Source organism: Dipodomys merriami, unplaced genomic scaffold (assembly GCF_024711535.1).
Source record: "Dipodomys merriami isolate MVZ:Mamm:240054 unplaced genomic scaffold, mDipMer1.0.p SCAF_9, whole genome shotgun sequence".
NCBI lineage: Eukaryota > Metazoa > Chordata > Mammalia > Rodentia > Heteromyidae > Dipodomys > Dipodomys merriami.
Window position 1 is genome coordinate 10,289,299 of NW_027206512.1, and position 72,089 is coordinate 10,361,387.

The window sequence follows — 72,089 nt, forward strand, 5'->3', positions numbered from 1 at the left end:
TTCAAAAGGTAAATCAAGAAGAAAACCCCAGTAACAGGGGCAAAAGATTGGACTGAGTTGGCCAGGAGCCAAAGGAAATAAACACAACCTGAGGAATGTTTCAGGAATTGAATCTTTGCCTGTGGTTGTATTTTCCTCTCTGCATATTTGGCATGTAGTTAATCTTTTTTTATGTGTGTATGTACCAGTCCTTGAACCAAGGCTCTGGTCACTGTCCCTGAGTTTCTTTTTGCTCAAGGGTAGTATTCTACCACTTGCACCACAACTCCTCCTCCAGCTTTTTGGTGGTTAATTGAAGTTGAGAGTCTTATAGACTTTCTTTCCAGGACTGACTTTGAACTGAAGTCCTCAGATCTCAGCCTCCTGAGTAGTTAGGATTATAGGAGCAGGACACTGGTGCCTGGCTATGTAGTTATTATTTTTTTTTTTTATCAAATACGTAACATCCTCTGATTAAAAGAGTGGCATGGAAAATTAGTGTTATAACAAAAATCTGATAGATCAGTATGCATTGTGTGTGCCACAGGATAAAATAATGGTACAATACCAACAAGTGCCAAGCCAGCACCTACTCCTTGGATGAGCATCCGGGATCCATTAATGAGAGGATATATCTCTTTGTGATCCCACAATGTGAGCCCATATAAACATTACCTGGATTGTGCTTTCCCAAAAATGTCACCTTTGAGACTGCTCTTGTTACTCAGACACTGAAAATAATACACGGCCAGCGACATGGTTTTCCTTGACAAAATAATCCTAAGTCTTGTTGACATTCCTACTTCACAGGGCTGAGCTATCCATTAATATTCTTGTTTGCTTCAGAAACTCAAAATATATGCTATAATGATTCATTGACAGCATTGAAAGTTTTATAAGAATTAGCAGGAAGGAGATGAGGAGATATTTGCTAAATGGTATACAATTATTCTTAGATAAGAGAAATACTTTAAGTCATAGGTATCAAATAGGCAAATATGTAGAGACAGATAAGTAATTGAGAGAAGCTAAGGGAAGAAACCAGAGAGGATTCCATTTACTTACTCTTTTGTGTGCCAGTTCTGGGACTTGAACTCAGGGTCTGGGTGCTGTCCTTTAGCTATTTTGTTTAAGGATGGTGCTCTACTACTTGAGCCACAGCTCCAATTCTGGATTTTGGTTGGTTAATTAGAGATAAGAGTTTCATAGACTTTCCTGACCTGGCTAGCTTTGAACCTTGATCCTCAGATCTCTGCCTTCTGGGTAGCTAGGTTTCCAGATGTGAGCCACTGATACCCTGCTGAAGTTTACTTTTAATGTGATAATAATATCTAAATGAACTGTAATGAGGGATATACAACTCTATAATAATACTAAGAATGGTAGGGCATTATAATGTGATACCATGTGACTTATAATGTTAGGTCACAAAAATGCCATGTTTCTGTATATGGCCTTGAGATACTTGTTTTCAGGGAAGTCATTTGCCATAGAAAAAGTCCTGCTCCGAAAGCACCACATTGATGGGGAGCCCTATAAATATACTATACAGAGATCACACAAAGAAATCCTGGAAACAGAGAGAAGAGAAGAAGAGAGGAGACAGAGAAAGAGGGGTGGGGGGATAGACAGACAGAAAAACAGAAAGGCAGAGAGAGAGAGAGACAGAGACAGAGACAGAGAGAGAGAATGAGAGAGAGAGAGAAAGAGAGAAAAAGAGAGAGAGAGCCTGGCCATTACCAGTTGTCCCAGACTCCATTACGTCACCTTCAGCCAATGTTTGGCTGGACCCACTTGAGACACCCCCAGGCCATAGCTACACAGTCCTTGTATTCCAGATCCAGCAATTCTAGTCATGTAATAGGTAATTTAATAGTAGTTATTGATTTTGCAGTGTGTGCTGGGAAATATTTTGCTTGTATCATTTGAACTTACTTAAGTAACAGAAAGGGGTTTTCTGTGAAGTATGAAATAGTAACATCATGGTGAGCAAATCTTCAATTGGCTCACAGAACTGTACTGGAATGTGAATTACCTTTGGTTTTGGAAGGAGTCAAGAGTTCTGCAAAGCAAGGGCCTTCCCTGGGATATCCCTTCATTTCTCCCAAGCAGCCCGAATCACCTGTTCTGCTCACTTGTTCCCTCCCTCCTCCCTGCCCCCCTCCTCCTGCCAGAAGATAATAGCTGTCTATTATTACTCTAAGTAAAGGAATTAGAAGCCAATGTGCTAATTTCTTTTTTTTTAATTTTTATTTACTTTTTATTGTGAAAATACTGTACAGAGGGGTTACAATTAGATGGGCAAGATAATGAGTACATTTCTTATCAATCACTGTAGCCTCCTCCTTTGTTTCCCCTGCCCATCCCTTCTCAGCCCCCCCCCCAGCCTCCCCCCCCCCACCAAAGTTGTAAAGTTCATTTTTGACATGACAACTTGTACTTCTCATTGTTGCAACTGGCCCACCTGTATCCTTATTTAAACTACTTGTTTTTCCCCTTCCCCTCCAAATTATAACAACATCAAATACAGTGAAAGCAGGGGTTATACTGTTGGGGAGGGACATACAAAGCAACAAAGAAATCATCTTATAAATGCGTTAGAAACAAATGCATGAAAGAAAAAAAATATTTGAATACATATCTTAGGGTTCATTTTCCTAACATCACCTAACACCTCTAAGTAAAGGAATTAGAAGCCAATTTCTAATGAGGAAGTTTAAATCTTCAAAACTGATGGCTTAAAGAAAAGTAGTTCATCACATCCTGTGAGCACATCATAGGATCCACACACATCCCCCAAGGCTATCCATATATTTCATGTCTCCTCTTAGACCAGGAGGTTTAAATACATTTCTCCCTCAGCTCCACACCCTAGTGACCCATTAGCAATGTGTAAACAGTCATTAGCAAACACAGGAAAGGAGTTATTCAGTCTTATTCAAGTTTTTGTCCTTTTAGCATTCACACAATTTTTATTTTATTTTATTTTATTTTATTTGTGAACATACTGTACAGAGGGGTTACAATTACATGGGCAGGATAATGCATATATTTCTTACCAAGCATTGCAGCCTCCTCCTTTGTTTACCCTTCACCTCCCTTCCCAGCCTCCCCCCTCCCTCCATCCTTCCCCCCCCCCCCACCGACATTGTAAAGCTCATTTTTGACATGACAATTTGTACTTCTCATTGTTGCAACAGGTCCACCTGAATCCTTAAACGACTTGTTTTTCCCCATCTCCTCCACAAGTTATACTGACCAAATATATTGAAAGCGGGGGTTATACTGTGGGGGAGGGACATACAAAGCAACAAAGAAATAATCTTATAAATGCATTAGAAACACATGCATGAAAGAAAAAAAATATTAAAATACTTATCTTATCTAAGGGTTCATTTTCCTAACATCACATTATCTGACCTTTTCTGCTTGTCTCAGACATATACTAGATATTGCAAATAAGGGAAACCATGGGACCTGTGTTTCTTTGTGCCTGGCTTATTTCACTTAATATAATTTTTTCCAAGTTTTTACATTTCCTAACAAATGGGGCAATGTCATTCTTTCTGATGGAGGCATAGAATTCCATTGTGTATATATACCACATTTTCTTGATCCATTCATCTACTGAAGGGCATCTGGGTTGGTTCCATATCTTAGCTATAGTAAATAATGCTGCAATAAACATAGTTGCTTTAGTGTGGTCTTGTTTGTAAACATTTGGGTAAATGCCCAAAAGTGGGATTGCTGGGTCATAGGGGAGCTCTATGTGAAGTCTTTTGAGGAACCTCCATACTGCTTTCCAAAGTGGTTGAACAAGTTTACATTCCCACCAACAATGAAGTAAGGTTCCCTTCTGTCCACATCCCCTCCAGCATCTGTTGTTGTTAGAGTTTTGGCTCCAGGCTGGGCTCTGTGAGGTTTTCACAAGATTTTCTTAGGCCGCTGCAGCTGCCGCCAGGAACAGCGTTGAGGAGGCTTGCACCGACAGGAAGCGTGAATAAGACCAGTGCTTCAACTGCATTTGCCAAGAAGTTCCTCAAGGGGGATGGTTCTGGGGACCCTTGCACCGATCTCTTCAAGTGTTACCAGCAGTGTGTTCAGAAAGCAATAAAAGGAGAAAGAGATTCCTATTGAAGGATTGGAGTTCATGGGCCATGGCAAAGAAAAGCCTGAAAATTCTTCTTGACCTTGCTTGTCACCTTGAAAATGGATTCCTTATATCAGGAAATTGAGAGGACTTTGGAATTTGTCAGCTTAAGGCTATGAAGTCATTACTATTTAATGAGTTTGGGAGGAAGTTGCCTCTTCCTCCCTTGTGTAAAGATGCTGCTTTGACATGATTTCTCACTTGCTTTGGCATCTCACAGGAATTCACTGTGCTAAAGTGAACAATTTCTTGGGATATGGTTGCAATATATGGTCTGGAATCAACTTCAAATATACCTTCTGTGTAAATCATGATAAGCTAGTCAAGGTGATCGGGACTCTTTGACATTTTAATTTCTGCTGCAAAGGATATTACATACACAGTATGGGGGTCCTTGTTCATGAAAGTAGTCAGGACCTTTTTGTTTCCTCAGGGAGCTAATGCTCTAAAAAGGGATCCAAGCAAGTTTTGATCAATACTTGGATTTACTTCTATATGACATTTAAGATTGCTGATGGCTTGGGTTAACAAAGAGGAAGACAGCTTTTAACAGAAGGCAAGAGCTGTCTGATTTACGATGTGAATGCTGCAAGACCACTGAAATGAATACTGTCTCAGAGTTCACGGCAAATAATTGAATATAATACATGGAATGGCTACAGAAGAGCCTAAATTACAAAGATTCGCTGCTAATGGCTTCCATCTGAATTAAGTCAAACTGCATTATAAACAGGAAAAAACGCATCTGCTTAAATGTGAGAGATGGGTGCTTTGGTTTATTTTTGTTTGTCTAGCCTACCCTATGTCTATACTCATCAAGATGAAATGAATTCTAACATTTAGTTTTTTAAAAAAAGATTTTCTTAGACATTCATTTCCATGTGGAACAGGACAAATATTTAATAGAAACAGATAGTGTTTGATTGGATGCAGGTGTGTGCATATATGGGTGTACCAATGAGGGCAGAGGATGGATTGGCAGAGAGGGAGCTAAGGTTGAGAGCCCTGTGACTATGGGACAGACAGGTTGGTTGGATTTTTTACCAAAGTAGAGAGTACCCGTACAGCCTTTCTAGTTAATGATACTTAGTAACTATTCCTTATTATTATCAATGAAGGGTTATTTCTAATATCTTTACTGCCATTTTACCCATCTTTGGGTGAAGATTTAGATATATTTGAAGCACTGTTAAAAGCAGCTCTGGAATGCAGGCTTCTGCTCTTGGTTCTACAAATCCTGAAAACACCCAAGTTTGAATATTGTTCAGAGTAGTGCAAATATAAGCTAAATATTGGTTTAAACTTCCCCCTTAGGTGAACATTGTAACTTTTATTCCTGATGATTTACCAACTCCTCTCTGTGGTTTCTAAATAGCTCTGCCCTATGTTGAACTATTACTTAATCTACCCTCTCCCCAAAGTCACTTGGCTCTATTTGGATTTGCCTCTTTCTTTCCTGTTTTGTCCCCAGGCTCTAAATTGGCCACATGACTCTTGCAGCTATTCTTCCAGACTAGAATTATTGTCCTCATGCCCCCAGGAAGGCTCCCTCTTGTCACTCTGGTAGCTGGACCAGATGCGTCGTCCTCAAGAGGGTGTGCCAGCTCATCACTCTCCCACTGCTCATCCTTTGCTGCATTCCTCTAGAATTTACACTTAGTTGACATTTTATCGTCCATTAATAAACTCATTTATTCCTTGTCTGAATCTCCCACTGGAATGGAAGGTCTGCATGGGTAGGAAATGGGTCCTGTTGTTGGTTTATCACATGGTACAGTGCCTAGAAGGTAGTAGGGGTTCAAAATATTTGTTGAAAGAATAGATGAGGCTATGCTCATTCAGATTATAATACTTTAACTTATAACACTTGAACTTTCCAACTTCTTGAATATATTTTAGATGTATGACATGGTATTTTGATATGTTATAACTTGCTTTTGGTGTATGTGTACTAGTCCTGGGGATTAAACTAAAGGCCTCGTGCTCTCACTCACCTTTTATTTTCCCCTCAAGGCTGGTGCTCTACCACTTGAGCCATGCATCTATGTCTGGCTTTTTGCTGTTGAATTGGAGATAAGTGTCTCATGGTTTTGTCTACCCAGGCTAGGATTGAACTGTGATCCTCAGAGCTCAGCCTCCTGAATAACTAGGATTATAGACATGTGCCACCAGCTCACTAGGCTGACACATGATTAATTTGACTTCATCCCTTTAACAACAAATTTAGCAACAGTAACCAGAAACTCAGTGAGAGTGTTGATATAATCAGTGAAGGGGGTAGGAATTGCAATCCTCAATTATCGCTTTTTGGAGGAGAGGGATAGGATTAGAGGAAGTTGTCAGTGACATCAGGAGCAGTGCATATGTCTGAGAAGCTAAATCTTCTGGTCCATATTGGGTTTCATTTGTTTATTTTATTTTTATTGTGAAAATACTGTACAGAGGAGTTACAATTACATGGGAAAGATAATGAGTACATTTCTTATCAGCATTGTAGCCTCCTCCTTTGTTTCCCCTTCCCATCCCTTCCCATCCTCCTCCCCCACCCCCACCCAACCCTCCCCCCCCACCACCAAAGTTGTAAAGTTCATTTTTGACATAACGATTTGTACATCTCATTGTTGCAAGGGGTCCACCTGTATCCCTAGTTAAACGATTTGTTTTTTCCCTTCCCCTCCACAAATTATACCAACATCAAATACAGTGAAAGCAGGGGTTATACCATGGGGGAGGGACATACAAAGCAACAAAGAAATAATCCTATAAATGTGTTAGAAACAATCGCATGAAAAAAAAAACGTTTGCATACATATCTTAGGGTTCATTTCTCTAACATCAGCTTATCTGACCTTTTCTGCTTGACTCAGACATATACTAGTTATTTCAAATAAGGGAAACCATAGGACCACTTTGGAAAGCAGTATGGAGGTTCCTCAAAAGACTCCACATAGAGCTCCCCTATGACCCAGCAATCCCACTTTTGGGCATTTACCCAAATGACCACAAACAAGACCACACTAAAGCTACCAGCACAACTATGTTTATTGCAGCATTATTTACTATAGCTAAGATATGGAACCAACCCAGATGCCCCTCAGTAGATGAATGGATCAAGAAAATGTGGTATATATACACAATGGAATTCTATGCCTCCATCAGAAAGAATGACATTGCCCCATTTGTTAGGAAATGAAAAGACTTAGAAAAAATTATATTAAGTGATATTTATTTTTTAAAGCTCAGATTATTTCACCAGTTCAAAGAAAATAAAATTCTACATAATTTCATTTACTCACAAATAGTTGCTAGCTCAAGGTTATTGTGGGTCCTAAATCAAGCTTGAATTAACATTGGTACTCATAGAGAATGTACAAAATTGAAGATTCCCTGACTGAGACTCTTCCAATAATACTTAACTGCTGCTATGGCCAAAGTCTTGTTTCTTAAATGAACTTCTAAAGACCTGCAATATATCACAACCACTAATCAAAATACTCGAAGAAGACAAATACTGAAATGAAGAAAGTGCCCGTGTCTATGTGCTGAAGGTACATACTATACTACTAGCACCAAAGTAAACTTTCAGAATAGTATTTTTTGTCAGTAAGGCAGAAGTGATGTCTCTATTGGTTGTCAAATCTGTTCCAATAATTGAAGGTTCATTAGAATGATATTTAATTAAAGAAATCATGAAGAAGCATAAAGGTCATACTTTATCTCCTAGTTCACTCAGTTCCATTATTACAGGAATAGATCTTAAGTTTAGTATTTTCTATTGTGCTATTTTGGTGTTTGTTTTCCTTTTTCCCATTTGTAAGACTAGAGGCCTATAAAATCTTTCAAGTAGTGGTTAGAGGAAAGTAAACTTTTGAACATTGACTTGGGAGATGCTTGAAGAAATGGCCTTCTCTGGACAACATGGGTGCAGCTTTGGACTGCAGAAGACAAGACTGGGCTACTTACTCCCAGAAATGAGAAACAAAAATGCACAACAAGCAAACATTCTTGGTGATTTCCAGGAATGAACCCTCAGCTGTTCTCAAAAACATAGTTTGCATGTTTCTTGGACATTTTTCATCTGCAAAAATCACTAGTATGTTGGGTACCAGTTTTTTCACACAGAGCTCTTAGCTCCTCTAAAGGATGAGATATGAGAATCACAGTTCAGAGCCAATCAAGGAAGACAACTTTTGTGACTCTTATCTCCAATTAACCAGCAAAAAGCCCCAAAAAACAAAAAACAAACAACAAAAACAGAAGCAAAGGCTATAGCGCAAGTGGTAGATCACCAGCTGTGAGCAAGAGAGCCATGAGTTCAAACTCCAATAATTCACTCATGTATAAAGTTCTAAAAGGCTTACTGTTATAATATTTTAATTTTAGAAAGTCATAGACTTAGAAAGTGGTGAAATTCTACTGGCCATATAGATGGGAAACCCTCATCTGTTCTATGGATATCAGGCTACAAATGGAAAGTGGAAGTATATTAGAGAAGCTCTCTTTATAGAAGTTCTTGTTTGTTTTTGTAATTTTCACTCTCCTTTTCTCATTGAACCCAATCTGGGCACAATAGCATGTACAATGCAGTGACATCAATGCCTGGTCTTCATTTTTAAAATGGAAGACCATGGTTCATGAATGCTTTGTGGCCATGGCTTAAATGTTATTAGAGTTCCATGAAAAATAGTCTTCCTATTTTTTTCTTTTATACTAGAAATCAAACTGAGAACATTGGGAATGCAAATGACATGCTTGACCTCTGAGCTTCTCTTTCATTCAACAAAAGGCACATTTCACAGAATTATATTTTGGACAATTCTGCATTTTTCTGTTTTTTCTTTTTTGTGCTGGTGCTGGTGCTTGAATCCAGCGTCTTACACTCTCACTTGGCTCTTCTGCTCATTGCTGGTGACCTAAAACTTGAGCCGTGTCTCCATTTTTCTGTGGTGCTAAATATTCTGTGGTCTGAAACAAAATTTTTTCTAAGGATTTTCATCGCTTCAGTCTCTCAGAAGAGAACATAGAGATCAAATGTCATGTCCATTGTACTAAATAATCAAATCATTTGGTTTGAAAAAGAGGAATCACTGGTTTAGACAAAAAGATGTCACTTTTGGATGGGTGATTTTTTTTAAAAAAATTTTATATGACTTCTAGCTTCTGGCTGAAGAAAATTCTCCTGATGTGTTTTAGCCATTATACAACTGAAAAGAGCCAACAAAGAATGCTTTTTTTGTACTGGGCTAAAATAATGTAGAAAGCCACAAACTTTGGGCAAAGACTCTGCTTACTAGGTTGAGAAGTCTGTATTTAAGTACTAATGGAGTGAGCAGCAGTACTTTTATACCCCCCCAAAGTTGTAAAGTTCATTTTCAACATAGTGTTTTTTACATCTCATTGTTACAATGAGTAAACCTATATGCTTATTTCAACATTTTGTTATTTCCCTTCCCCCCCCCAAATTAGAAAAATGTACATACAAGATTCAGGGCACCCATATCAAATACAGTGAAAACAAGGGTTATACTGTGGGGGAGGAACATACCAAAGATACAAAAAAAAATCACATAGTACATTATAAATACATTAAAAACAATATTAAGAAAGAAAAAAAACCATTTGTGTCCCTATCTTAGGGTTAATTTTGCTTAATATAATCTTATATGGCCATATGTAAATAGCTTTTGACCTTTTCTGCTTGTCCTAAACTTACACTAGTTATTGCAAACAAAGGAAACCATGGGACCTATATTTTTTTGGGTCTGGCTTACTTCACTTAATGTAATTTTTTCCAAGTATTTTCATTTCCTAACAAATGGGGCCATGTCACTGATTCTGATGGAGGCATAGAATACACACACACACACACACACACACACACACACACACACACACACACACACACACATCACATTTTCTTGATCTGTTCATCTACTGATGGGCATCTGGGTTAGTTCCATATCTTAGCTATGGTGAATAATTCTGTGATAAACATAGTTGTGCTGATAGCTTTAGTATGGTCTTGTTTGTGATCGTTTGGGTAAATACCCCAAAGTGGGATTGCTGGGTCATAGGGGAGCTCCATGTGGAGTCTTTTGAGGAACCTCCATACTGCTTTCCAAAGTGGTTGAACGAGTTTACACTCCCACCAATAGTGCAGTAGGGTGTAAGAGTGATTTTTAACAATGCTCCTTATCAAAACATTACAAAAAAAGTTTTAGTCTTAGTTTTTGTTAAAATAATATTGTATTGACTTTGGATCAGAAGGATAGAAGAAACAGGGCAGCAATTTCTTCTTTCAGTACAGTCTTACCAAACAAAGTAGTACATTTTCTTTCTTTCTTTTTTGTTGGTGGAGGTCTTAAGGTTTGAACTCACGTCTTCGGCATTATCTCAAGACTAGTGCTTTATCACTTTAGACACACTTCCACATCTGACCTTTTGATGTTAGAGTCTCACAGACTTTACTGCACAAGTTGGCTTCCTCAGATCTCAGCTTTGTGAGTAGCTAGGATTACAGGCATGAGCCACTGGCATCTGGAAAGTAGTACTTTTACACAACATGCAAAAATTGAAAAATTGACATAGTTTTTAAAATTACTACAAAAAAGATATGTATTTGAAAGCAAGGCTAACAGACTTATAGAGGGAAATAAAGGGTGATCCCTTGGTTATAAACTTCATCACCAAAGCCCACTTCTGCATTATCCTGTACAGGTTTGTACTTGTTAGGATGTACTTAGATTGCTGTTTTCTGCATGCTTTTCTGTCACATCTCAATTATTTTGTGAATAGTCTGCCCTCTACATCCACAGGTTCTGAATTTAACCAGCCTCAGATGCAATATATGGAAAAACCACATCTTTACTGAACCTATACAAATTTGTTGTCATGATTCCCCAAACAATACAGTTTAACAAGTATTTGCATAGCATCATGTTGTATTAGGTATTGTAAGTAGTCTGGAGATTGTTTACATTATACAGGAAGCTATGCTGACTTCCCTAAGCATGGCATCCTTCACTTCGATTGTCATATGTGGCTTGCAGGGACCATTTTTGTATCTTACAGGACATTACCCTAATGCATTTCTTTGATGAAGCTTTGATGAACTGAAATCAATGCACAGGAACAATCAAACACCTACATGATTAATACATATGGGCCATGTTTCGTCAATTCAGTGTTAAGAGAAGTTTTTCAGAACCTAGTTGTCTTTGGATATTTTGGACTATCTCTCCTTAAATAACTTTCTGCATCTTGCATGGACCACTGAGAAAGAGGCCCAGCCTGCCAGCCTCAGGAATGGGAAGGATGCATGCACCTTATATATGGTTGCTACTCCTACAATTTTGATGGGAAACTTCTAAGACTGCAAATTTTGAAAGGAATTGAAACCAAGACAGCAACAAATTGTTCTTCAGTAAAGCCATGATTTTGAGCAATTAAAAATTCACTTAACATAGGATGCTATAGAAAGCTTTGAGCAAACTTGCAATGTAGACCTTCTGGATTAGAATAAGACTTGGCCTCTTAAGCCCTTTATTCTCTATGGAAATACACCTTTTGGCTTGTGCCTGGTGTGTCAAATACCAATCACTTGACCTGAAAATATAAGTGAATATGCACCAGAAACTTAAACATACATATACTCTCCCAGTATAAAATGCAAATGGAACAGGAAGAGCTGAATAAAGTCACAAAACTCAAATAGACTAGATGAACAAGTACCTCAGACTTCCATGGTAGCTGTTCTAATTGCTTTTCTGCCTTTCCCTCGGACTATACTTACATTCTCATTGGGGGAATTATCTATATATAGCTGGAAGAAAAGGAAAAAGAGTAGGCCTTGTTTCTGAATGGATGAGCTGTGGGCATCCAACAGAAATGGATAGCTTCTACATTAAAACCTCACTGAAAGACAGTGAGGAGAGTATGTTCACAGTAGGAAGAGCTCTGGACAGTCTTTGGTTTAATGACTTAATAAAAGAAAGGGAGATCATACAAACTGGTTGGTCAGCCAATAAAGGGTTGGAGAGAACAAACAAGGGGATTGGTGGTAAGAGCTGGAAGACAGGTGTCTTCTGGGCCAGTCACAATGGCACAAAGTGGGAAGGCATTTGTGTCATATATAATTGCCTGCCACTTGGTACCCAACTAGTGAATGGTTGCTTTGGGTAATTAAAAGGAATTGGTAATGTCATACTCTTCTTTAGTCCTTTATTTTACCGGTGAGTATTAGCATGGGAAGATGATATAGTAGTGCATGGGCTCACCAACCCGGCTTACTCCAGGGCTCCTCTGTTACATCATGCCTGAGTGTCCAATCTGTCTATCCAGATGCTACTGCTAAAGTTAGTATGACACCTTCATTAGATTCAGACCAGTCTTCTGGAATTGTGGAATGGCATCAGAAGGTTGTTTATGATACCTTCTGGGGATAGATCCTGCTAAGATATGCTGCTTCCTATAGAACACAGCATTCACCTTAAACCTGTGACCAGTATAAACTGTCGTCTTTCCTACAGCTAAGAATTACCTGTCCAAGAGCCATGGACTGAAAATGAGAATTAACATTATATCTTTTATACCAAGTACATATTTGGGGATATTTTTCTCTCTATCCATGTAACCTTCAGCTCTGTGGATGAGTTTTATTACAAAGATAACTTTAATAATAAACTCTTGTGTGTATAGAGGTGAAGGTAGCATATTTGTAATGGCACCTTCTGAATCTTGTGCTTGTGTGGCTTACTCATCTTTGTGCAAACCTTATTCTTTTTTTCCCCAAGTTTGTGGCTGCCAAGTTTTTATTTCTCTGGTCAGACCACATGTTATTTCTGCTGGTCTGACTATGCTGGTAGAAGTATTGGAACACTTCTAAGCCTATTACGGATGTCTTTTGTTTGAGTCTAGACAAGTGTGAAGGAGTCTGATGGTCAGTTGCCCATAACTGCCAGTACATACGGCAATGAATTAGTCTATAATCTGCTCAGCTGTAGTGTTTATTACATTCATAAAAAGACTCATGGAATACATAGATGAATAATAAAAATGTTGTCACAATAATAGAAGACAGAATAATAAAAAATATTGTCATAAGAATAAAAGAAAAAAAAGTATAAGTAAGTAGGAAAAAAAAAGAATAAAAGAGTTTTAGAAACTCATGTATAAGAGTAACAAAGAGGAAATTTTTCACAATGATTCTTTTTTGTCAGTCGTAAGGTTTGAACTCAGGGCCTGGACACTGTTCCTGAGCTTTTTTGCTCAAGGCTAGTGTTCTACCTCTTTGAGCCAAAGTACTGCTTCTAGTTTTCTGGTATATAATTGGAGATAACAGTCTGATAGACTCTCCTTCCTTGGCTGGCTTTGTACCTTGATTCTTAGATCTCAGCCTCCTTGAGTAGCTAGGATTATAGGTATAAGCCACCAGCATTCAGCACAGATAAATTTTAATACTAAAATATTTTATAAGTTATGAGAAGACTATTATTTCTGAAAAATTGGATCATTAAAACCAACAAACTTACATATAACCTTCTTACCTTACTTTTCATGGATACACTTAGTATCTTCTCTCTGTCATTCTAGCTTTAAATGCTCTTTTAATTTTGTTTGCTGTGTAGTTTATAACTGCCATGGAATTTATACAAAAAAAATCAAAGAGCTACATGGGCCTGGAACAGGTGAAGTGATGAATAACATGACATCCATGAGTCTGTTGTATTTGAAGCAAGTTGTCACTTAGAGGTCTCTGTAGCCTTCAGTATTGAAGAAAGACTGATCTGAGGATGTTTCACATCTCTCCTAAGAGTTCTGGGAATTCTCAGGGTCTTTTCTATTTTCTAAACTCTAGTTTCTCATGCATGTGATGATGATGTACCTAGGATGATCCAGATGTAAAACATGTTCCTTTTGCTAATTCATAAAACTGTAGACTCACATCTATACCTCTTCCTGTTCCACTATGAGGAGGACAGAAGACTTTAATTCCAAAAAATAGAGGAGTAGGGAAATCTCATAGTATCCCAAGTAATAAACAATTTAACCTTTATATAGAGAGAATATGTGATACTATGATTCGACCACATGGATCTAACAGACTTCTACTTTTTGAGATAGTGTCATTTGAAGAAGTCCATGTGCTGTACAAATATCATCCATTTGCAGTATAGTTAGAGTAATTCCTCTAGTGATAACTATGACATAGAACAGCTATGACAAGAAGCAACTTTTAGGCATGAGCATGCTAAGATAGAAATGAGAAATTATAAAGTTAAGATTTAAGAGCAGAAAGTCAGTAGGGGTGAGATCAGCATATAGGAATTATTCTAGGAAGGTGTGCTAACTCCTGAGAGCAGAGAAACAAGAATTCTAAGTAGCCAGTTGCATGCAGCAGAGCTATGATGATCTAAAATTAAATCTAATTCCTTCTAAGTGACAAAAAATTTTTGAGACTTGATTAGAATGTGCCCAGATGTTTTATAATTAATAAACTTTGAAACTACATCTGAGTCAGAAAAGGAACCGTGGGTGAACTGAGCACGATTTTGAATTGAATGGCAATGAAAAACAGCATATCAAAACTCATAAAATGTCTAAGCATAAGACAAAGCTGCAAAACTCTTAGAAGAAAACAGGGAACAAACTTGAAAAGAAAAATGGATTGAAAATAATTACTGGGATGTGATAGCAAAAGTGTAAAAAATAGATAAATGGGACTTCATGAGGGAAATAGTCAACAGGGTACAAAGGCAACATGTAGAAAAGCAAAGAATTCTTGAAAACTGTATATCTGATGATGGTAAATACCCAAACAATATAGATAAACATTACAATCCAACAACAGTAAAAACAAATATCCTCATTTAAAAAATTAGCAAAAGATTTGATTTCTCCAAAGAACATATCAACAAGCACCTAAAAATTTCTCAATATTATTAATTATCAAGGAAATGCAAATTAAAATCACCATGAGATATCTCTTCACAAATTATTTATTGGCAGAGACGTGAAGAGACTAAGTAGCTCATGCACTGTTGCTGAAAATGTAAAATGGTGTAGCTGCTATAGAGAAGGATTGGGAAGCTCCTCTCTGCCTCTTTCTCTGTCTCTGTTTCTGTCTGTCTATGTCTCTGTCTGTCTGTCTCTCTGTTTGTCTGTCTGTTTGTCTCTCTCTCAGACACAACACACACACACACAGAAAGAGAAATCATATGATTCATCAATTCCACTTGTGTATACATCCTTGGTTCTATCTTATTATCCAACAACAAAATATTTAAATAGTTGTGGATTTACAGCAGCCAGTAATTTACAAAGCTACCTAAGAATTTAAGTTTAACTTTCTATAGAGGGATGGTTCAACCTCTATTTCCATATAAATCCACTTAGCCACCCACAATTTCCAATGGTTATCCCAAATCCTGCCCCTCATTTTACACATCTTAGGCTGCAGGTCTGGCCATGGGACAACTGGTTGGGGATAGTAAGTGTCTGACTGGGCAGTAGCCCAACAACTTCTCCCATCATTTCCTAATGTTGGAAAGTCAGAAAATCTGTGCTTCTTAGTTGCTGGTTCATATTTTGTTATTTCATTGAATGCCCAAGATGCTGTTCTTAAAGGAGCATGTTATTTAGAAGTCTATAAAGGGATGAAAGACAGAATTAGGCTATTGGTGGCTACCCTTCAGGTTTATCCATTGCCAACCTGAGACTTGCATTTACCATATATGTGTCTTACAGAGTTCTAGATGGCTAAATGATAACTTAGTCATAGCTGGTAGATCAAAATAATAAGAGTCTACCAAACCCCCTTGATAACTAAGTCACAATAAGAGAGAGAGAGAGAGAGAGAGAGAGAGAGAGAGAGAGAGAGAGAGAGAGAGAGAGAGAGAGAAAATGATCTCAACTTTAAGCCAACTGGGATGCTGAGATCAATGGCATGGAAAAGGGCAGTCCCTGAGGAAACTAGGAGAGATGATCATCCTATTTATGACTAAGCTAGTCTGCTCATTGATATGATATACCCAAATGGCTCCAAGTGTGAAACAAGAGAAATATACAAGAATGTTTCTAACAGCATTATTGTTGTTGTCCTAGTATGGGAGCAAACCACATAAGCATCAACAGGAGAATGGAATACTATTGAACAGTGAAAATAAATAAAGATCAGCTACATGCCATACCATGGATCAACCTCCAAGAATAATATTAAACAAAAGAGTCATGTACAAAATAATACACAGTCTATTTTCACTATGTTAACTTCAAGAAAAAATTAAATGACAGTGTTTGAGTTAATAATTGCCTTTTAGGATGACTACAAAATAAATATAGTATCAAAGAGGATTCTGTGGTGCTGGAAAGATTTGAAGTTTTTAGTGTGGTTAAAAATATATAGCATGAAACTTTAACATCTTAAGTGTGCAGTGTACTACTGTTTTAGCTATATGCATGATGTTATTTAACAGATAACTAGAAATATTTTTTATCTTGCAAACAGAAACTATGCCCAGTGCACAGGAAAGTCTGTGATACTCTTTTTTGTGGCCTAGGAGCTTGAACTCAGGGCCTATATACTGTCCCTGAAGTTTTGTGAGCAAGGCCAGTGCTCTACCACTTGAGCCACATCTCCATTTCTAGCTTTTTAGTGTTTAATTACAGATAAGAATCTCACAGACTTTCTGCCCAGGCTGGTTGCAGACTATGATCCTTAGATCTCAACCTCCTGAGTTGCTTAGATTATAGGTATGAGCCAACAGACCTTGATACTCTTAACCACCAAAAGTCATGAAGTAAAGCTGTGGTTCAAGTGCTACTGAGCTAGCCTTGAGAAGAAAACGTAAGGGACAGTTCCTTGACCCTGTGTTCAAGCCCCGGCACTGACTTACACACACACACACACACACACACACACACACACACACACACACACACACACACACACACACACACACACCATAACAAAAAGCAAAATACATTTTTGTAAAATCTTTTTAAAATATAACTCTTACTACTTTTATAATTTCAGAAACACTCAGGAAGAAAGAAACTCTTATTTTTTTCTATATATTAAAACTTAAACGAAATGAACCCCAAGATAGGGACACAAGAGGTTTTATATTTGTTGCTGTTGTTTTTAGTGTATTTATAATCTACAATGTGATTTTTTTGTTTTTTTTGTATGTTCTTTCCCCATGGTATAACCACGGTTTTCACTGTATTTGATTCTGGTGTCCTGCATCTTATATATACAATTTTCTAATTTGGGGAGGGGAAGGGAAATAACAAAATGCTGAAACAAGGATACATGTTGATCTATTGTAACAATGAAATGTACAAGACACTATGTTGAAAACAAATTTTACAACTTCGGGCCAGGGGCATAGAGGAGTTGGGGAGGTGGGAGGGAAGGGATGGTAGGGGAAAAACAAAGGAGGAGGTAACAATGCTCAATAGGAAATGTACTCATTACCTTACTCATGTAACTGTAACCCTTCTGTACAGTATCTCATATATATATATAAAGTAACAGAAGACAAATTTGTTAATAGGCCCAAATGTATGTAGTAAAAGAGAGTTGAATCCACATTATATTTATGATAGAATAGAAGAGATTAACATCACCTGTCCACACAACTAAAGTTTAAGATCCTTTTTCAGAACCTCTAATGGGGCAATTTTAAACAGCAACATGAATCCCTACCCCTCTGCCACTTTTTATACTCTGTCTCTGTAGTCTGAGGCGTGAGGGTTTTTGAGGCTGCTCAACCAAGTGGGCAAAGCATTTTTATCTGCAGACAGTAGATCTTCCAGCAACCCCATGCTACAGAAATGCAAAAGGTGTTATTTAATTGTCAGTGGTTAGTTGTCCAGGAGAACTGTTGCAGGAAGAGATGCAGCTAATACTCAGTCACAAACCTGCAGAAGAAGCTGTCTGGAACCTAGATCGCACTGGTAAACTGTGCCAGTCTGGAATATATGCATCATATAGTCATTTCAGGCTGTCCTGACCCCAGATAGCAGAAGCACACAAAGTAGCCATGCTCACTTTTCAATAGGTGTTTCCTCAAACTGCAGCCAACTGAGAGAAGAAAAGGGGATCATTAACCTTCCTTTAAAAAAATATTTGTTTGTTTTTGGGGGTACTAACACTTGAACTCAGGGCCCTGGCACTCTCCTTACGCAGCTCTTCTACCCAAAGCTGGTCTTCTATACTTCCTGAGCCAAAGCTTCACTTCTGGGTTTTGATGGTTAATTGGAGATAGTCTCACAGACTTTCCTGCCCAGACTAGCTTCCAACCACGACCCTCAGATTGCAGTCTCCTGCGCAGCTGAGATTATAGACCTGTGACATAGGCTTCTGACATCTATCTTCCTTTGAATAACAAAATGATCTCCACCTTTCCATTATAAATTGTTATCTAGATTCTTTTAAAGATCAGTAATGACAGTTAACTCAAAATTTAAGGAATATGTAGTATGTAGTTTAGAGATGAATTCTTTCCCCAAGTCATGTGATTGGCTCAGTGTGGGCATGGAGTATTATTAGAGCCAGTACAGGAGAGTATTTTGCCAGGTTTGCTGGAGAAATACTGCTGTTTTTTTTTCTTTTTTGGGGGGGGGGTCTGGTTGTGGGGCCTGAACTCTGGGACTGGGCACTGTCCCTCAGCTCTTCAGCTCAAGGCTAGCGCTCTACCACTTGTGCCACAGTGCCACTTCAGCTTTTTTTCTTTTTGTTTATGTGGTGCTGAGGAATCGAACCCAGGGCCTCAGGCATGCAAGGAACGCGCTCTATCACTGAGCCACCTTCCCAGCCCTATAGCTGGTTTTGAGGTAGGATAGGATCATAACTCAGGAGCTGCTGATGACCATGTGACAACATACAATGCCTCTGAGCACCTTGACACTTTATATGTTGAAAAAATTTCCCATTTGATGATATCTTTATTTGCAAAGCTGTGTTTTTAACCTTTCTAATCTTTCTTGCACTAGGATTCATATATTCTAAAATTTGCCAGACTTAACTCTTGTTAGGTTTTTGGGTGTGTGTGTATGTATGTGTATGTGTCTGTGCCCATGTCTGTGTATGTTTTTGTGCTGGTCCTGGGGCCTGAACTCAGGGCCTAAGCATTGTTGTCCCTAAGCTTTATTGATCAAGGCTAGCCTCCTACCACTTGGAGCCACAGCTCTACTTCTGGCTTTTTTTGGTAGTCAATCAGAGTTTATGGACCTTCCTGCCCAGGCTGGCTTTGAACTTTGATCCTCAGATCTCAACCTCCTAAGTAGATAGGATTACACATATTACCAGTACTAGGCTCCTTGGGTGTTGAATCAGAAGCCTTTTACTCAGAAACATTCAGTGTCTGGGATGAAGAAACTTGGAGCCCAGTGTGTCTTCACTTATCTGGTTCTTTTGTTGTTGGTGGTGATGGTTGTGGGGCCTGAACTCTGGGCCTGGGCGTTGCCCTTCAGCTTTTCAGCTCAAGGCTAGCACTGTACCACTTGAGCCATGACATCACTTCCAGCTTTTTCTGTATATATGGTGCTGAGGAATCGAACTCAGGGCCTAACACATAGAAGGCAAGCACTCTATCACTGAGCCACCTTCCCCGCCCCTGATCTGGTTCTTAAGTAGCCGTGGGTGTGTTTCTGGATCCAGGTCCAAAAGTAGTTTCTATAAGGTAGATAAAGTAGTTTCAAGGTTGGTGAGAGCTAAATGAAATATGTTTATGAATTTATTTCCCTGTTTATACTAGCTACAGTCAGTTTCTATTGCTTGTAATTGAGAACTCTGATTAATACAGAATTTAAAGCAGAGAACTTCAGACTGGAGGCATAAAAAGAGTCAATCCAGCCACAACTTTTGGTTTTTCAGTTGCATGGATATATTGCTTCTTTCTTGTGCCTACTGGGTTGGAGGGTTTTTAAAATTGCATTCATATAATGCCAACTCCTATAATACTATACTCATTTTCTCCACTTTTATGTCCCATATTTGCCTCTTAAAATATTTTATGATAACATTAAAATAAGTATTCATTTTTACTAAATATGCATTCTTCTCTACCATTCAATTGTCTGTCTTCAGGCTGTTTTACATCTGATGAAGCCAGAAAAGTATTAAGTCAACATTATTAATTTGATTCTTTTCTCTGTAAATTCTTCAACTGTTTGAGATTGTTTTTCTTTCCTCTTAGATCAAGACATTTAATTGTGTGAGGTTGTAAGAGATTTCTGAATCCTAAGATGCAAATACTTCATAAACAAGTTAGATGCTGTTTTTTTATGTAAGCCTTAAGATCTCAGGACCACATGCATTCTTATGATAATCTTCATCATTGCTTGGTTGCAACATAGCAGACTTAAACCTGACTCCTGGGGGAAGTGACTCTAGATTAAAGATTGCAATTTGCTGAAAGGTTGGACATTAGTTTCTGTTTTTATCCCTGCAATTTCAGACACATGAATTTTACACAAATGTTAGTCAAGAGTTGTTGCTTCTCAGAGTTTGTGAAACACAATAAGAAGCTATATTTTTTTTTTCAGACGCAGAACTGTGGGTCAATGAGTTCCTTCAGTGACATGTGATCTGTGATCTGATTTTCATCAAACCAGTCAACCAAGATGAAACCATGATGAAAATGTCAACTTCTTTAGAAGGTACATATTTATATTACTTTTAAAAAAGAGCATGTTGACACTAGATCATAACCCAGATATGCTATTAGACTTTTAAAAAATGTAGTTGATTCTTATGATTATGAAACTAAATATAATTATTACAGAAAAGAGTGATAATCACAACCACATAGGAAAGGAAAAACATTCATAATGGAGCCATCAGGTATCATCATTGTTGTATTGGGATATGGTTTTTCAGTAGTTTAAGTAGACATAAATTACTATATAATGATACTATGTCAATATTCTCTTATATAATCCTTTTCTAAACATAAATGGGCTTTATATAACTCTGATTTATTACTTGATGTGATGAAATGCATATCTCATCACATGTATGTATGTATGTGTATATATATATATATATATATATATATATATATATATATATATATATAAGAGTTGCTATAAAGAAGCAGATTAATATATTGGCCAAATGACCCTGAGTTTTAGTTTCCTCAACCAAAGATTCAAAGGTAAATGAGATCAATGTTTCCTGAGTTAACATATATGGTAATTCAGGCAAAAGTCTATCTAACTGGATAAAATAAGAAAACAATTCTGTCAGTAACTGATAAAAATGTATCTAGAAGGTATTCTAATATATTTTCAATTTTTTATTGACACATAGAAATTGTACATATTTCCAGGCACTGGTCTTTCAAGCCTAAAATGTTAGCTACTCAGGGGGTTGAGAGCTGAAAGATCATGGTTCAAAGCCAGGTTGTGATGAAAAGTCTGTAAGATCCATCTCCAATTAACCAGCCAAAATCAAGTGGTTGAGCATAAGCCATGGAAGCAAGCTAAAAAATAAGTGAAAGGCCAAACAGATAATTACTAGATCAGGGAAATTGTCATACCCATCAAGTCTGATATTTATTTTTCTCACTTAAAAAAATTAAAAAGCATTCAGAATCCTCTCAGTTATTTCAAAACACACAAGTAATTGGTGTCCTTTGCACTACAGAACACTCAAAGTTGTTTTTTCTCATCTAATTTCATATCTGAACCTATTGACCATCTCCAAATACATTTCTCTCCTTTCTCCAATTAGATTATAGTTTTTTGGTTTCTTCTGGAGTAAAAATATTGTGTCATTTATGAAATGGCACTGACAGTAGTTAGTAGGATTTTATTGTTTATTTTTAATTATTTATTTTTATTATGGAAATAGTTGTACAAAGTAGTTTCAATTCAGCATATCAACATATGAATATAATGCATCTTGATTAGTGCTGTCTTAAATAGATTACTATTTTTCCCAGTTTATATAATTTTAAAAAATCACCTGGAAGCTACTGCCTCAGCTAACGGCTCTTCTGACTCTAAAATCCTGAAGTTGTAAGATAAGATACTAGAGATTTACAGAAGTAAACCCTTTACCTTGCTAGAGGGTCAAGAAAACAAAACATAAAGTAAATAAATAAATACATATATATTATGAAGACAAGAAACGAGGTCATTGATATTTTCTAAGGGGGGAATGTTGGATTATTACTGCTGCCTAGTATCCTGTAAACACAACTGAATCATCTTTACAATAGATTCATATAATGAAACTCCCAGTTCTACTAGTAAAACTTCAGCCTCAGATTCCTGGTAGGAGTTAACATTTAACACAACCTTCATTAGACCTTCCAATTTTTTTCTCGTGATTATATAAAATGCATTATTTATTTAAACCAACTTCAATAGTTTAATTTTTAATCTAATGAAGCAAGGTAATCAGAATTCCAGACTGTGGTAAAAGGAAAGCAAGAACTTTTCTTTTCCCATTTCAGTTCAAGTAGTCTTAAGTTCATATATATGGAGGACATAGAGACCTCAGGAAATCTAGGTTGCCCTATACAGCTCTTAAAAAAAAATTCTACCTTGTAGCTCATTAAGAAGTAAAAACTAGGCATGCCCAGTGGCTAACACTTGTAATTCTAACTACCCAGAAAGCTGAGACTGAGGTTCCTGGTTCAAAGCCAACCCAGGTAGATAAATCTAAAATGCTCTCACCCCAAGTGGCAGATCACCAGGCTTGAGTGAAAGAAAAAAACTAAGCAATAAAGCAATAGCTTGAAGGTCTGAGTTCAACCCTAGTACTGTGGAGAGCACGCACACGCGGGTGAGCACACACACACACACACATACACACACACACACACTATATATATATATACACATATATATATGCATATCAACTATATATATCAAATATATATACATATATCAATATATGTAGATTAACTATATATACAATATGTATATATACATATATAGTTGATCTTCATTAAAAATTACAAATTTCATTTTCTTATTCATTAGAAATATCTCATCCTCTGACAAGATGTAAAGCCTCTGGTTTTTCACTGGTGTAACATAGGTTCTGACTTTCTAGTTTTTTCTCTCTTTCTCTCTCTGAGGATTGAACTCCAGGCCTCATGCTTGCTTGGCAGGCTCTATATCACTTGAACTATGTGAGAATTTTTTTTTGCTCTTATTTTATTGGGTAGATTGTCCTGCTAAACATAATCCTCCTACTTCTACCTCTTGAATGAGTGGCTGGGACCACAGGCTTGTGCCAAAATGCTTGGCCCTCTACTTCCTCTCTTTTTAGAATGGATCACAGAAGTTGCACACTTATGAATTTTTATACTTACTTCACTCTCTTTCTCTACTCACAGTTTCCATTCACAGGTTGTGCACAAGAATCATAAGCACAGATGGCTTCTGGGCACAAGCATGCTCAGCAATAGAAGCTAGTTTTCCCAGAATTAGCAATGCAGAACCAATAGCCCTGGCAAACTGATGTTTTTGTTAAAGTCTTGGTTTATTTTTAATATTTATCTTGATTGTTTCATTAACTAATTTCCTGGGTAATTTTGGACACTTTCATTGAAGAAAGTTGGCTGGACAGATGATGGGAATGGAGTCACACTCTCAAAGAGAGTCACACATATATGCTCCAGTTTCCATGGCATTCAGGAGATAAGTTACATGAATGGGGTAGTAGTAGTAGTAGTAATAGTAGTAGTAGTAGTAGTAGTGGTAGTAATTTTTGTTCCAGTTCTGGGGCTTGAACTCTAGGCCTGGGCACTGTCCCTGAGCTTTATGCTCAAGACTAGTGCTATATCACAGCTCCACTTTAAGCTTTCTGGCAGTTAATTAGATATAAGAATCTCATGGAGTTTACTGTCCAAGCTCTCTGAGCTCCTCAGATCTCAGCCTCCTGAGTACCTGAGATTACAAGTATGAGCCATCGGCTCCTGGCAAGAACGAGTCCATTTTATTCATTTTTAAAAGAAAAATAAACGTTAAAGACGGAGACCCTGGCCTCAAATCTATTTTCCATGTTCTTTGTTTATGGTGAGGGATCTTCAAGAAAAGGCAAGACAAGTGGAAAACATGAGCTGTAAATAGCACCTCTGTTTGTTCAGAGACACTGTGTTCTGTCAAGAACTGGGAATCTTTGGGTTCTTCCAAAGAGTTCTGCCTAGTTTATCAAATTTGAAAGTTCAGATGGGAAAAGTAAAGAAACAAATACCCAAGAGAACATAGCATATCATCCTGGTATTTAGTGTTCCTCTTTGATTTATTTCTGTTCTGGTCACATGATTGAAAACTTTCCACTCGATCTTGATTGTCTGCTGTGCCACAAACTCTGCTCACATTCATTCCCCAACGAAGCACTTGGCACATACCAGATAATGAGGCAGAAACATCACAAGCATATAAGGAACACATTCCTGCCCACACTTGAGCAGGAGAGAAAGACTGAAGAGCAGGAAAATTATACCTTGTCACTTCATGTGACGAGTGCTACAAAGATGTGGATTTAGGGTAACTGACTCATGCTTGTTTGCCTGAAAGTTTTCTCATTTTAACAAAGAAAGTCTTATGTTCTGGGAACACCCTCAGTCCCAGGCAAACTCAGACAGTAGTAAAATATCCCCAGAAAATGTAACAAATTTCCAAAGAGAGAGGCTGGGTTTAGGTTGCATGGGAAAGTCTGAGACAGAAAGATAGGTGTGATCATCTGGATAATGACCCCCAAGATACCTAAGTGTGCTGAGAAGAGCATAAAGTACAGGAACACACAATAAGACTATCAGGTAATGAGGGATGTTCAGGATTCAATAAGGACTCATCTGGCTTCAGCAAAGCTTGCTTGGGAACAGAGTAGAAGAGTGAATTCTAGGGCTGGGCCAGGACTGGCTCATGAATGATTATGTAAGTCCCTAATAAAGATGATGGGAACAGGGCCATAATGTGATGATATCTTTAGAAGCAGGCTGGAGACCAGATTCCTGAAAGGAAAATCCAAGAAGGCATTTTACAAGTAGAACGACAGTGTCATTCAGGCAAGAAAAATGATTCATGATTGTTAATAGGGATGGAAAAGAAGAGCACTTTATGGCAATTCTTAGGAGGTAGAGTGTCCACTAGTTGGGGGCTACCCTATGACAGACATGAGAAAGTTGAGATTTTCATTAGGGTGCTGTGGAAGGAATGGTTATAGTGATAGGAGTACAAGAATAGCTAAGTGTGTATAGTAGAGGCAGGAAGGAAGGCTATTTTTTAGAATATACACACAAAATATATTATACAAGTTCAATCAAATATTGAAATTAGAAAAAAATGTTTATTGCCCAGTACTGGTAGCTCACAGCTATAATCCTAGCTACTCCAGATGCTGTACAGCCTGTGTAGAATAACCCATGAGATTTCATTTCCAATTAACCAGCAAACAGACAGATATGCCTCAGATAGTATAGATGAGCAAGCATGCTCAGCAAATGTGAGACCCTATAAATAAATAGTCAGGCACCAATGGCTCATGCCTCTAATCCTAACTACTTAGGAGGCTGAGATCTGAGGATCAAGGTTCAAAGCCAGTCTGAACTGAAAGGTCTATAAGACTCTTATCCAATTAACTAGCAAAATTCCAGAAGTAAGGTGTACTGAAGTGGTAGAACACCAGCCTTGAGCAAAAAGGCTAAGGGATATGGCTCAGGTCCTGAGTTCAAGCCCTAGTATCAGCACAAGCAAAGGTATTTATTTTGGCCTGGAGGAGGCGCTATGAAGGAAGTACAGATGGACACTGGAGGTGATCACTGCTAATGTCATCCTGCCCTTTTTAACAGCCTTGTTTTGCCAGTAGGCCAAGTATATTTCTTGAGCACAGATATTCAGGGCATTATTGGTATGGCCTCCCTTAAAACCCCAGAGGGGTTCTGTAATTTGGTGTATGTGTCATGTAAGTGAATCTGCAGTCTGTCTTCATGGCCCAAGTTTAACTGTGGCCAAGTTGCTGATCACAGTTCTGCCACGGCTTTGAAGGGGTCTAGGAAATGCTCCCTGCTCCTTTACATACCAATGTGGCACATTGAGTCATTTGAGCTGAAGGCACTCGAGATGTAGCTGGTGTAGCAAGGGCTCTGCCCTCCCCATCACTACCTAAAACCAGGTCATAGTTTCCCTGCACCAGGAAGGGAATATTCTCATCAGCAGAGGCTGGCAGTCAATGCTGGTGTGAACTTGGGCAAATAAGCCTCCTAAAAGAGATTTTATCTTTCCTTAGTTTCTCATAGATTTTTCAGTCACTTTCCCACAATGTACTAAGACTCCTTTTTCTTTGTCTTGTACTTCTCATCAAATTGATGCTCTTTTCTGTTAAAAAGATGTAGAATGGCTGGGTGCTAGTGACTCACATTTGCAATCCTAGCTACTCAGAAGGCTGAGATCTGAGGATCATGGTTGAGAGCCAGCCGGGGCAGAAAAGTCCCCATGACACTCCTATCTCCAATCAATCACTCCAAAACTGTAAATGGAGCTGTGGCTCAAAGTGGTAGAGCACTAGCCCTTAGCAAAAGAGCTCCAGAACAGGGCCCAGGCCCTGAGTTCAAGCCCCACAACAGCCAACCCCCGCCCACCCCTGCTACTGCAAAAGAAACAAATATATAAAATTGCACATTATATATATGTAACAAACATAACTGTGTGCCCCATAAAATGATATAGAAATGAACATTGTGTATGTATAACAAAATATATGCAATTATTGTGCAGATTTTTAAAACAATATATAAGCTTTTGGTCCTAAGTACTTCAGACAGGTCTCCACTCTCCCTCATCCTCTGTTTCCATTTCACCAATGACAAAGGTACAGTACTGTTTAGGGACTGTGTGAGTTGCTCAGTGGTGGAGTACTTGCCTGGTATGCACAAAGTCCTGGGTCTCACCTTCAGCACTGAAGAAATAGAAATGAAATATTTGCTTCATATGTGGTGTATTCCTGTAATCTCAGCATTTGGGAGAAAGTTTGACTCTAAGTTGGGCTACATAGTGAGTTCAAAACAAACCTTGACTACGACTACACAGAGAGAACTTCTCTCAAAGAAAGCAATTCAAAAAAGCCAGTACTAAAAATGAACGAACATCTAAGTGAGGATAATAATTATTATAAGGCAGGGCGGTGGTGGCTCATGCTTGTAATCCTAGCTACTAAGAAGGGCTGAGATCTGAGGATCGAAGTTCAAAGCCAGCCCAAGCAGGAAAGTCTGTGAGACTCTTATCTCCAATTTAACCACCAGAAAACTGGAAGTGGTGCTGTGGCTCAAGTGGTAGAGTGCTAGCCTTGAGCTGAAGAGCTGAGGGACAGTGCCCAGGCCCAGAGTTCAAGCCCCATGACTGGCAAAATAAATATATATTATACGACTTGAAATTTGATCTTTAAGAGATACTGCAATATTATATTTTGGCCATGCTAGAGATTGAACCTACAACCTTATGCTTGGTAGGCAAGTATTGTACCACATTAACCACAGTCCCAGTTCTTTTTGCTTACAGATGAAGTCTCTCTCACTGTTGCTCAGGCCAGTCTTGGACTGCAGTCCTCCTATTTCCACCTTCCAAGCAGCTGGGAGGCCAGGCATACACTATAAGCTTGGACAAAATAAAGACAATCTTGAAGAATAAAACCTGTTAATTATACTACTTTGGAGTCCCATGGAAAAAGTTTGTTTTGACCTTGTCTTAGTGTAGAAATAATGAGGCTTGTGTTGTTAACTCAAAATACAATTATACATTAATTCCATCTCTCATTTTATAAGTGTAAACATTCTGTAGCGTATAACAGAGATTCAGTTGGCCTTTCATCATTTTCTTTCTCATCATAAAGATGATAGGTGAATGGAATGCTTTCAAGATCAGTGCATCTGGTCATTGGGCTCAATTTAAGACAAGGAAGATTAAGCAAGGAATACTTAATAAAGGTATTTCAATGACTATTAATTTCAATGACTATTATCCCAGATTTGACTGTTGCAATTTCAATGACTATTAATTTCAATGACTATTATCCCAGATTTGACTGTTGCAAATAGAGTATGCTTTTTACGTTATTCATATATATTGAAGTGTGAATTCCGGAAGGCATTCAATTGCTTGAGCAATGCCCCATTTATTTTTTATTTTTTTCAATCAGGTCTTTGTTTTTGTCTGAGCTATCTAACCCCAATCTTCCTGTTTACCTTTCCTTGCAAGGTGGGATGGCAGTGGCGTACCACCACATCACACCCAGCTGTTGGTTGAGATGGAGTCTCATGAACTTTGATCCCAGAGATGGCCTTAAACTGTGATCTTTGTAATCTGGTTGTCCCAAGTAGCTAAGATTACAGGTGTGGATCCACCACTGCTTGGAAGATTTTAAAAAATATTTCCTTTGTTTCTTCCTTCAGAGAGATAAACATCTTAAAGGCAGGACCGCATATTATGTTAACTTTGTATCCTCATTCTGTGCATATCTGAACATAACTGTACTTAATAAATATTTGGTGAAGTCAACTACTTATTATTCTCATCAGAGCACAGCTGATATCACATTTCCCGATAACCTTTTGTGCTTTCTCATCATATCTACGTGCTGAGATCACCTGGATAGAAAAGCATGAAGCACACTTTTGGTCATGGTAAAAATAATTTCAATGACCTGTCAAGGTGCCTTGAATTTTCCACTGCTGCTGTCAGGCTCTTTACAAAAGAATGGAAATTTCCACACATTGAAGCAATTTGAGCTCATATTCTTTCTTTATCTGGAACATGGCCTCCTCTAATGTGTAAACTGACTTTATAAAGTAAAAACAAAAGGAAATGCACACAAAATAACAGATGTATGTATGTATGTATGTTGGATCAGTAAGTAGTTATGTCATTCTGCTTGAGGACTTTCATGGGTTGAACTGCTGGTTGAAGTCCTCATGTGAAGTGTTGCAGAATGTAGACTTATTTATGCAGAGGTAATCACATTAAAATGCATTCATGAGAAGGGCGCTAAGCTGTTGATTTTTGGGGGGAGGGGGTCCAGTCATGGGGCCTGAACTCTGGGCCTGGGCCCTGTCCCTCAACTCTTCAGCTCAAGGCTAACGCTCTACCACTTGAGCCACAGCGCCACTTCCGGCTTTTTTCTTTTTGCTTATGTGGTGCTGAGGAATCGAACCCAGGGCCTCAGGCATTCAAGGCAAGCTCTCTACCACTGAGCCACCTTCCCAGCCCAAGCTGTTGATTTTTTATAAAGGAGACCGTTGCACACAGAACGACCTATGGAGACTGAAAATAAAACAAATCTAAAGTCACCAGGGCAATAGTAATTGCAGGAATCACTGCAGTCCAGAAAAGCCTCCCCCACAGGTTTCAGCCTACAGATCTCCAGGGAGTAAGGCCCTGCTGACACTGACTATGGTCTTCTACCCTTCACAATTGTGACACAATAGATTTGTTTTTCTGCTCTCACCCAGTGTATAATGAAGTAGAAGCAAAAAAGAAATCCAATTTTTATGTAAATGATTACCAGTAATCTAAGTGTGTTTGATTATCAAGACAGTTGATCTTAGAATCCTTGATTAAAAAAATAACATTTCTTGCCGGGTGCTGGTGGTTCACACCTGTAATCCTAGCTATGCAGGAGGCAGAGATCTGAGGATCATGGTTCAAAGCCAGCCCAGGCAGGAAAGTCCATGAGACTCTTATCTCCAATAAACCAGAAGAAAAATAGAAGTGGCACTGTGGCTCAAGTGGTAGAGCACTCACCTTGAGCTGAAGAGCTGAGGGACAGCGTGCAGGCCCAGAGTTCAAGCCCTACAACCGACAAAAAATCTATCACATTTCTTAAAAGTGGCATATTTTCATCATAGATCTAACCAACTAATATGGAGCCTAAAAGAACCTACTCCCAGCTTATCAGATGTTTTGATGACCTAATTTAATATAAAAGTATGTGATTTTTCTGGGCATCTGGAAGCATGGCTCAAGTGGTATAGTGCCAGCTGTGTGCAAGTAAACTGAGGAATTAACTCCCCTAAACTACACTAAAAAGAAAAGTATAGATTGAGTTTAAACTTTCAAGCAAGTTGGGAACATTAAAATTTTTCTTTTTAAGAAAAAGAAGACATAAAACTACTTGTAGAAAACTAAAGCTAGATCCTTATATGTCATCCTGCACCATAATCAGCTCCAAATGGATCAAAGACCTCAGAGTCAAAGCAGACACCCTGAAAACATTACAGGATGGAGTAGGAGAAACCCTAAGTCTCCTTGGCACAGGCCGAAATTTTCTTAATAGAGACCCAGAAACACAACTAATCAAAGAAACGTTGGACAAATGGAATTACATGAAATTGCAGAGCTTCTGCATGGCAAAGGACATAGCTAGCAAGATCAATAGAAAGCGCACAGATTGGGAGAAGATCTTCACTAGCCATGCAACAGACAAGGGTCTCACATCTAAAATATACTTGGAACTCAAAAAATTAAATCCCCCAACAACAAATCTTCAAACAACTGCTCAATAAATAAGTGGGCTAAAGACTTAAAGAGAAACTTCTCTGAAGAGGAAAGAAGGATGGCCAATAGACACATGAAGAAATGCTCAACCTCTCTAGCCATAAAAGAAATGCAAATCAAAACAACATTGAGATACCACCTCACCCCATTAGAAGGGCTATAATCAAGAACTCTAATAACAACAGATGCTGGAGGGGATGTAGACAGAAGGAAACCTTACTGCATTGTTGGTGGGAGTGTAAACTTGTTCAACCACTTTGGAAAGTAGTATGGAGGTTCCTCAAAAGACTCCATATAGGGCTCCCCTATGACCCAGCAATCCCACTTTTGGGCATTTACCCAAATGATCACAAAGAAGACCACACTAAAGCTACCAGCATGACTATGTTTATTGCAGTATTATTTACCATAGCTAAGCTATGGAACCAACCCAGATGCCCCTCAGTACATGAATGGTTCAAGAAAATGTGGTATATATACACAATGGAATTCTATGCCTCCATCAGAAGGAATGACATTGCCCCGTTTGTTAGGAAATGGAAAGACTTGGAAAATTTAAGTGAAGTAAGCCAGGCATAAAGTAACATAGGTCCCATCGTTTCCCTTAATTGCAATAACTAGTATATGTCTGAGTCAAGCAGGAAAGGTCAGATAAAGTAATTTTAGGGAAACGAACTCTAAGATATGTATTCAAATGTTTTTTCTTTCATGCGATTGTTTCTAACACATTTATAAGATGATTTCTTTATTGCTTTGTATGTCCCTCTCCCAGGTATAACCTCTGCTTTCACTGTATTTGATGTTGGTATAATTTGTGGAGGGGAAGGGAAAAAAAAACAGATCGTTTAAATAGGGATACAGGTGGACCCATTGCAACAATGAGAAGTACAAGTCATTATGTCGAAAACGAACTTTACAACTTTGGTGGGGGGGAGGGGGATTAGGTAGGGGTAGGGGAAGGATGGGAAGGGATGGGAAGGGGAAACAAAGGAGGAGGTTAAAATGCTTGATAAGAAATGTACTCATTATCTTGTCCATGTAATTGTAACCCCTCTGTACAGTATTTTCACAATAAAAAAGAAAAAGAAGACCAATTTAGAAAAAGTTGACTATTCCATAGCTAAGATATGGAACCAACCCAGATGCCCCTCAGTAGATGAATGGATCAAGAAAATGTGGTATATATACACAATGGAATTCTATGCCTCCATCAGAAAGAATGACATTTCCCCATTTGTTAGGAAATGGAAAGGTTTGGAAAAAATTATATTAAGTGAAGTAAGCCAGGCCCAAAGAAACATAGGTCCCATGGTTTCCCTTATTTGCAATATCTAGTATTGGTATGATTCAGGCGGAAAAGGTCAGATAATGTGATGTTAGGAAAATGAACCCTTAAATATGCATTTTAATGTTTTCGTTTCTTTCATGCATGTGTTTCTAACGCATTTATAAGATTATTTCTTTGTTGCTTTGTATGTCCCTCCCCCACAGTGTAACCCCCGCTTTCACTATATTTCATGTCAGTATAACATGTGGAGGAGATGGGGAAAAACAAGTCGTTTAAGGATTCAGGTGGACCTGTTGCAACAATGAGAAGTACAAAATGTCATGTCAAAACCAGCTTTACAATGTCGGTGTGGGGGGGGAGGGGGGTATGATTGGGTGGGGGGGAGGGGGGAGGCTGGGAAGGGAGGTGAAAGGTAAACAAAGGAGGAGGCTGCAATGCTTGGTAAGAAATGTATGCATTATCCTGCCCATGTAATCGTAACCCCTCTGTACAGTATGTTCTCAAATTAAATTAAATTAAATTAAATTAAATTAAAAGAAAAAGTTGACTATTAAATTAATAAAGATTTAAAAACAGACCAGCAGTGCACCCTCTGAACCATGTTTCCAGACCTCTTTTACTTTTTTGAAGCTAAGGTATTTTTATGTTCCCTGAATGGAATTGTGAGCCCATGATATGATCTTTCCATTAAAATATTACTCATACTATTACTTTATTCTATTTTTGAACACTGTGTTCCCATTTGAATTCTTTCTCTTGGCCAACAATCTTGTAAATGTTACCACAAGAGGCGTATTTTAAAATAATTGAAAAAGCTAGGCACTAGTGGCTTACGCCTGTAATCCTAGCTATTCCAACATCTTTGCTCTGGTTCCTCATATCTGAAATAGAGGTTCATGATATCCTTACTACTCAGGCAGATGTTGCTTTTTTTGTGCCAGTGCCAGGGCTTGAACTCAGGGCCCGCATACTATCTCTGAGCTCTTTTGCTCAAGGATTGTGCTCTACCACAAATCTCTACTTTTTGCTCTACCATTTGAGCCACAGCGCCACTTCCGGTTTTCTGGTGGTTAATTGGAGATAAAAGTCTCACGGACTTTCCATGAGCCTCAGATCTCAGCCTCCTGAGTAGCTAGGATTACAGGCATAAGCCACCAGCACTTGGCTTGATATTGCATTTTTACATATGATATATCTGAACCACTGGACAAGGGCTTAAGCTACTGACTTTTCACAACTGTGTTATATTCTTTGTTCTCACATCTGAAGCAAATGTCTTTCAACATGCTTTTCCTCATCCAAAGGCCTCCCCAATTAAGGGTTAGTGCAAACACTCCTAAGACCCCTCGATTGACATCAATCTCATTTTTGTTCTCTGACCTCCTATGTATGAGTTTGTTTCTTGGGTTATTTATAATTTATTTGTGCCTCATTATACCACAGGTATTCCTTTGCTCTCAGTAACCAGCTGATATTTGGAAGTATTGGAATGTGTCCCTCAAAAGTACATGTCCTGAAAGCATTGTCTCAGTGTAATGGTAGTGTTACCATGCAGGATTTGAATCCATCTCCTCAACTAGTCTCAAAGAGTTGAGAGTTTGGAAAGTTGACTAGGAAGGCAGGAGAGAAAGAGACAGAGGCAAGAGTCAAAGCGAATGAGAAGACTGAGAGAGAGAGAAAGGAGAGAGACAGAGATATGAAAGAGACAGAGATACAGATCAAAGGAGAGGGAGAGAAAGGAGAGAGAGGAGAGAGGAGAGAGACAAAGACAGACACAGAGACAGAGAGACAATACAGTCCTGCAACCAGAGTAGCAGCAGACTGCCTTATCTAGTATGAGGTGAAAAGCAAAGAAAGCAAAAAGATCAAGGACACATGCCAAAAGAAAGTTTATTGTGAACGCTAAGATAACAAAGCTTCTCTGAGGAGAAGAGGCTCCAGAGCCTGGTGACTATGGATGTCTTTCCTGGTCTCCATGAATCCCCAGGCTCCTCCCCCTCTCATTCCCCATGCAGAACCCCACCTCCCCCTGGGCAGCTGACAGTTATTGCCTGGGATCTGCCTCTAATTTTTCCACACAGCTACTCAGGCACTTCCAAATCTCCCCCCCACCCACCACTGCAGAAGTGGTGAGGTTTTAAGGAAATAATGGGATGATAAACACCACCCTCCAGAGGGATTCCCATAATTGAAAAGCCCAGGTTAGATTCTGAGTGGATTGCTCTAAGAAAGTGAGCATGACCCCTCCACAGTCTCTTACTTTTCTCATCCTATGAAAATGTCCATATGCGTTGCCTGTTGCTCTTCATTCAGTCCCCAGTGGCTAGAACCAGGAGCCCAGCAAACGTCTTTCCTTCCTACATTGCCCTGGGTCAGGCAATTTATTATAAGCAACACAAAATAGATTAACATACCAAGCATATACAAAAGCTTTGGGAGGGGTGGATTATTATATATCTTTTGTACTCACTACACATTAAAATGTATTTAACACATAATGAGCTTTCAGTTATAACTAACCTACTGTGGCTATTTAAGATACTCAAAAATAAAAGACAGGATACTTGTTTGGTAATAAAAAATTGATCAAGACCAGAGTCCTGGGAGAGCTGTGCTAGATTTTAGGCTAGACAAAGCTAAATAATTTCTGGAATTATGCAATATATATAGATCAGAAAATACAAATGACAGTTTCTTTTTTTGAAAGATTTACATTCATATAGATGTTATAGACTGAGAAATTGTGACACTAAATGATTTTCTAGGTTGTTTTCAGTTCTGTGGAGTGTGGGCGTCCTAAGATTTGAGACTGTGTGCAAGCTCCTTTGGTAAAGCTCACTTTTTCCCTAAAAAAAAATTAAGAAAGCCGGGCGCCGGTGGCTCACACCTGTAATCCTAGTTACTCAGGAGGCTGAGATCTGAGAATCGCAGTTCAAAGCCAGCCCTGGCAGGAAAGACCGTGAGACTCCTAAAAACCGTGAGACTCCTATCTCCAATAAACCACTAGAAAACCGGAAGTGGCTCCGTGGCTCAAGTGGTAGAGTGTTAGTCTTGAGCTGAAGAGCTGCAGGACAGCGCCCAGGCCCAGAGTTCAAGCCCCATGACCGACAAAAAAAAAAAAAAATTAAGAAAATAGGCTGGGATTCAATAACTTAGTGAACGTGGAAGGTATTATCTAGGCAGAATCAAAGGATAAATAGGACCAATTTCTAATAGGACCCCACTTTTTCTTATATTTTAGATCCAAGCCTAGTTATTCCTTTTTCTTGTTAAGTCATTATATTTACTCATAAAAATGGGGACATGGTCCATTCTCCAGCTAATTAGGTATTGTGTGAGGTTAAACACCAAACTGGTAATGATCTAGAACACAACATTGACCATGAAAAAGCAAGGCGGCAACAGAGCTAAGCCTGAGGTAATACCAAAATTATTCTCATCACGAAGTGGATCAGTCACAGAAATTAAGTGTTGAATCTATTTTGTGAGTCACTGGCTTACACATATCTGCATGCCAGACGCACCAAGACTGGTTTCCGGTCCCCCTCATCCATGCGGAAGTCCAGGACTGGAGGGGAGTTCTGGGGCCTGGTGGTCACAGTCACTCTTGTTTGTGCAGGTGGAGTTCACAAACCCAAATGACAACAAAGTCTGGAAAATGGGCACTTCCTCTGTGGCGTCTATTCAGATGCCTTAAAACCAGGCAGGTATTTCTGAATGTACAAACCACCCAGGCACAAATTGAAAACATATGCCCCCTGGCTCCCTGAGGATATTTATAGTTTAGAGTCGGCAGTTCTTGGTTTTCTCTCCAGGACTGAGTGCTCCGAAGGAGAACTGAGTTCTTTGCCATAATGAATAAATGCCCCTTTGAGTAGATCTGGACATCTCTTTTGCAATAAGTCCAAACATTTTCTCTCCTCAGCAGAAAAAGAGCAAAGTTATTTGCAAAAGGATCTTGCAGTGCTTGCTATACTAATTATGCCTGAATTGTATACTCCCAAGACTTGGTGTGTGAATTAAAAACAAGGAGGAGGATTTTAGTTCATGGTCTGGATTTCTACTCCTAGGAAATTCATGCATTTCAATTAAGTCTGTTATGTAATTGAAATGCATGAATTAAGTCTGTTATGGCCAAAGAAATTGTATAGCGTCTTGTATTTTTCTTGAAACACTGTTTTGTAGGTGACGTTTCATTCCTTAAATAAATTTCTTCTAACTCCTCCTTTCCTTACTCCAAAAGCAATGGCCTCCATGAAGCACTTCCAGCTAAATGAAGAAGTAGTGGGAGTGAAACTTCACCCGCAGAGACTGACTCAAGTAAGCAAGTACTTCATTTGCCTCATACACTGCCACCTACAAGACTCTCACCATTTCCTTGAGCACAGTATAATTGTGGGATTGCTTGGTGTGGTTTTCTCTGTGTACTTGTATTTCCCTATTTTCTGTCTCTGTTAATGTTTTGGACAAGACAGTCATGACCACTTTGCAATACAGAACAAAGCATCCATTAAGCAAAAAGCTCCCCGTAATCCTGGAGGCTTTGAAGACATAGTGTGCCTTAGACATTTAAAAAGGAAATTTTTAACATTTGTAAATCTCAGCAGGGTTTATTGAAGTTTCCACTTCTAAAGATCCCATCTCAACAAATAAGCCAGTAGTAGTGGGCCACATCTGCAATCCCAGCTTTGGTGGAAGCAGAGATAGGGAAATCACAGTCCAAAACAACATCCAACCTGAAAAATAGCTAATGCAGGGTTGCGGGGGTGGGGAGAGGAAGGTTTAAGAAGTATGCTCAAATAGCAGAGCACCTGCCTAACATACATGAGATCCTGAATTCAGATCTCACTACCATCAAAACCCAAACAAAAAGACACGCAGTGTGAATTACATGGCACCACTTCTGCCCTCAGTCTGGTGGAGAGCTCCATGAATTAGTAAGCAGCAAGGACTCTCAGGTGCCCATTTTGAAACACAGATTTGCCTTGGTCCCCGATCGCCCAGTCACCTGGGTCTCTTGGTACAGTTGGAACATTTCTTTGATCCGATCACAGTAGTAGTTCTTGTGGGGCTACTATTTTGCCTCTACAGATCTTTTGGTGTTGGGTGTTTTGTTTTTAACAATCCTTTTCAAAAAGATCTCTAGGCCTATTGTCTTCAACCTTTTCCTTATCAATCAAGACTCAAATCCAGAAATCCTGAAGAATAGTAGTGTTCTCTGAGAGTACCATGGGTACTGGCACTTGGTGATAAGGAATAAGATCAGTACTGTAAGCAGTCAAGACTTACCAACTAATGCATTTAATCTTTCTGAACACCCTGAAGAAGGATCCATGCTGGTTGGTAATGTGGCCAAGACTTAAGATTACTAAGTGAAAATCTGAGATGAAAATTCAGGCAACCTGGTCCCAAATTTGTACTCTGAGCTTCTACAATGTACATACAGCTTCTTTATTAACAATGATAAGGATATTTGGGGCTGATGGTTCACTCCTTCAACTGTAGCTACTCAAGAAACTGAGATTTGGGAGATTGATGTTCTCAGCCAGCATAGGCAGAAAAGTCCACAGGACTCTTATCTCTAATTAACCAGCAAAATACTAAGCTGAAGGTACAGCTCAAATGGTAGAGCACCAGCTGAGCAAGCAAGCCAAGTAAGCCCAGTAGAATATTAGGCCTGTGTTCAAGCCCTTTACTAGCACGTGCGCACGTGCACACACACACACACACACACACACACACACACACACACACACAGTGATTCATTCTACAGTTTGTATGTGTCTGTTACCTTTTAAAGTCATGGGCAGTATTTAATTTATTGTTTATAACAGCCTGTAAGGAAAGTTTTGTTTTTGTTTTAGATGAGAAGACTAAGACTTAGGCTAAGACTCAAGTCCAGATGCATAGAAAGTAGCAGAATTGGAACTTCTCTCCAATTTTTTAACCTTTACTGTGCCAAAAAGTACCCAGGTGTATTCCCTTGGTCACCTCCAACTCAATGGTAAATTCCAATTAAAACACTTGCTACTTTTGATAACTGTATAAGGCCTAGCAAGAAGATGTCCAGAGGCAAATATTTTTAATTCAAAACTGTATCCTTATGGGGCTGGGAAGGTGGCTCAGTGGTAGAGCGCTTGCCTTGCATGGATGAGGTCCTGGGTTCGATTCCTTAGCACCACATAAGCAGAAAAACCTGAAAGTGGTGCTGTGGCTCAAGCAGTAGAGCACTAGCCTTGAGCTGAAGAGCCGAGGGACAGTGCCCAGGCTCAGAGTTCAGGGCCCACAATCGGCAAAAACAAGCAAACAAACAAACAAAAAAAAAACCCTGTGTCCTTAATTTCTATGATTGACAAAATGCTTTCTGAGAAGGAAGGGATTGTTATGTTCATAAACAAAGGTTAGGGACCTGTGACCAGAACAGCAGTGGTGTGTTTGGACAGGAGGCAGTAGGAGGTCAGAAATCTCACAATTGGGCTGCAGTGAGCCTGGGTAGGCAATAGGAGGCGAAATCATGGTGGGCCTTCAAAGTCTGATTTGTGATTGTACCAAACATTCTAGACTGTCATGGATCCACTGAGATCTGTTCAGGGTACTAGAATCCCAGCTCATTTATGGAGATTCTTAAGACCAGGTGTGTAAGCCAGACTGCAGTAGGGAAACAGAAGTAGGAAGACTCATTACAAGGTTTGTGCCTAGTTCTCATCACTGCTGTTCCCCTCCCCTTCAAAACCAGTGGTCAAGGAAGTTTATGATACTATACTTCAATTACAAAACTTGCTTAGTTGGTAAAATTTAGACCATGAGATGATGCACAGCAGTTAAAAAGTAATAACAACCCCCCCCATATATTGTTATGTACAACACTGTGAAGGACTCTCACAGACACAGGGTAAATGAGAATGGCCATAAAAGGACATTCTGTAGATTCTAAAGACAAGCCCAAGAAGGGAGAAATATGGAGGCGTTAACTGTGTGGGACATATGATGTTTGTGAACTTGTGGAAACACATGTTTTCTGACTATTAAAATGCTGTTTTTTTATTTGTATAGAATTACATGATTTTCACAATTGTGCACACAGGCATACAATTATATTTATAACCTGTGTAAAAATCCATTAACTTGCACATTTACAATCTGGGCACATACTTTTTCTGTGCCAGTCCTAGGGCTTGACCTGAGTTCTGTCCCTGAGGTTTCTGCTGAAGACTAGCTCTCTACCACTTGAGTCACAGCTCCACGCCTTGCTCTTTTGGTAATTAGTGGGAAAGAAGAGTCTTAAGGACTTTCCCTCCCAGCCTGGCTTTGAGCCATAATCTTTAGATCTAAGCCTCTTGAATAACTAAGATTACAGACATGAACCATTGGTACCTGGTAGTGAACATTCATTTTAAACCAATCTTGCCAGCTCTTAGTGTTACTGGCTCTTGGTCTTACCAACTTGCTCAGCTTGGTTTCTTTTGTTCAAGGTGGAAATCAGGAAAAGCTGAGCAATAGCATCTGCACTTGGATATATTGTGTTTATGCTTGATCCCAAGAAAAACAGCACATGGGACAAATACTTCACACTAATGCCTGTACTGCCAAAAAGTAGACTCATGATTATCTGTTGCTGACAATCCTTGAATTCTGTCTGTATCCATCATCTCTTTGCACTTGACAACAAGGTTTGTACTTGACCCAGTGATCTCCACATGTGTGTTGGGTCAATCAAAGCTCAACTGGCAAAAGATGGTAGATGCACTAATCAATACCATACCTGTAAGGCCATGTATCCGGCAAGTTTAGGCATTCTTGGCCTACAAGGCTGGCAGAAAAGCTTGGGGGAAGAGTCTGCCCTTCCTAAGCCTGGTGTTTGGTGGAAATATTTTTCTGAAAGTAGCTGTACTAGGGGGTAATCTTGATGGGAGCTTCACAGCCTCCCAGCTGGCTGTCAAATTTTTTATCCAAGTTATACCTCTGTAAAATTTTCATCATAGTTTAATCAATTCTATTAATAACTGTAGAAGCTACTCAATGGAGGAAGTTCCCTTTCCATTTTTTAAAAATTTTTTTAAAAAGCATACTTTTCCTACTTCTGAGTTTTTTCTTGCTGAATGGAAGTGTGAGCGCTGTGATTCACTGGACCAATGGACTAGGGGTGAGATTCAGCAACTGGCGGAGAAAGCAGAGAAGGATTCTGAAGTCACTTAAAAGAGGAAATGAATCAACCCCTCTGGACATGATGGAGAACAGGGAGAAGGGCAACTCTTTCCTCTTCAAATTATTTCAACATAGCTTTCCTGTTTTAATTCTCTTCCCCCACTCCTACTGCTTCCTGTGAAGGAAGATGAGTGTGTCACCATCATTAACCCATTTTCACATAAAATAACAAGGCACTATTTCTTAGCTAAAACAAATTGGTCATTTTCATAGAGAGTACACAAAGAACAAGTGTCTGTGTGTGAATATGTAACTAGAAGGCAAACTGATTTCCTTCTGAGTTATCTAGACTGGAAATTTGTGGTTCTGAAATGAGGAGAGAACTTATTATGGGGTGTATCCTGATAAGCTCGTCAGTAAATTAAAAAATATTGTGAAGCCAGATGTACTTGATGGGTCTAATCTACTAAACACCATAATGACTCAACATCTCAATGTATCCTAGAATATTGGCTGTTTACCCTCGTGATCATAATCAATACTCCTTTCCACTTAATGCATATTGATTTTGCATTATGTTAAAGTCTAAAGTGAACAGTTGCTTAAGTCAGACTGCCAGAAGTCAAGAGATCATTGTAAGTCAGAGACCATGTGCATATGCTTTTAATATCAAGTCAGTATAGTCTTGACTCAAACATATGTATCAAGGGAAATATACCTAGTTCTAGGGAATTCAGATAGGTGGCTAAGGATCTTCATAGAAAGAAACATATAGTAGGATATAGCAATAGTTACTATTTAGATGCTACAGTGAGAAGATCTCACACTTTTGCCCTGGGGCCAGTCTTCAATCAGAATCCTTTTAGCTTGATTATACAATATGTTCATAGATTTATATAGCATATATAGGTTCTCACTAGTTTTTGTCTAGGCTGGTCTCAATCCATGATCCTTGCCTCTCTTCCTCCCGTGTGTCTGGGATTACAAGCATGTAACACAAATCTGGCCAGAGTGTAGGTTTTATAATTAATTTTGTATAAATATCTAGAAACAACTACACAGTTGTAGATAATTTTTTATCTCAGGACAGAAAAATAGAATAAGAGAAAGAACTTGGACAAAAGCCCAAGATTTGCTTTGTTCCTGGGGGATAGTGAAAATGAATTGATTTTTAGAATGACTTGAAGCTAAACACCATTTAAAAAGAATTAAATTCTGTCTCACTTCCTTCTCCCCTTGCTTTCTCATATCAGGGAACAAATTAATCCAGCCAGATGCATCTGAAAATGAACTAAAATGATGCAATGGGAAGAAGTGTGTGGAAATAATCAAGGCTATAGTTGGGAAAACTCTGTATATTACTCCTGGTGCTTCCATGTCTGTGTGTGTGTGGGGGGGGGTGGATGCTAAATAACCTATCATTATCTTCACTTGCAAAATCTTCAGCTGATGGACTTGTGGCATGTTCTCTTGGTTGGGTGTGGGCCCAATAGACCTCCTCTGCTGCTTTGAGCCAACTCTGACGCCGAAGCATAGTAGTTTCCTTAAATCCGAATCCTATCATACCTTATGGATTAAGACTGTCTACCTGTGGTTTCAGTCCTCACGGCTGTCCCTTAGCAACATTTTCAACACTTTAAACTACTGCCTCCATTGTTCCTATTCGGGTACAAAATGGAGTTTCTGGGTTCCACTCACACACACTTGAGAGGCAGTTGTAAAGTTTGTTTTTTGACATAGCACCTTGTACATTTCATTGTTGCAATGGGCCCACCTGGATCCCTATTTAAACAATTTGTTTTTTGGATCTTGTGTTTCCCTGTGAAGTGTGGTCTCTTTTCAAAGCTTCCTTGGGAATGTGGGGAGCTGTTGCTCCTCTTCTAGAAACTGCCCATCCCAAAGATATCATCTTCATAAAGGGTATCTGCATTTTCTCTCTCTGCCTGTAGCAAGTCTGAAGTGCCTATCTCTGACCTTGGGGATCTACATTCTTGTCCCCAAAGTCATCCTCCTTCCTTCTCTTTTTCCCTTCTCTTTTTTCTTTTTCTTTCTTTCTTCCTTCTCTTTTTTCTTTCTTCCTTTCTTCTTCTTTCCCTCCTTTCTTTCTACCTTCTCCTTTTCTTCTATCTTCCTTCCTTCCCTCCCTCCCTCTCTCCTCTCCCATCCTCCTTCCCTCCCTACCATTCCTTCCTTACTCCCTTCCTTCCTTCCTCTACTTATCACCTGTGCACTTTCATGTTTGTCTTCATGTTTCACCTTCCCTACTCCAGATGCATTCCTAGCTTTATTTAAAAAAATGGAGAAAGGGAGAGGAAATATCAGAACAGATTAATACATGGACATACTTAGAAAACTACAATATACTTGACTCATGTCTTAAGCACACAGCAGAATTGAAGGACAAGAAAGACAGGTTCATTGTTCTTACTGCTTTGCTATGAAACACATACTAAGACAAATGGAATAGGCAATATAGACAACGTTTGGAAAGCACTAGGCAAGAAGAGGTCTACTGGGGCAGAAAGAGGGTAAGAGCAGGCAATTTATGGAGGGAAGAAGGAAGGAAAAACAATAGGGAGGGAGGGAGGGAGGGAGGGAGGAAGAGAGGCAGGCGGGGAGGGACATACATAGGGAACAGATAGAATTGGAGAGATGAGAAAGGCAGAAAGAAGGATCTCTCTGATGATGGGGTGTGCTTCCATGAGGTACAATAATATATATGTAGCAGAAGACTACGCTGAAAGCCTGACATGACCTCAAGGCTCTCTTGGAACAGGAACAGACAACTAAATAAACTTTCAACTATAGCAATTGCTCAAGCCTGTAATCCTAACTACTCAAGAGGTTGGAGATTGAGGATCACAATCCAAGGCTAGTCCATGAGACCTTTTTTAAATTTTGTTTTTATTTTATTTTAAAGATGCTATACAGAGGGGTTACAGTTACATGAATACGGTAATGAATGCGTTTCTTGTCGAACATTGTTACCCACGCCTTTGTTGTTCTCCCACTATCCCTACCCTCCTCCACTCCTCCCCCTTGTTCCCAAAGTTGTAAAGTTCATTTCTGACAGTGTCTTGTGAGTATCATTGTTGAAATGGCTGGCAATCACTGTCTTTGATTCTGGTAGCCCCGCCTTGTATATATATTTATCTGATTCGGGGAAGGGAAGGGGAATAACAAAATGCTGAAAGTAGTCCATGAAACTTTTATCTCCAATTAACCATCAAAAAGCCAAAAGTGAAGATGAGATCAGTGGTTTAAAAAATAAAAAGTAATCAAAGCTCAGGTATAGCTGAGCTCAGGCCTAGTCCTGGACATGAGTTCAAGAGAAGGAGAAGAAGGAGAAGGAGGAGGAGGAGAAGAAGAAGAAGAAGAAGAAGAAGAAGAAGAAGAAGAAGAAGAAGAAGAAGAAGAAGAAGAAGAAGAAGAAGAAGAAGAGGAGGAGGAGGAGGAGGAGGAGGAGGAGGAGGAGGAGGAGGAGGAGGAGGAGGAGGAGGAGGAGGAGGAGGAGGAGGAGGAGGAGGAGGAAGAGGTGGTAGTGGTCTTTTCAGCTTCAGACCAGGTCACCATGCTCCTTTCCTTTTGTCACTGACCACTGACCAAGGAAGTGAGAGCAACGCACAGCTTTGGGAGCTAGTGCATGAAACAAGCAGGCCTAAGGCCACTTCTGACCTGAAGTCATAACCAACACAAAACAGAGGAGCCCCTTCATCTTGGGCTTGCCCTCAAAAATCAGATAGCAGCTCATGAAGACCTTATTTTGCCTGGGAAAATGAATATATTTGACTTCTTTTCTTGAAAAATCCTAGGTTTATTATTTGTGAATTGACATTCAGTCCAGAGGACCAAAGTTCTGAAACCACTCCAGTTTCTGTGCTTGATTATTTTTTAATAAAATAAAGTAGTGTGCAAAGGGGTTTTAATCCAACACATCCATTTATCAGTGCAATAAATCTTGAACAATGCCTATATTGTACTTATCAGAAAAGACAAAATAAACAAATCTCTACTGCCTCAAACATACTTTCTCTGTAAATCTTGTGCCTCTTTGGATAAATTCTGTTTATTTGTTCAAATAATAATTCCCCAACATGCACCTCAAACTTGCATAGTTGGACGGTTGGAACTCTTCTCTCCTGGCTCAGGAGAAAGTATATAATCATAATTCAGTTGGCTTCCAGAGAGCTATTTGTGCGACTGCTTGGTTTGACTATGAATAATGGTCCCAGTCAGTGTGGTTTGTGAATTAATATCCAGGCAGAGCACTGAAATACATACTGGTGATATTTTAAGCTTGAATGAGGAAAAGGGAGGAAGGAATTTATAATTGTTAGTTTTGTGTGTGTGTGTGTGTGTGTGTGTGTGTGCATGTGTGTGTGTGTGTGTGTGTGTGTGTGTGTGTGTGGTGGGGACCCACCAATGAAAAGAATTTCACTGTGTCACCACCAATTTTTAAAAATTGAACATGATAAAGCAAATACCCCTGCTTCCATGCTGTCTTTTCTAGAACACAATTCAATTTCTGTGTGAGAAAACAGCTGACAACCCAGTTAGATGTTGCTGCTGTTTTCATGGTCTTTCCTTTAATATGTGACCCAAAATTGGAGGAAGGATGACTTTTTCTTTTTTTCCTGTCTGTTTATTCTAAAGAATTCTTCTTCTCCTTCCTTGAAGAGTCCTGATTATGAAGCCTTCAGACTCAGAATAAATTTTACACTATTGATTGTGTCTCAGGCCTTCAAATGCTACCACCAGCTTTCCTGGCTCTCCTTGTAAGAGGCAGTTTGTATATGTACAGATATGTACAGTGTAGATAATTCTATACTGCTTCTGTCTCCACATTGGTTCTTTTTCCCTGGAGAACTCAACCATGTGCCAAACATGGAAAGAACAGAAATATTAAAAATTAAGCTAAGAAACATCCTACTTTTATAGGAGGGAAAAGTACCTGCTAGGAATAATTAACACTTACGGTGTAAAACTTACGTGGAGAGCAATATGTTCTGAAGATAACTAAGCATCAAGTTTCTATGATTAGCAATTTTCCAATTAAATGAATTGAGTTGAAAAAGAAAAAGAGAGTCATCCAAATGCAATATCTTGTGATGATTATTTTTAATTATAAATATTTAACTTTTGCAAAATATTTCCATATGTTGAATAGTAAAATAAAGAAAATTTGTGAAAATTCTAACTCATATTAGAAGAAATAATCCTTTCAGAAGTGTCAGAGCAATAAACAATAGAATTTCCATCTCACTGGCACTTGCCTGTAGGATACAAATATAGGCTTTATTTAAAATAACAAAAACCTTATTGTTAAGGCAAATGTTTCAAATTATAGATTGTGTCTAAATATTCCATAAATAAACAAAATCCTTAATACTTTTCTAAATCCGAAGCTATCCCTAAATATAACATGCCTTTACACGTAACATTACAGAACCTATGCTATAATCAGATGAATAAATAATTCTATACTGCTACCCAACTTAAAACCAAATTAACACAAACCTATTTATTCAATTTAGACAAGTAAACTTTAAAGTTCCCAGGTTAACCATTTCCTACATAAGAATTGAATGGAATACCTTTTACATATCAACTTTCCAATGGCCTCTAATTCCTTTAATTTAATATGCTTTCTGCATTTCCAGAATTATCTCCACTCCTTGCCACCCACACAAATGTAAGAAAATGGAAGTATGACTTATAAAATTATTTAATACTTCATAGATTATAATTTCATGTGCAATTATTATGGTCATTTAAAATCTAACAATAAATATCTTTCCAATCTTGTCAGCCTAAACAGATACAAAACAACCATTTAAGATGACTAGCACTTGGGGGGCAGGGGGAGGATGGGAAGGGAAGGGAAGGGGAAACAAAGGAGGAGGCTACAATGCTTGATAAGAAATGTACTCATTATCTTGCTCATGTAATTGTAACCCCTCTGTACAGTATTTTCACAATAAAAAAAGATGACTAGCACAAGGCTGTAGCAGCCTTCAAAATTCAAGCAAAAGACTTCAGGAAGGTGCTCAATCTGCTCACTGTGCTTTATTTGTTCTGGTATACCAAGCTTGAACCCAGGGCCTCATTTTCTCATTTGGTTTTTGTGCTCACACTTGGCACTCTGCTAATTAAACCATATTTCTAGTCCAGCTTGTCTGCCAGTTAACTAGAAAGATAGTCACTTGATTTTTCTGCTTGGTCTGGCTTTAAACTGTAGTCTTCACAGATTGCAGTCTCCTGAATAGCTAGGATTCCAACAGCAGAGAGCCATTAATACCTAGCTATCTCTAACTTTTGCTAGAGAATCTGAGGGATATTGCTGTTACAGAGGGATTGACTGCTGATTTAGCAAAATAAATATACACACATGTAATTTATATACAGAACCAGTTTCTGACTAACTGTTCAAATAAAGGAATAAAACACACAGCTCTTAAACTACTTCAGATATATTTCACAGGACTGCATCTTGAGAACTCACACCCCAAATAAAAGTATATACAATTACCAGAACGATGATAGCATTGAAGTATCATTGTTGACTCATTTGTCCTCTTCTGTTTATTTCTGATGGTGACTTGAAGTTTACATATGACCAGCCTATCAGGTAGAATCATATCAACTTGTTGTTTTAGATAATCTAATACATTTTCAGTCTACTGGAAGGAAACTGCATAATATATGTGTCTCTGGAACTAATTCTATTTCCTCCTCCTCCTCATTTTCACAGGATTTATCTGTCTGGCCTTGTGCTCTCCTGATGATTTCACTGTTGCTTAATACCTCATACCTGGCTCGGAACTGTCATCTTCAAGACATTTTTCAATGTTCTCAGCACTCAGGCTTTCCAGTCCTCTGATATGCTGTAAGATGGCAGTCACAGAAGTCACAGAAATATCTTCATCCAAGTCCTATTATTCTTTCTCCTCTATGGTGGGGAGAATCTGCTTCCAAGCTGTGCTGATGGTCACGGGCTTGCTACTTCATCAAGTGCCTCCAACAGAGTTAGCTTCTTCTGAAGTGCTTTCAGGTCCTTGCCTTCTTCCAGGTTGTTCTGGAGAAGACCTGCATGATAGTTTCTCTTCATCATTGCTATGACTCCCTGATCCAGAAGCCAAATCAGTGAAGCCATGTTGGATGGCAAATATTTGGCCATCATCTGACCTTCGGATATTTTCTGTTGAATGTACTGGTGAATTATTGGAAACAGCCCAAGCTTTTCCTGCAAGTCTCTGGATCTTAAGTACGCTTGAACCTCTGGCACAAAAATCTTACCAAACCGTAGCTGGAAAATGGAAAGGTCCATCGATCCAGGCACCTCTTTGGCTGAAATAAGAGACTGACAGGTTTAAGGTTGACACGAAAGAAGTTTCTTCACTCTGCCCACCATCTGTCAGTGACTTTTCCAATGACCTGTGCTCAGGGACAGCGCATTTACCTTTGAAGGCTTGGCAAGTGGGCACTTGGAAAAGAGCTCAGTTTCAGCGGCATTGCACATTTGTTCAGGCTGCAAATCCTCCCATTCAATAAAATGCGGAAAGTTGTTTAGAAATCTTCCACAGCAGCTTCATCTCCGTTTAATGTTTCATTTCTAACATTAATCTCGCTAATGAATGCCCTGCCTCTGCTTAAAATGGGTTAAACAACCAGCAGAAGGGTTAAACTCACCACCCATTCCCAAAGCATAGAACCGCCCTCGTGGCACTAATTGGCTCACACGTGGGATTGGATCCCTTTCGCTCTCTGCTAGTTGAGCCACAGGAGCATGGTGCCATCCAGTTCCTCTACAGATTTTGTTTCATAGAGTTCCTCTAGGCCAGAATTGCTGGCCTAAGTGATGATCTTCTCTATGTTCTTTCTTATATCCTTGACTGTGGTTTCCATAGACCATGACCAGCCGCTTAGACAAGCCTCCATCCCGAAGTTTCTTGATGTCAAATTTGTCTCTAATAGTCAACACTGGGCGCTTCCATTTCCCAGACCCTGAGGTCACTTATGAAGGACAAACTTGACATCAAGAAACTTCAGGTTCAATGAAGGCTATCAACCCAGCCATCTTCATCTCGACTCCACCTACTGGGCGAGGCCTGCGTGGAGGTGGAGGAGAGGATCTGGGGGTGGGGGTGGGCTGTAAATCGGGGGGCTGTCAGAGAGGCCCCAAGAGTCCACAGGTAATCTGGATCATTGACAAGTTCATGACCTCCAGGGCACTAGGACTGCCCTTGGCCTGGCCCTTAGGTTAGGCCTTCCCTAACATCCCTCTCTAATCCCCCACCCAGCCTCAGGCACTGGGCCAGACCCAGGGACTCAGCCTCTCAGTCACCTAAGGCCGGGAATCACGCTGCCCCTGCAGAGGGGCTGGGCCATTCCGCGCATCTCTGGTCCCCAGTCTCCTGCAGCCTTGATGCCACATCTCCTCAGAGGTTCTTTTTTAAAGTTATTACTTCGTTTCTTTGTTGTTGAGTGACCTAATCGTGTGTGTGTAGGGGGCAGGGGAGTTGTGAATGGAAGGTAGATGTGTTTCCCTCTGTGAGCAGGTGCTGATAGAGAGTTCCGGTGGATACAGGTGTGAAGTAAGTCTCAAATGAAATGTTGGACAGGTGGAGTTGATCAACATAAAGTTCACAGCCACCTTTCCTTCCACTTTTCCTTTGATACCTTTGAAGAGAAGTTGAATGTTTTCCCCCTCAAGGTAAACAACATTTGCTCTTCATTTGGCAGAGCCAGAAAGAAAGGGCCCTTTGGATCAGTGCATTTTTAAGAGAACTATTCTGTATTTCCTAGTGTCTGCTAAGACATATTCATGTGATCCAGAATATACGTCTTGGAAAAAGTGCAGGCTGTGCCAGACAGGTCTTGTCAGGAGAGGAGGATCTTTCTGTACCTGTTTCTGCTGACATAGCCACATTAGTGGTCTAGTCAGAACACTGGATGAATGGATGACTGAGAGAACTTCATCTAATCTTCCTTTTGTAGACACTTAGTGGATTTTGCTATTTGTTCAGATTTTCTCATTCACTTAAAAATATCCTTATCCCTTGATATGTAATATCTGATTTCATCTCAACCATATAAAGCCCAGTGTGATTATAGTCATAATTCTGTTACTGAAAACAAGGTTCAGAGGACTTAAGTTAAATTTGAACTCAGAGCTTCTTAATTCTGAATGATGTGCTTTCACCATATTCAATATTGTGTTCCCCCAGTAGCTATGTGGAAGCATTGTAACTATTTGCTCATGACAAAATAGAATTTCTAGAACAGGTAAAGATAGAATTTAAAGAATAGATACATCTACTGTGGCTTTAGGAAGCTTCTGCTTGACTCACAAATGGCTCAAGCCTCCATTGAACATGACTTTAGGGCCACTTCCCACTTGTCATCTTTCTTCTTGGATTTCATACTCCCCAGTTCCAAGGGACATGGACTGTCCATGACCACCCCAGTTGGCGTTCTCATCCTGACCACAGAGGACTCGTGTCTATGTGAGGATGGGCAGGTGCTTGCTCCTCTTTCAGCACTCTCTTCTGCAGCAGCAGGTTTGACATCACATTTGCAGAGCCAAGAGACCCATTCAGTATTGTGCCAAACCCAGTGCTTCTCAACATGGAAAGAAACAAGCAATATGAACCAATTTCCCAGAGCCTTCTACCTGTCCCCTCCAAAAAGCCAGTGGGACCCCCAGAATTTCAACAGCCCATCCCTTGGCTGCCCCTATCTCCATATCTCCCCCCTGTGGATGCAGAGGGGAGAAACAAACCTGAACCTGCATGGGCCTCTGGGAGGCAGCTGGCTAGAGGTGCTCACAGGGAAACCCACACAGCCTGCAGCCCTAACTCTCCATTACCCATCCTCACATAGCTCCCTGCCTTGCAGACAGCTAGGCCCTGGGTCCTCCCTTCCCTCTCAGGACTCCATCCATCCATTACCTGCTGTTAGGAGGCATCTGCACCAGCAGATGTTGCAAAAAATAAAATAAATAAAGCACAACACTCCTCAATGAGTAACTTCCAAATCTGTTAGCTTGCTTCTACTGACTGGCCATAGATTCTCTTTTGACATGTTTATATGTTGAAAAATGAACTGTATCCTAATTAAAACTCCTGGATGAAAATGAGTGTTCTACTGTGTGATGCTGAATAAGCTGATTAATCACTGTGAATTTGGAAATTGAATAAAATGATCTGTCTCATAGAACTGCTGCCGAGGATGAAATGAAAGAACTTGTGTAAGGCCTTCACCCTTTGCTTGGCACCTAATACATGATTTAGCAATATAAATTTTGATTATTAGGAATAGAAGTAGTAGTTTCACCTTATAGGGGCTCTGGAATTCTTTGCCTTTTCATAACTACAATATATAAAATAATTATATAAAGTTAAGATTTAGAGTCAAAGCATAGGGTGGTGGCTCAGGCCTATAATCCCAACTACCTGGGAAGCAGAGATCAGTAGAATTTTGGTTCAAGGCTATTCTTCCATAAAGTGAGATCACTATCTCCACCACCAAGGTTAGTGTGTAATCCCATCTAGATTGGAGGCAGAAGTAGGAGGATCCTGAGCCTAGGCCAGGCCCCAGAGGGAAAATAAACCACATAAATAACTTAAAGCAAAAAGAACTAGAGGCATAGCTTAAAATTTAGAGAGTTTGGATAATAATAGCATAGTCCTAAATTCAACGTCCAGTGCCACTGACCCCAAAACTATCTTGATTCTCCCATTTTGTCAGCTGTTTGACTATAGAGAAACTACCCAGTTTCTCTGTGCCTTAGTTTATTCATCTGCAAAGTGGTGTGGCAAAGACATCTACCTTACAGAACGCTTTGTGGATTCAGTTAGGTCATCCATGAAGGGAATTTGATATAATGCCAATATAGAATAGTTTTACTCTTCCATTTTATTTATTTATTATTCCTTTTCATTTTTTCATGGTGGTCCTAGGGATTGAACTCAACTTCATGCTTAATAAGCTGGTTCTTTACCACTTGAGTCCAACCTCTAGCCCAACTTTTCCTGGTTAACTGGTGGTGATGTCTTGGAGAGTGTTCTTCCGAGGGGCTAGCCTTGAACTATAGCCCTCCAGATCTCAGTCCCTAAGATTACAGGTGAGAGTCAAAGACTCTCAGCTTCATTCCTCTTATTTCCTCTTGGTGTTCCCTGATTTTGCTCCTTCCATGAGTATATTTGTATTGGGAAGGAATGGCCTCCTCTAGAACATGGGGGCGCATCTGAAAATGTGCAGGACTGACAAACACTTGCTTGTCAAGGAGCCATGTTAAAGGTTTCTAATTAAATCTGTCAGAAAAAAAAATATTTTGCTTCAATCCCAAAGGACAAGTTTAGAGCGAAGAAAGAATCTGTGGAGAGAACTCTTGTGAATGTTCACACAAACACACAAGGTTGTGGCTGGTTGTCTGGCCTCAAGATGGGGTTCCCTGCCATCCTGTGCTCCAGTTATTTGAGTCATTTCCTGTGTTATGTCACCTTCAAATGCCACTTCCCGGGCCTATGAGCTTTTCCTCTGGGCACTGCTAGGGAGGTAATGGTCTTGTCCTCTGACAGTGAATCTGGAAGGAGCACAATTCTGGGAACATCGCCTAAGTGGAGGAAAGTGGGGATGTGGCTTCTGGCCCTGATTCCCACCCTAATCCACCCAATGACCTTGGCCAAGTCATTAGCTTTAGCTACTTCATTCCCATTAAACATAGACCAAAGTCTACTCTTCCACACTCACAAGATCTTTATGAGGACTGAACACATGCAGAAATCCTTGACACATTTAAGTGGTTTGCTTAGATGATGGTAATGCTTAGAGAAAGCTTAGTTCAATAAACAAAGCAAGGAATAGGAACTCGAGATCTAATTTCATTTTTGATTCCTGCTAATTTTATGACCTTGGTTAATCCCTTACTTTCTTCCAACATCTGCTTTCTCATTGGTAGGGTCAGTATAATCATGATCTTTCATAAGGTAATTGGGATTGCCAAGGAAAATGAAACTTACACAAAGCCATTCCTCAATTCTCCTGGGTGGAGGTGAAGATGCTGAGCTTGGGTGAAGATGCTTAGCCTTCTCTGAGACCACGTGAATTGTATCTTATTATAGTCTGGGGTTTAACTGCAGCAAATACTTGGTTAACAAGCAGGATTGGCCAGAAGTCATCCAATGTACTATGGATTTCAAAAGAAATTTCTTGCAGTCATATGTTTGTGTAGTTTAGCAAAGAAAATAATATGGTTTTTTTCCCCCCTGGGGCACAAGTTAAGAGTGGGGAGAGAATGTAGGAAGTGAGAGAGGAAAAGAGGACCCTTCAGGAAGGATGTGGGGAAGTGGTGTGGCCAAAACCAGTGCCAGCCACGTGAAGGGGAGCACAAACTACACTGGCACTGACCATGGGGACATCCAATTGTGTGGGCCAAGGAGTACCACCTCCCTGTAAGAGCCTCTCCTTGCCTCTTCCTGAGCTCACAAACAGTAGAACCTTCAGAATACTGTTGGTTCCTTAGCTAAATTACAGCTTTCCTCTGGTTTGGGAACCCACTGTTAAGCATGGTGTCCATACCGTGTGGCTCTGTTCCCAAGATTGCCTGTGCTTGGATGCCAGCCTCTAGTCATCTAGTAAATGTGTGGCCATTGTTAGGCGTTTTCAAATTCGCCGAAATTCTCTTCTTCTTCTTGGCCCTGAGGAAGAGCCTAAAAGGTCTTACGGTGAACTTCTCCTATTTATAAATGTTTAACTATGAAGTATTTCAAACAAAAAAATAAAGTTCAATTAGATGAACTTTCATGAATAGTAAACAACTTTTGCTCAATCCTTCCATCCTTGAGTCTGAGTTTCCACTTCTCTCCTACTCGAATTATTGATATGTCCTCCAGGCATTGTGTCATTTTGTAATAGAGGTTCTTTTAACAATGGGAAAGATTTTAACTGAGTGCTACTGGCTCATGCATATAATTCCAGTTACTCAGGAGCCTGAGATCTGAGGATCCCAATTTGAAGTCAATCTGGGCAGGAAAGTCCATGGGACTCTTATTTCCAATTAACCAGTCAAAATCCAGAAGTGGAGGTGTGGCTCATGAGGTACGATGCCAACCTTTAATGAAAAAACTGAAGAAAAACACCCAGGCCCCAAGATTCCATGCTCAAGCCCAGTATTGGCACACTTATGTGCGCGTGCGTGCGCACGCGCGCGCACACACACACACACACACACACACACACACACACACACACACACACAAAGGGGAGGATTTAAAGACAAATCCAATCATTGTCCATGACACCTCATCCTTGAAATATAGCAAAAAACTATCCCCAAACCCTGAAGCCAGCAGGAAGCACAGAGCCAGTGGTTTGCCTTTGCTGGGCATCACCTCTGTCTTTGCCCTGCCTGTGCCCTTCTCCGTGGAACCCTGAATCTGCTGTTTTAGGGGGGAAATAGCTTCTAAACTAAGCAAGGGCTTTCATTGAGCCCAAAATGAATTTTGTTTCTTCACATCTACTTCTCTTTGTTGACCAGAGTCACAGCAGTTGTCGAGGTCAAGACCTAATGTCTGTAGAGACAGGTATATGGCACAGGTTTCTGGTATCAGTTTCATATCCAATATCCATCTGTGGACTTTCAAGTGAGAAGAAGTACAATTCCACTGCACACTTGTTCTCATAGCTATAATCCTAGTTAATCAGGAGGTCAAGATCCAGAGGATAGAAGTTTAAAATTGTCTGGGCAGAAAAGTCTGGCAGGAAAAGTTGGGTTAGAGGCATGGCATAAGTGGTAAAAGGTCAACCAAGAGCAATGTATCTGAGTGAGTGTGAGGCCCTGAGTTACAATTCTACCTTCACACTTGAAAATAATAGTTTTTTTCTGAAAAACTAGCTATGCATATAAAAACAACTTGTATGAATACTTCTATTATGCCAAAATTAACTAAAATATCTTATTAGCCTAAATATAAAACCTAAAATCACACAATTCCTGGGAGAAAATTTAACAAATTTTGCTACTTTGAGGAAGGTAACAAATTCTCAGAACAACAGATAAAAGTGAGCTATAAAATAAAGCAAAATGAGCTGGGCACTGGTGGCTCATGCCTGTAATCCCAGTTACTTAGGAGGCTGAGATCCAAGGATCACGGTTCAAAGCCAGCCTGAAAGCTGGAAGTAGCGCTGTGGCTCAAGCAGTAGAGTGTTCACCTTGAACTGAAGAGCACAGGGACAGTGCCCAGGCCCAGAGTTCAAGTCCCATGACCAACAAAAAAAATAAAAAGAAAGGAAAATGACCATTAGGCTTCATAAAACTTACAAGAACTTGGAAAAGCACAGAAATGGTGGGACAAAGGGTGAACAAATGGAGCACTGATACTCTAGTGAGTATCTCACTAGACACTATATTGACAATGAACACTACAAATTGAGAGGAGGTGGCTCAGGAGGGAAAAATTGGGAGAAATTGGGAGGGAAGAGGTGACACTGCTCAAAAAGAAATGTATTCGTTGCCTGACTTATGTAACAATAACCCCTCTGTATATCACCTTTACAATAATCATTTTAAAAAGAAATTGGAAAGGTAAACAAGACACAATTTTAGAAAAAATATTTGTAACATGCTAGGAAGGTGGACTTGAAACCAGAATGTTTATAAGTCAATTATAACAAACACAAAAAAAGCAATGACAAATATGAGCAAAAAAAAATCAGAAAAGTGTAATAATCATATAAAATGATGCTTAATAATCTATATTCACTAGATAAATATAAATTAAATCCAAATAGAGGCAGCACTCAGCATGTTATCTGTTTGGGTTTTGGTTTTGGTTTATTGTGGGGCTTGAAATCAGGGCCTGGGCACTGTCCCTGAGCTTTTCTGCTCAAGAATAGCATTCTACCACTTTGAGCCACAGCTCCACTCTGGTTTTCTGGTGGTTAATTGGAGATAGCAGTCTCATGTACTCTCATACCACAGCAGACTTGGAACTGTGATCCTCATAGCTCATCTTCCTGATTAGCTAGGATAACAGGTATGAGCCACCAGCATCCAGCTTTGTCATTCTGGTTTCTATCAATTCAGATACCTGTGATCAGCTGACTTCTAAATACATTACATGCACAATTTCAAATACAAATACTACATGCTATTATGAGCTGCATGATGAAAATTTGCCTGTCTGTTCCAACCTGCCAAGAACATAGGTATTCCTTTCTTTAGCATTCTGACACACATATACAAACTGTCCAGGAGTCCGTACCTCTTTGATATCATATTGATTAATGGTATTGCTAGTGTTCAGTTAACCCATTTTTTTTGTTTTGGTCAGTCGTGGGGCTTGAACTCTGAGCCTGAGAACTGTTCCTCAGCTCTTCAGCTGGAGGCTAGCACTCTACCACTTGAGCTACAGCGCCACTTTTGGTTTTCTCGTGGTTTATTTCTTGCCTGGGCTGGCTTTGAACAGCACTCCTCAGATCTCAGCCTCCTGAGTAGCTAGGATTACAGGCGTGAGCCACCAGCACCTGGCTTAACCCATATTTTATCTAATACTAACTGACAGATGCAAAAGTAGTGAAGCTATCAATGCATATATGCCAAAGAAATGCCGTAAAATTATTTCTCTAAGGATAAATGTAAGGGAATAAGTCAAATATCGATGTTGCATAAATGTACATTAAGAATGAACAGGAAAAACATAGTATATTCGATGCAGTGGCAGGTGTCCATTGGAGGGCATTTTAGAATGCATTCTCCAAGGATGAGGAGCCGTTACTCCATGTACCTATGAGAAAGACTAAAATTAACATGACTGACCACTCCATATGGTGGTGAGAATCTGGAGCAAGGAGAATTCATCCACTCACTGGTACGTTTAAAATGTCTCTAACCTCTTTGGAAACTAATTTTTCAGTGTCCTGAAATTTTATATGCTTAACAATGAAGTTATTTATGCACACAAGAGAAAGGAAAGCACATCCCATACAAAGGCGTAAGCATGAAGCTTCCTAGTAGCTTCGAGGAGACTGAAAAAACCCAAAGCAGAAGCAGCGCCATCAGAAAGTGAGGAAGGCCCACCCTTCCCAAGGCCATCGCCCAAGCCAGGACAAGCCGCTGGAGCTGAGGGCAGAACTGGCAGAAATGACATTTCCCAGGGGTGGGGGGCTGGCGCCCCGAATCCCGTGGGCTCAGGAAGGTCACGGCCCCCTTGGGCAGACTTCGGTTGGACGGTTCCAGGCGGTTTGTGCGGGCGGCCACCCAGGCATCCGCGCAGGAGCGCAGCGCCATGGGTTCTTGAGTGGTTTCTTGGGGAGAGAACCCAGAGACCCGAGGAGGCTGCGGAGGAGAGGGCGCTGGGGAGGCTCTAGGAAAAGACGGGGTGCTGCAGAAAGTGGGCTCCACGGGTCAGACCAGCGGCCGCCTCCTTTCTCTCAGGCCCCAGCCCCCGGGCCATGACAGCTAGAATCTCATCTTGAGTCCATGGCACCTGAGGCCCAGGTCTGTCAGCCTATTGGGAACACAAGAGTCTGTCTGGTTTGGAAGAGTGGCGAAGAGGGCAGAGCAGCAGAGCGGCAGAGAGGCAGAGCAGTGACCCAGGCCAGGCCCTGGCAGTTTCGTTCTCAGACTCTGAAGATACAGCTTGCTGGACAACTCCCCTCTCCCCTCTCCCATGACCCCCACGACCCCATCACTCCAGCCATGCCAGCCTCTGAGAGGTCTGGGTCAGTACCCAGCTGCAAAATGTCATAGTGCCCAGTGCATCTGGGTTGTAAACATGACTTAAAAACCCCTGCGCTACAGGTCGAAACTTCCTAAATAAAGATCCAGAAAGAAAGGCTGGAAATACGGGGTTGCATTAAACTGCAGAGCTTCTGCATGGCAAAGGACATAGCTAGTAAGATAAATAGAAAGCCCACAGATTGTGAGAAGATCTTCATTATCTATACAACAGACAAGGGCCTCATATCAAAACTATACCTAGAGCTCAAAAATTAAACCCTACAATAAGAAATCCTCAAACAACCACTCCATTAATAAATGGGCTAAAGAATTAATAAGAGATTTCTCTGGTGAGGAAACAAGAATAGCCAATAGACATATGAAGAAACATTCAAAATCTCTGGCTATAAAAGAAATGCAAATCAAAACTACATTGAGATTCCACCTCACCCCAGTTAGAATGGCCATTTTCAAGGAAAATATCAGATGCTTGTGGGGATGTGGCCAAAAGGGAACGCTACTACACAGTTTGTGGAAATGTAAACTAGTTCAACCACTCTGGAAAGCAGTGTGGGGAGGTTCCTCAAACAACTAAACATAGAGCTCTGCTAAGATCCAGCAGTCCTACTCTAGGGCATTTACTCAAAGGATCACAAGGCCACAGGAAAGCTACCAGCAGCATTATTTACCATCGCTAAGATAAGGAACCAACCCAGGTGCCCCTCAGTAGATCAATGGATCAAGAAAATGTGGTATACATATATATACAATGGAATTCTATGCCTCCATCATAGTAAGGAAATGGGAAGACTTGGAAAAAATCATATTAAATGAAGTAAGCCAGGCCCAAAGAAACATAGGTCCTATGGTTTCCCTTGTTTGTAATAATTACTATATGTCTAGGATAGTCCTAGCAGAGGATCACAATAGTTCAAGAGCTATATACATATTGCCATATAAAATAATAGAAATGAATTCCAAGATAAGGACACAAAGGTTTTTTTTTTGTTTTTAATATACTGTGTGAAGTTATTTCTTTTTTCTTTTGTTTTTCCCCCTTTGGGTTTATCTCTTGTCACTTTTTTTATTTTGGTACCCTGTGTCTTGTATATATGTTTATCTGATTCGGGAAAGGGAAAGAGAATAACAAAATGGTGAGAAAAGGGATAGTGAAGCAAGACAATATGTTGGAAATGAACTTTACAACTTGAGGGTTTGGGGGGAGGGAAAGCAGGAGAAAAATGGAGGAGGGGTAGCTCTGATTGACAAGAAATGTACTTATTACTTTATGTAACTGTAATCCCTTTGTATATCACCTTTGCAGTTAAACTTTTTTCCAGCTCAATGTGAGCCTAGAAAGGAAATGATTCTTGTTGAAATATTCTTGCAAGAGTTTATTAGCATAAATATATTCACTTTTACTGTAATTTTTCTTGCTTTACAAGGGAATAGTTCATAAACCAGTAAATTAAACATTTACTAATTCTCATAAATGATGTATCTTTAGCGATGAGGTCATATAATTTGAAATTTTATTCTTGATTATATATACTGAGTCTCCAATAAGCAGTTATTGAACTGATATTCCCAAACCTATCTTTAGGTACCAAATATTCTCCACTTACTGTGTGGCAATTGTGACATACTACAACTATATCTAAAACAGTAGGGACATAACCAATATTAATATTTTTCTTTCATAGTAAAGAGATACATTCCACATACACACAAAAAAAAAACCTGCACTTCATTTTGAAAATACTGAACATAACCCTAAGCAGTCTTCTGCTCTAATGATAACAATAAGATAACCATGGCCAGGTGATGGTGACTCATGTACATAATCCTAATTACTCAGGAAGCTGACATCTGAGGATCATAGTTCAAAGCTAGCCCAGGAAGGAAAGTCCATGACTCTTAAACTATCAAAAAAGCTAGAAGTGGAGCTATGGCTCAAGTGGTAGAGCTCTAGCTGTGAGCAAACAAGCTCAGAGGAGAAGGAGAGAGGAGCGGGAGAGTGCTTGAGAGAGAGGCAGAGGGAGAGAAAAGGAAGAGGGAGGGAAAGAGGACAGAGGAGAAAGCAGAGAGAAAGGGAGGGATAGAGGGAGAAGGAGAGAGGAGAGAGCAAAGATAAAGATGGGGGAAGGACTGAGAAGGGAGAAAGAGAGAGGAAAGAGCAGAGAGCAAAGGGAGGGAGGGAGGGAGTGGGGGAGAAGTTTGAGAGAGAAAGAGGAGAGAACCACAGGGCTGTAACTTGTCACTTCAGGGAAATAGGTAAAAAGGTGCACACAGGAGCCAGGAGTGAAGATCACATTACTGTGAGTTGCTCTTGCTATGCTGCTCTTTGGGCCACATTGCCCATGTATATTTTAAACACTGCTGTTGACAATTTGGCTGGTTTAGTGAATAGAACCTCCATATAAGGCAACAAGATCCCTTTAAAGTGACCTTCAAGTCTGGGCAGCTGCTAACCCCTTATCTGCCACTTGGGCAGAAGCCATAAATCCTAGCCTGCCATGATGAAGCCCCTGATCCACAGGTCTGCAGGCCACACATCCACAGGTCCACACTAAGGTCTCCGCCTCCTAGCCTCATAGATTATATAAGTCACCTGCAACAATAGCCAGAACTTCTCATTTTGTGAGAAGGGTCTTGCCAGTCCCTTTGCTGGCAACAAACCTTTCCTTTGTTCTTTGTGCCTGGGTGTGTGTGTGGTTTTCTGGCAGGTCCCAACCTGAAGATTTTGTTTCCCCAACACACCAGTTTTTATATTTTTAATAGAAAAGTTAAGATTTTTTAAAAGTGTTTTTCTAATTTGTAACATTTCAGGATCATTTTGGGTGCCAGACACATTTTGCCTTTCCAGTATTGCAGGACAGAATAGTTGTTTTAATTTTTTAAAATGAATATATATTTCTTTCTTCAGAGTGCTCTTCATAAAAGATGCACTTTATAAATGTCTTTTATGAAGAGTACTCTGAAGAAAGAGTACTGGTGGCTCACGCCTGTAATCCTAGCTACTCAGGAGGCTGAGATCTGAGGATCACAGTTCAAAGCCAGCCTGGGCAAGAAAGTCCATGAGACTCCTATCTCCAATAAGCCACCAGAAAACCAGAAGTGGCACTGTGGCTCAAGTGGTAGAGGGCTCACCTTGAGCCGAAAAGCTGAGGGACAGCACGCAGGTCCAGAGTTATAGATATAGGTCCACCCCCTGCCCCCCAGTAATCCCCAAATGTTCACTCATGGTAAATGGATAGAAAACATTGTATTTCAATACAATGGAATACTGGTCAAAAGCAAAATATTTTAAACCTATAGACACAAAACATAGATGGGTTTTTTCATAAACATTATGCTCAGTGAATTAAGCTATAATTTTTAAAATTTTGTGTGGTGTCATATGTATAGCTGGAATTATATAAAGTTAAGGATGAGTGCCACAAGTAGTTTTGAAATGATGGTGATATTGCTATCAATCCTCTGGTGATACATCAAAATTTGTATGTGCACTACAAGTGAACCTTAATAAAAATGACATTAAGTGCATAGATAAAGGAACATTTGCAGAGGAAACGATGGATTCTAGATAAGGTATGTTTATCATTAGCTTCACAAGCACATTAGTTTTAGAAAAAAAACCTACTAACTAAGATTGTCTCCTAATTATTCTTTTTGCTTGCTTGTTTTGTTTGTTTTGGTGTAGGGACTGAACTCTGAGCTTTGTGATTATAGGGCTGGCACTGTACCACTTGATTCATGCCTCCAGTCCTGTTTTTTCCCTGGTTAATTGGGGATGGAATCTCAGCACCTTTTCTTCCTCAGGCTGATGTAGAATTTCAGCTCCAGTTCTCTAGATCTCAGCCTTCTGAGTAGCCAACAGGTGTGAGTGACTGTTCCCCTTCATCAGATGTCTTGATGATTCATAGGTTTGCAAATTTTTCTGTCATGCTTTTCAAGCATTGGAAACAGAGAAAGGACAAACTATGTTGGGAAATCATCTCTAAATCAACAAGGTTTAAGGGAATGATTTCAGTTTGTCTTCCTCTTTCAGATGTTGGGGTACTTCATGACAGAAAGCCTCAGCAGTACACCTGTGGTTCCAGTAGAGGAACTAAAGTGGTTTCTCTCTGGAAAGCTCAGTGAAGCAAGAGGACAAATACTCAACCCTCTGAGATGCTGGAGTGGGTAAGCACATCTGGACACCTCTGTAAGTAACTAGCATTTTAAAAATTCATCATCAGGACTTTAAATACATCTCAGAAATGTATAATAGTGATAATAGGTATATATTTTTATGAAATTTTACGAATTGAACACACCAATTAGTTATATTTCCCCAAACATACTTACAAATTACCAGTACTTTTTGGATACATGTGAAAGCATTATCCTTTTTAAAAACATTATCTTAGTGGTACAAATGAGTTGTCATTTAAAAAAGCAGTTATGTATACAATGACTCTTAATGTCACCCCTTAAAATAGGCATACATTTATATCTGCAATTAGTTAAATTTTCTCCTTGGTTATCTCCACACTTTCTCAACATTCCCATTACACGCTAGTCTCATTACACAGGTGCTTTCCGTGCACTTCCCAAACCTCTCACTGCTCTTCTCACGTGCTTTTATTCCTTCAGCTAGTCTCCCTCACCTGGTCAAAATAAGTATCTATTCTCTGAAATTTTTCACTTGAGATTTCTTCTTGTCTTCTTTTATACTGTAGAAATGAAATTGTATTGCCAGTTTTAATGTTTGTTTCTTTTTGCTGTCAGTTTGATATTTGTTCCTTTCTACATAATCAATTCTGCACTTCATAGATACTGACAGAAATTTTTTCTTAAGAAAAAAAGTACAAAATTTCACAAAGAAACACATTAGTACTAAAAAAATTCACATTCATAGTTCTTGATGTTATTATGAAGTATCTACTTCTTTGATTGCAACTTAATGAAAATCGGGGTAGTAGTGGGACGTGTTTTGTCCAGTAAGAAGATTAAAATAATCTTTTGCATGCTATTTTCCAGTACAAGACCTAAGAATTATCATATGACTTACAGTTTCTTTTTCTAGTGATTTGTCCAACATACCAGCACAGAGATGGAGCCTCCAGCACTTGAGCCATGAATAAGGATAGCAGAGCAGATCTGTACAGAAGTTTTACATGTGGGCAAGAAGTAAATCTTACAGTGGTGGGCATTTTTCTCTGCCATGAGTCATTGTGGATGTTTATGTCAACTTTCATAGGTCATACATAATTATCAATACAGGTAGACAGTAAGAGGCATACCTGTCTCCTACTATGTACCAAGAGGTTCTACAGGCTTTCTAAGGATTCTGGTCCAGATATTCCCCAACTTTGTAAGCCATTGAAGTTCAGAGACAAGTTTTTTTTTACTCTAGTATAATTATTCTAACCTCAATGATGGCTAGAGATTATGAATATTTTAACTTTTTTGAGGGTTGGTCATGGAGCTTGAACTCTGGGCCTGGGCACTGTCCTTCAGCTCTTCAGCTCAAGGTGAGCACTCTATCTGGTGGTTGATTGGGGATAAGAGTCTTATGGACTTTCCTGCCTGGGCTGGCTTTGAATTGTGACCCTCAGATCCAGCCTCCTGAATAGCTAGGATTACAGGCATGAGCCACCGGTGCCCGGCTATTTTAATTTTTTTACTTAAAAAGTACTTCAAAAGGCCAAGAGCAAAAGAAGGCAAACCAATGACATTTGAATACTACTAGCTCAACAGATTTCCTTACTATTATTATTATCAAGCCTATTAATAGATATTCCTCCACAGAAAAATCTATTTGGAATTCCCAACCCTTTATCTAAAATCTTGTATATTTTCTTTACTATTCTTGTTTTATCCTTTCTCACTAGATTAATGTGGCATTTATCAAACTAGTCCTCTAGATCACTGATGTATTTGTCTGTTTATTTACTATTATCATTTACCAGATCTTAATTGAACAGTTTCTTCTAATAGCCATAAGTGAGATTTTCTCCTACAACAGATACCTGGAATGTAATTTTAGGAATAAACCATTAGTGTTCATAGATGCTGTTTAAATGTGTTCCTGAAACTGTTCAATTGATAATTCCTCTGAGGACTTATGAAGGTCAGTTCTGTAAGTTATTAAATAGTTCCAGACATGAATCATTTTATTCCAATTTAGTCCAACTGATAGAAAAGATATTCTAAGACTGCATTTATTTCCTTTTGTGATATTAGTTTATATTTTGACTTCCAAACTTTAATCTGTGTAATTGTCAGACATTTCCTGTATAGAAAGATTTTCTTTGATATGGATGTCAAGTTTCATTTTACTTAGTGAACTTCTGCTCTAAACTCTTCTCCTTATTCTGTTCTTTTGTGTGGTTATGTGATTCAATGGAACAGCATCTGATGGGATTGATCTAGTGCTGTGGCTATGGCAGAGAGCTTGACATTTATGACCCTTGGAGTGACAGTAATGCTAGAGTTCATGGGGAACCATCTGACCTCTGAGTAGTCCTAGAGTGTGAGTCTGCAAGGACCATCTTGGAGTCTGGAGCCCAAAAGGCAAGTCAGTTGGCAGGGTTCCCTGAATCAGTAATGCTGGGTGCATTACTAAATCAGGTGTTCTTCCATTGCTCCATATGGAAGTACCTTTTCTGCACTCTGCTGCCTGGGATTGATACAGCTAAAGTGAGTCTGTACTTCCTCTTTGGCTTCAATGAACCTTTTCTCAATTTAGTGTTCATCTAAGTGCAGTAACCTGTGAAGATGTTTTTTAGTGTAGGTGACTTATCAAAATCGATAGCTTTGTATGAAGATGAAACCTAAAAAGTTTTATTTTGTCATCTTGCAGACTTTACTCCTAGAAGTGAGATTTTAACAGAATTTGTCTTTTTCCTGATCATATTATGGTATTTAAAATATTGTGATGTAACCATTCAAAATATATTTAATTATTCAAGGAACCTTTCAAATGCATCAATTTTAATAACTCTATACCTATCAATCAAAGGGCTAAAGCAAGTCTTTCTGGGTCCTACATTGTCTTCGTTTTTGGTTGGAATCATAGAAGTTCCTGATTCCCTAGACAGACACTGAAAAGAGAAATCAATGAAGCATAAAATAGTATCCCTTACTTGCCCATTGGGCTAACGAATGGTGTGAATGTAAAATACCTCCTTATAAATTGCCACATTGTATTTACATAGACATCTGTCTTAGAAAGGCAAAAAGGGTACATAGACAGACTTGATTTTATAACCTAAACATGAGGAAAGATCATTTCCTCCTGTTTTAGGAGTTAAGTATCACTTTAACACCCTGTAAAGAGTGCTCTAAAACTCTGGGAGCCAGAAGTGCTTCTGTTTTATCTCTTTGCTCTGTGTTTGAGAAACTTGGAGCTATCAGGACCAAGTTGAATCAGGTGGCTTAAAAGTACAAATATCACACTAAGGTATTTCTTTGACTATTTTCCAAAGTAAACACAACCTTGTGGAAGAGACTAACAATCAGGATTTTATTTTTGTCTTTGAAATGAACTCAGTAGACTTTATACCACTTAAAGAAAAGCTAACTTCTTATATCAGTTAAATAAAAATGCCCACTAACTTTGTTACTTTTGTTTTATATAAAAGTGAAATTTAGATATTCAGCTGCTTTGAAACTATTGTGGTCTGATATCTATACAAATAATTACATTTCAACATTAAAATTCCATATTTTCTGTGTTCAGATTAGAGATCTTCTAAAATATATGTTTCAGATACTTAAAACTATAAACATAATGAAAGCTTGTTTATTTGGTATCAGAGAAACATGAAATCAAGTGTCAAGTAGGGAAGTTGGTGGAGGCTCAGGAAAGTGATAGGCAAGGTCTCTATATAAATAGCTCCTCTAATTATGGAATATTAATGAGCCATTGGACCCACCTCCATATATATGGGAAAGAAAACAACCCTCCTTTTTGCTTAGCATTAATAAAGTACTTTCCTTTGACAGTAAAAGTATAAAAGTTAAGAGCTCAAAATGAGCAAGTAGGCCAAATATGTGGTCAAAAATAAAGAGGGGGGGAATGCAGTTAAAAAAAAATTGTAAGCCAGCACCAGTGATTCACATTTGTAATCCTAGCTACTACTTGGTGCTGAGATCTGAGGATTGCAGTTCAAAGCTAGCCTGGGCAGGAAAAAGTCCATGTAACCAAGTAACCAACAGAAAACTGGAAGTGGCACTGTGATTCAAAGTGGTAGAGTGCTAACCTTGAGAGTAAAAGTGCACAGACAGTGCTCAGGCTCTGACTTCAAGGCCCATGACCCACTAAGTAAAAAAAGTAATAAATTGTAAAAACTGAAAAATTAAGGAAAGTAAGGGAAGAGGGTGGGTGGGAAAGGGGTAAGAATATTGAAAGGGGTGACACTCATCAAGATGCATTGTATTCATAAACTGTTATATGGCATCTACTTTACACAGCTACAGAAAGATAATTAGAGCTGGGTGCCTGTAATCCTAGCTACTCAGGAGACTGAGATCTGAGGATAATGGTTCAAAGCCAGCATGGGCAGGAAAGTCTGTGAGACTCTTTTCTCCAATAAATCACTTAGAAAACTGGAAGTGGCACTGTAGCTCAAGTGGTAGAGCACATACCTTAAGCTGAAGAGCTGAGGGACAGCACCCAGGCCTAGAGTTCAAGCCCCACAACCAACCAAAAAAAAAATTAGAAAAAATTTGAGAACAAATAACTTATATGAGTAATATTTTTTCTACTGTACTCTCTAAAAGCTTTTCTTGCCAGAAAATTCTGATACCAGAGTTTGACTTGAGTCTTTTGAAAAGTTAAAAGAAAATGAAATAGAATAAAAATCATTGTCATCTCTCTCAGAAGAATATAATTAGCAGTTCCTAAAGTTCAAGATTGGTGAGAAAAGAACAAATTCTATTGAAGGGCTTTTATTTTGTATCCTGAATATATTTACCAAATATGAAATTTGCTAAGATACTGGTAAACAAATTGAAATTTTTCACTTTAATAACAGGTATTTGAATTGTTGTTTGACTACATTATTGATCTTAATTATATGAGTTTTTGCAATATAGTCACAATCATGAATGCTTTACAAAGTTATCCAGATAGTAATATGGATCCTGTTAATAAAGTTTTTGAAAAGCAGAATGGAAGAGAAGGCTAGTCTACTGTCAAGCAAGATATGATGCCACTGATTTTTTTTAATCTAGCTTTATCCACATAGTGTTCAAGTAGGAGCTCCTTATGGAGGGCACATTTTATTGACATGGGAAAATCAACATGTGGCCCCTGAGCTATTGGTGAACTATGATCACTGACCTTTCATCTTCTGCTATGTAATTTATGGTATACTCTCCAAAAGAAGTTCAAGAAACTCCCAACATATGCTCTTGGGGCTTGAATTCAGGGCCCAGTCTCTATCCCTAAGCTTCTTTGCTCAAGGCTAGCATTCTATCACTTGAGCCACAGGGCCACTTCCAGCTTTTTTTTTCCTTTGATTTATTGGTGAAAAGAGTCTCACCTATGGACTTTCCTGCTTGGCCTAGCTTTGAACCTATATCAACAAGTCTCAGCTTCCTGAGTAGCAATGATTCCAGGCATAAGCCACCCTACCCTGCTTGAATTTGCAATGGAAGAGTTAGGACACAAAGGCTTCCACATAGATTTCAAAGGTAGATGTTAGGTTGAAGCTGAAGATGCAATGGGGAAATGGAGAATCCAGAAGTTAATGTATGTCAGGGGGAGCCACAGATAATGAGTGGTATGAGCTGAAGGAAGAAAGCAAGCTCATAGGCTGCAGCTGGCAAGGCCTTGGGAACAGCAGTTTACATGGATCTACCACAGGCTCTGGATAGTGGTCACATAGCTACTGTATTTAAGGATTGTCCTGCTGCCTTTTCAATCTTGCTTCAGTCCCATTTTTTTCCATATCATCATCCATCATAATTTGTTATGTGCATTTGTATAGTAGAAGTATATAACCTACTGTTTTGATCCCACAGGGCCTTATTAACTAAGAATTTGCCCCCAATTCTCTGAAAAAATTTTGGACTTAAACTTTTGAGCAATCCTGGAACTGTATGGACTCTTGGTTAAGAACTGAATATATTCTGCATTGGGAAACACATGAGTGTTTGGGGAGGGGCAGGTGTCAAATATCTCTCCAGGTTAAATGTGTTGACAGGGGTGGACTGTGATGGTTCATCCAGCTAAGTTGAGTAGACTGAGAAGTGGCTAGAAGATCAGGAAAGCACATCTCTGGATTGTCTATGAGGTCATTTCCAATGAGCAGTAACTAAGTGGGGAGAACCAGATTAGATGACACCATCTCATGGACTCAGATGAAATAAAAGAGGGAAAGGAAGAGGGCTTGCTTTTACTTCTTTCCTTGCTTCTCCATTCCTTATTCCCTCTCCTTTATTCCCTATTTTCTCTCCCCCTCCCTTCTTTTCCCTCTCCTTCCCTCCTATATCTTTCTCTCCTCCTCCCTCCTCTCCTCCCTTCCTCCTTTAGCCTCTTTCTCTCCCTTTCCTTCCCTCCTGCACTTCACCTTTTCTTTCCCCTCCTCCTTCACTTTTCCTCTCTTCTGCCATCCCCAGTGCCCTAATTGTCTGAAATAGTGAGCCAGATCAAATTTTACCCCCTTAAACTGTTTTCACACGCATGAACAATGGATTAACCCAGTTTTACTGCTTTATCCTGTCACATCAACTCTAGAGTCTTCTGTGCCTTTGTCTGTTACAACCCTGTCCCCCATCAAATACACTATGAAGTCTGATTCATTCCTAATATTCCTCAGTGTTCTTTGGTTTGTTCCAGGTGCTCTACTCCCTCAAGAGCTTTCAACTTGTTCTTCCCTGAGGCCTTCTCTCCTCACGCCTGCATCCCATCTCTCCTACACATCCTCTCCTAGGCCATTCACTCTCACTCGCATGCAGATCCTTTCTTTCTAAAATTATAATCACAAGTAGGATTTTAATTCTTTTATTAGTAAACTTTTAAACAATAGCTCATATTGCCAGAGAAGGTGAAGGCTAATAATTTAAGTTGCTTCAAAGTGGAATTTGGTGTTAATTCAAATTTTTCTGAAGTCTTCAGGGAAAAAAAATTGGGAAATATGCAATTCTTATAAGTTCTTAAGCATCACAAAGAACATATGGAAAATGATCATGCTGAAAGTAATGCAGCTAGAAGGAGAATGGTATCTTGAAACCAATTATATATAAACTTGAAATACAAATGAAGAGCTCTAGAAACTTGACTGTGACCATTTATGTTGTTTGCAATTATGCAAAATTGTAAAACAGGGCTGGGAATTTGGCTTAGTGGTAGAGTGCTTGCCTAGCATGCATGAAGCCCTGAGTTCGATTTCTCAGTACCACATAAACAGAAGGCCAGAAGTGGTGCTATGACTCAAGTGGTAGAGTGCTAGCCTCAAGCAAAAGTAGCCCAGGGGCAGTGTGCAGGCCCTGAGTTCAAGCACCAGGACTGGCAAAAAATTAAAAAAAAATTAAAAAATTGTAAAACAATTATTTTTCACCAAAACTGAAGTCACAATTTCTAGCTTAATTTTAAATATGGTAGACAAATATAAATAATAAAAATAAATAGGGGCTGAAAAGGTGGCTCAGTGGTAGAGTACCTTGCATGCATGAGGCCCTGGGTTTGATTCCTTAGCACCACATAAGCAGAAAAAAAAAAAGCTGGAAGTGGTGCTATGGCTCAAGTGGTAGCCTGCTAGACTTGAGCTGAAGAGCTGAGGGACAGCGCCCAGGCCCAGAGTTCAGGCCCCATGACCGGACCCCCACCCCCAAAAAAAGCTTTCTTTTATAACACATTTATAAAATTATTTCTTTGTTGCTATGTATGTCCCTCCCCCACAGTATAACCCCTGCTTTCACTGTATTTGATGTCGGTATAATTTGTGGAGGGGAAGGGGAAAAACAAATTGTTTAACTAAGGATACAGGTGGACCCATTGCAACAATGAGATGTACAAGTTGTTATGTCGAAAACAAACTTTACAACTTTGCGGGGGTGGGGGGGGTTGGAGGAATGGGTGGGAGGTGGGGGCAGGATGTGAAGGGATGGGAAGGGGAAACAACGGAGGAGGCTACAATGCTTGATAAGAAATGTACTCATTATCTTGCCCATGTAATTGTAACCCCTCGGTACAGTACTTTCACAATAAAAAATAATAATAAAAATAAAATAAAATAAACAATAAATAAAATAAAAATAAATATAACTAAGATATATAAATAAGATATAAAATAATATAAATACAAAACATGATTGCAATATAATGAAGTATAAAGTAAAATAAAATTACATATATATAAATGAATATAATATATTTTTTCTTTTTCGTTTTGTCAGTTGTGGGGCCTGGACGCTGTCCCTCAGCTCTTCACCTCAAGGCTAGCTTTCTACCACTTGAGCCACAGTGCCATTTCCAGCTTTTTCTGCTTATGTGGTGCTGAGGAATCAAACCCAGGGCCTCATGCATGCAAGGCAAGCACTCTACTCTACCATTGAGGCACCTTCCCAGCCCAAATAATTTTCTTAATAACAAAATAAAAATAAATATTAATATTAAAAATAAAAATAGAAAATATATAAATATAAAATTAAAATATACAGAAAAATAAATGAACATAATTTATAGAATAAATTTTAATGGTGGTAAAATGAAATGTAAACATAAAAATAAAGTAAAAATATGAGTAAAAATGTAATATTAAATATAAATACTTATATTTAAAAATTAAAATAGATATAAATATTAAAAATATAAATATAAAAAAGAACAAAATAAAAAATATAAAAAATTAAAATTTTTTAATGTTAAAATGTTTTTAAAATAATGTAAAAAATGAATATAAAGAAAAAATAAATAAGAATAATGTAAATATAATTTCAATAATACTAAAATAAAAATAAAATAAAAAGCAAAAGTAAAAAATATACAATATATAAACAAAAATATTTATAATTTAAAATATTATATTAAGAAATTAAAATTAAATATAAAATAATACAAATTAAATATGAAAATAAAAATCTATAATAAGGAAAAATATAGGGGCTGGGAAGGTGGCTCAGTGGTAGAGTGCTTGCCTTGCATGCATGAGGTCCTTGATTCCTCAGCATCCCTTAAGCAGAAAAAGCCGGAAGTGGCACTGTGGCTCAAGTGGTAGAGCGCTGGCCTTGAGCTGAAGAGCTGAGGGTCAGCACCCAGGCCCAGAGTCCAGGCCCCTGAACCAACAAAAAAAAAAAAGGAAAGGAAAAAATATAAAGAAGAAAAACCATAAATTTATGTAATTTTCATATTTAAAAGTAAAATAAAAATAAAGTACAAATACAACTAAGAAAAGAAAATAAAAATAAATATAAATAATACATATAAGTTAAAAATAAATATAAATATTTTCCAATTCACTTATTCTGTTACCTATTGATTCCATTGTAGTTTAGATTGTGGAAATTGAACCTTTTATAATTCTGAGATCAGTTCTCATAATTGATAAAACAGAGGTGGTAGAACAAAAAGTCAAAAGTATGGAAGAAACACTCAGAGCCTACCAAAGAGAAGTCCAGAAATTGGCCATATCAGCCAAAAAGTCAAATCTACACATAGTTGGGATCAATGAGGGGGGAGAATTTAATAGTAAAACATCAAAAACATGTTCAGTAAAATAGCTGAAAACTTCCCCACTCTTAAGAGGGAAAATCTTACCTGCTTAACAGATGCATAGAGAACCCACAATAGACTAGATCCAAGAAGAAACACTTCTAGATACATCATAGTAAAATCATTAGACATGAATAGCAAGGAACTGATTTTAAAGGTTACAAAAATAAAGAAGGCGCTGTCTTACAATGGAAACAAAATCAGAATCACCGCAGACCTCTCCAGAGAAATCTTCAACATAACAGAGCCTAGAATGGTATAATCCAAGTTCTGAAGATCAACAACTGCCAACCCAAACTGATCTAACCAGTGAAGTTATAATTTACGTTAGATGGTGAAACTAAAACTTTCCATGACAAACAAAAATTAAAGAAATTCATGATCACTAAAAAAAGCATTACAAAGAATTCTAAGGGGAGGAGTCAATTTGAAGAAGACAATCAAAAATCAAACACATCAGACAAAAATCATTAGGTGATCATTTTAGTAAACACAGGACAAGAAATAAAACAATGTACAGGAAATCAAGAAAATGGCAGGAAGCATGACATCTCTCAAAAATAACCCTAAACATTAATGGACTCAATTCTCCAATCAAAAGAAGAAAAATAGCAGATTGGATCCAAAAACAAGATCCAACATTTGCATTCCATTTGTTTTTTTTAATTGATTAAAGCATCTACTAATTATGATACAGGTCTCTTAATATATTACCTGTATGTAACATTTTTGAATAAATAAAAAACATTAGTCTCTGATCTTAGATAAAAGACTTCTGAGGCAGACATTTGCACAAAATAGCATACCTATAGATATAAAAAACTGTCAAGAACATCAAAAAGACTGTCAAATTAACTATAATAGAAAATAGCCCTATTGCAAAAAAAAAAAAAAAAAAAAGAGAGTTTGGAGGAAGATGGCTGAGGAGAAGCTGGGGGCTAAACAAGCTCTCATGTAGAAACCATTTCTAGTGTTCTAGTGAAAAGTCCAAGGCTAGAGAGTCACACTAAGTGTGCCATCATAGTACAGAGAGTTTGGCCAGAGATGAAAAATTCAGGTTGCTTGGTTTAGGAGACAGATTCAAGCATTTGCTGATTTTTGCAGCAGCTGCTGCCGCCAACTGGGGCAACCATATCAACAGATAGGATCTGGGACCAAAGGTGCCACAGACAGTGTCCGAGCAGATTCTACTCACCAATACTCATAAATCCTGAGAATGACTCCAGGCTGGGCTGTGTGAGTATCTCAGGAGTTAGCCCCTCGGGGAAAAGCTGCTGATTACTACAGGCCTCAATTCTACCTACAACCTAGCTCCCTCACAGCAACTCCAAGCTAGAGGCAACAGCTATCCCTCTTTTGTGACACTCAAAGTAGATATCCCCACCCACACTGAACTAGCCTGGGAGGGGAGTCATGAAATCCACATTAAGGCAGAGCTTCTTCCTGCCTGGTCAAACTGATTTAAGAAACCAACCAACCACAGAAAAACCAAAGAGTGCAAGCAAACCAGAGACTCCACCAAGAGACTGCTTACAGACACAGGGGAGATACAAGATTTCCATCCCCCCCCAAAAAAAAAATG

At 39.1% G+C, this 72,089-nt stretch overlaps 1 pseudogene; it reads right to left on the minus strand.

The window, feature by feature from the left end:
• Window positions 1-3,866: 3,866 nt before the first annotated feature.
• On the minus strand, window positions 3,867-56,367 carry LOC138820939 (jerky protein homolog-like; annotated as a pseudogene).
• Window positions 56,368-72,089: the final 15,722 nt, after the last annotated feature.